General features: G+C 41.3%; 1 protein-coding gene across 2 annotated transcripts; it reads right to left on the reverse strand.

Annotated features, from left to right (window-relative positions):
* Window positions 1–10,373: 10,373 nt before the first annotated feature.
* On the reverse strand, window positions 10,374–30,678 carry fignl2 (fidgetin like 2). 2 transcript variants are annotated; one of them, XM_061986913.2, is made up of 4 exons: window positions 30,571–30,637; window positions 29,714–29,774; window positions 29,322–29,462; window positions 10,374–15,521 (listed from the first exon to the last, which is right to left on the reverse strand). In XM_061986913.2, exons 3-4 carry the CDS (start codon window positions 29,344–29,346, stop codon window positions 13,486–13,488), a joined length of 2,061 nt encoding a protein of 686 aa, XP_061842897.1. In that variant the 5' UTR covers window positions 29,347–29,462; window positions 29,714–29,774; window positions 30,571–30,637; the 3' UTR covers window positions 10,374–13,485. The 2 variants fall into 2 exon arrangements, with proteins under 2 accessions (XP_061842897.1, XP_061842905.1); XM_061986921.2 differs by lacking the exon at window positions 29,714–29,774 and having other exon boundaries at window positions 30,571–30,678.
* Window positions 30,679–72,089: the final 41,411 nt, after the last annotated feature.

The raw sequence follows: 72,089 nt of genomic DNA on the forward strand, positions 1-72,089 counted from the left end.
CTATTATTTTGTCAAAATTATGAAGGACAAGCGGTAGAAAATGAATTATTCATCTACTTGTGTGTATAGAGTGTGCATTGTACAGAGAGTATAGAGTGTACACTGTTCTCTTTCACACCTTTCTTTGCACTTCTATATTTTTTATATTTTTATATATTTACACATTGTTTTCTTGCATGCACACATCGCACTGTATGGAATGGCCTCAATCTCGTTACCCTGCGTAATGACAATAAACCTGATTCTGATTCTGATTCTGATTACTTTCTCTTTTAACATGTTCTATCTACACTTCTGTTAAAATGTAATAATCATTTATTCTTCTGTTGCTTGATACTTTACATTAGTTTTAGATGATACTCCAAATTTGGGTATCAATCCGATACCAAGTAGTTACAGGATCAGACATTGGTCATATTCAAAGTCCTCATGTGTCCAGGGACATATTTCCTGAGTTTATTAACATAATATAAAAAAAAAAAAACGAAAGTAGATGTGATGCAAAAAAATATCGACGTAATCATAGTAGCATCGAGTAGATACGCTCTTGTACTTGGTATCATTACAGTGGATGTTAGGTGTAGATCCACCAATGGCGTTTGTTTATATTTTGACGCCGGTGAGCTGCGGTGTGTAGTGAAATATGTTTAGCTATACTTTGTCCTGCAGGGGTGATACTTGTAAGAAACTTACTTTATTTGTCGCCATGGAGGCGAGGATTAGTGATTTAGAAGTAGCTACAACACTGCCGACTGTGGATGGATGTTCGCTGCTAGCTACTGTAGCTAGCCATGTCTTAAAGCACCTCTTCCTGAGGGCGTTTCAGTGTTATAACTTCACCTTTATCCTTAGTTTTTAAGCCAAAATGCGTCTGTTCTCCTTTTTGTGTCTACACACATTGTCTGCTTGTAAGTACTCCGTGATTGTGCGCTGCCGAACACGCTCCTCTGCTTGTAAACCAGCAATGACATGACGTGATGACGACGGGGGGACCTGTACTTTAGTATCAAATATGATTCATTAGTATCGCGGTGCTATACTAATACCAGTATACCGTACAACCCTAATACTGGCGCATTTCAAGATTTCTGTGCAATCAAAGTCAACATTTTCAGAATCGTGGAGAAGATTATGAAGGAAGATGTCTCCCGCAGTTTTGGGGACATTTGTCTCAATGTCTGCTCTGGAGAGCGTTTGGGCGATCATTGGTTGACGTGAGTTCCTAAAACATTATTTTCACCTGTTTCTGCTAATTTGTCAACTATTTACTTTATATTCGTCTATTTCAGTGAATAATGATGACGTTTTGATAATCGCCATCATATATTCACCATTATGCGACGCGGGAGAGTTCACACTGAATAACAATATCGGATTGACTTGTAATATAAAACTCATAATAATAACAACTATAATATCATCCATCCATTTTCTACCGATTGTCCCTTTCGGGGTCGTGGGGGGTGCTGGAGACTATCTCAGCTGCATTCGGGCGGAAGGCGGGGTACACCCTGGATAAGTCGCCACCTCATCACAGGGCCAACACAGATAGACAGACAACATTCACACTCCCATTCACACACTAGGGCCAATTTAGTGTTGCCAATCAACCTATCCCCAGGTGCATGTCTTTGGAGGTGTGAGGAAGCCAGAATACCCGGAGGGAACATGCAAACTCCATACAGAAAGATCCCCAGCCCAGGCGCGTATTGTGAGACACACGCACTAACCCCTGTTCCACCGTGCTGCCCCTCGACTATAATATCATACCATATGATAAGCAAATCACACCACTACAGCTTTGCAGTATAGATGTGATACTTAAACTTAATTGATGTAGTTTAATAGCCTTAGTGTTATTTTAGAGTAGTGTTTTGGGGGCTCTGAAGACTGGATGCACTGACAGACTCAGAGTCAAAAAGGTGGAGTTTTATGGGTGTTTTTTATATTCACTTTTATCGTTTCCACCATAAATGGCTGGTTATTGTGATAGTCCATAACACCCTAGCCAGGTGTGGCCTGTGGACCTTGAATATGACATCTGTGGTCTAAATGCCTTAAATGACCATTGCAGTAATAACAGAAAACTAGTAGAGATGTCCGATAATTGCTTTTTGCCGATATCCGATATTCCGATATTGTCCAACTCTTTAATTACCGATACCGATATCAACCGATACCGATATCAACTGATACTGATATATACAGTCGTGGAATTAACACATTATTATGCCTAATTTGGACAACCAGGTATGGTGAAGATTAGGTCCTTTTTTCAAAAATTAATAAAATAAAATAAGATAATTAAATTAAAAACATTTTCTTGAATAAAAAAGAAAGTAAAACAATATAAAAACAGTTACATAGAAACTAGTAATTAATGAAAATGAGTAAAATTAACTGTTAAAGGTTAGTACTATTAGTGGACCAGCAGCACGCACAATCATGTGTGCTTACGGACTGTATCCCTTGCAGACTGTATTGATATATATTGATATATAATGTAGGAACCAGAATATTAATAACAGAAAGAAACAACCCTTTTGTGTGAATGGGTGTAAATGGGGGAGGGAGGTTTTTTGGGTTGGTGCACTAATTGTAAGTGTATCTTGTGTTTTTTATGTTGATTTAATAAAAAAAATAATAATAAAAATAAATAAATAACGATACCAATAATTTAAAAAAACGATACCGATAATTTTCGATATTACATTTTAAAGCATTTATCGGCCGATATTATCGGACATCTCTAGAAACTAACAATATTGCTTTTTAACCATTTCTTCAGTATTTGCTGTGTAATTCTAATAGAGTAACAATAAGTTGTAAGCAAAAAAAAATCTTGCATGTATAATATTCTGAATCAAAGAGGTTTTATGCACAGCAATATATTTTGGGGTGGACATCCAGCCCCTGTTTTCCAGGCAAGAACGTTTCTTTCCAGCAGAACCTCCTCTGTTTTCAGGTCGACTCTGTAGTGCTGTGCAAGTTGGTTTACACTGTTATCATCTGTGCAACATTTCCATGTTTGCAGGTTGCCTGCTAGCTTCTCCATGCAACAACACTGTCATTATGTGTTTGGGCATTCTCATGCTTACTAAAGATAACTGAAGCTTCCTTACACTTACACTTTTAACCATTTAAGATCATGGGTGTCAAACTCTGGCCCGCGGGCCAAATTTGGCCCGCCGTGTAATTTCATTTGGCCCTTGAGGCGATATCAAATTAACACTGGAGCTGGCTCGCCGATTATATATAGCGGCGGTGCCGCAGTAACACCTCATACACCGCTAATTCTCATACTTGCCAACCCTCCAGGGAGACTACCAATTTCACTGCCCCTCCCAATAATAGTCACGTCTGCTTTTTATCCAGTTCAACGACTGCTGGCCCAGCCACATGATATGTGCGGCTTCTGCATACACACACACGTGAATGCAACGCATACTTATTCAACAGCGATACAGGTTACACTGAGGGTGCCCGTATAAACAACTTTTACACTGTTAGAAATATACACCACACTGTGAATCCACACCAAACAAGAATGACAAATACATTTCGGAAGAACATCCGCACAGTAACACAACATAAACACAACAGAACAAATACCCAGAACCCTTTACAGCACTAACTCTTCCGGGTGTGTGTGGGGGTGGGTTAGTGCTGCAAAGGGTTCTGGGTATTTGTTCTGTTGTGTTTATGTTGTGTTACGGTGCGGATGTTCTCCCGAAATGTGTTTGTCATTCTTGTTTGGTGTGGGTTCAGGCAGTGTGGCGCATATTTCTAACAGTGTAAAAGTTGTTTATACGGGCACCCTCAGTGTAACCTGTATCGCTGTTGATTAAGTATGCCTTGCATTCACATGTTTATGCATACAGACGGCGCACATATTTTGTCATCGGACCGGCACGTTGTTAGAATGGATGAAAGGCAGACGTGACGACAGCTTGTAGTTGACGTTAAAGGCAGTGCCTTTAAGACACGCCCCCAAGACTGTGGTCCCGGCGGACTATATAATGACTGATGAACACCTTCGTTCGATAATGAAGGTTGCCTCAGCTCAAAGCCTGAGCCCCAACATTATTGAACTGGCATCCAAGAAAAGATGGCAAGTATCTGGCTTGGGCATATCAGATTAGATTAGTGTGTTGCAAACTGAGAAGTTTAAAGTCCTGAATGGTTGGTTTATTCATTGTGATTTTATTTTAAAATGTATTAGCCTGTGGAAAAAGTTAATGTTGATATTTACCTCAGAAGGCTGCAAATAGAAAAGAGGCATTCAATTTTTTATTTAAATTGTATTTGATATGCCATTGATATTTTTTAATTATTATTATTATTATTTAAAACTGGATTTTGCATGTCACTATAAAGTTATATAAGCCTTGCTTGTTCAATATTCAATGCAAAACTTGTTTGGGTCCCTATTAAAAGGTTACTTTGTTCAACCTTGGCCCGCGGCTTTGTTCAGTTTTAAATTTTGGCCCACTCTGTATTTGAGTTTGACACACCTGATTTAGATTAATTTAATGTTGTGTAATTCTAATACAGTGCCAAAAAGTTGTGAGCCAAAAGATTTTGCAATCACAGAAACATCCTGAGGTCCAAGCCCCCCTTCTTCAAACCTAGTGACGCCCCCGGCAAAAAGCAAGAAGAAGGTTGTAGCTGCTCAACTTTATCAGTATGTATTGCCACCTTTCCCAACTTCTTTGTCACGTGTTGCTGGCATCAAATTCTAAAGTTAATGATTATTTGCAAAAAAAAAATGTTTTTATCAGTTTGAACATCAAATATGTTGTCTTTGTAGCATATTCAACTGAATATGGGTTGAAAATGATTTGCAAATCATTGTTTTCCGTTTATATTTACATCTAACACAATTTCCCAACTCATATGGAAACGGGGTTTGTACATACGTCATATACTGTCGCGCGTGCAACGTCATACGCCCTCGCGGAGCAGAGAGGTAGCAGCATGGGTAAAGTTAGCAGTGGCAGGTGGTGCTAACGGAGCGGTACTCGTGGTAATACGAGAGAGAGAAGGTGCCAATACGGTTACAAATGGAGGAAGAATTCATTCCCAAGAAAAACAGCACAGGGTCCATCGTCTGGCAGTGGTTTGGCTTCAAGCGGGAAGATGTTGAACAGACAACCGTAATATGTCAAGTATGCGGCAAAAGCGTTGCTACAAAAAGTAGCAGCACTACTAATTTGTAGCATCATTTGAAAAGTCACCCGCGAGAGAATGTAGAGTGCTTGAAACTCCGCATGTCAACATCTCCGGACGGTGCAACACCAACAAAATGCAGAAGCAACCAGCACTGACCCAACTGAGCCTGGTGTCCTCCATTTCCACATCAACACAGTATGTAAAAAATAGTCAAAAACAGAAGGAGATAACGTCCGCAGTAACTACCACATAGCGAAGGAAATACACTATTTGATTTCCTATTATGCAGCTCATTTTTATTTGACAGTTATTGACATATCTTGTGTGACATCATGCACAAAAGTGCACTTTATTTGTTTTTAACTATTGTAGTGGCGTTCTGCACAAAAAGTGCACTTTAATTTAGTGTTGTTTTGATATGTCATCTTAGTGACATCATGCACAAAAGCACACTAATAGCTTGTCTTAAAATGTCTCTGACAATCTTGCACTTTCTGTTTTGAAATGACATGAATGTTTGTGCCACTGCTTAATAACTGTTTAATAAATACAGTTTTGGTAAATTGACTTAGTTGTGATTTCCCTCCCTGGTCCTGAATGTCAACAAGACCAAGGAGATCATCGTTGACTTGGAAGCACCAGTCCAGCCACGCTCCACTCTACATCAACGGCACAGTGGTGGAGATGGTAAGCAGCACCAAGTTCCTGGGGGTGCAAATAACTGACAATATAACCTGGTCCCTACACACCGGAGCTCTTGTAAAAAGAGCTCAGCAGCGCATGCACTTTTTCGTCGGATGAAAAGAGCACGGCTCCCTCCCCCCATTCCCCCCGAGCTGTCTGTTGTTATCATCACGGCTGTGTATATTCCACCGGACGCCAAAGTAAACACAGCGCTCTCTCTTCTGCTGAACACCGTCAACGAACAGCAGCGGGCCCACCCCGACGGTGTTCATATCATAGCAGGGGATTTTAATAAGGCCAATCTGAAGACTGTACTCCCTAAGTTCTACCAGCACGTGAAGTGTTCTACAAGGGGCAAGAACACCCTGGACCACGTGTATACCAACATAAAGCACGCGTACAGAGCTACACCCCTCCCCCAGCTTGGACAGTCAGACCATCTTTCCCTCCTGCTCTCTCCTACCTACACCCCCATCAGACGCCAGGCCAGGCCTATCACAAAGACTGTTATGACCTGGCCTGACGATGCACTCCCCAAACTTCAGGACTGCTTCCAACACACAGACTGGGACCTCTTCCAACAACAGGAGCTGGAGACAGCCACAGGAACGGTGCTGGACTACATAAAGTTCTGCATCGGGAATGTGACTGTGGAAAAAACCATCCGGGTTTACCCCAACAAGAAACCCTGGATGACCAGCCAGGTCCGCACACTCCTCAGGGCCCGCGACGCAGCCTTCAGGTCAGGGGACAGGGCACTGTACAGTGTTGCTAGAGCCGACCTGAAGAGAGGGATTAAAAAAGCAAAGGCGGACCACAGGAGGTGCATAGAGTCCCATCTGTCCAGCAAAAACTCACGGGAGGTGTGGCGGGGCATTCATGACATCACGAACTTCAGAGGCTGCAATATGACAACTGCGGATCAGAGTGCGACACTGGCAGAGGAGCTTAACTGTTTCTTTGCCCGTTTCGAAACCCCCCAGCGACACTCATCTGCTCCAGCCCTGCCCCCGCCCCCACCGGGCTCCGGCGCCACTCCACTCACTGTACAGGAGCACAGTGTCAGACGAGTGCTCCTGGCTGTGAACCCCAGGAAGGCTACCGGACCAGACGGAGTACCTGGAAAGGTGCTCAGGACGTGCGCCCACCAGCTCGCTCCCCCCCTCACCAGGATCTTCAACCTCTCCCTGGCTCAGGCAGTCATCCCATCCTGCCTGAAGTCATCTACAATAATCAGGGTGCCGAAGAAGTCTCCCATCACCAGCCTGAATGATTACCGACCAGTGGCCCTCACTCCGGTAATCATGAAGTGCTTCGAGCGACTTGTTCTCCAGCACATCAAGGACCATATCCCTCCAGACTTCGACCCCCACCAGTTTGCATACCGGGCGAACAGGTCCACAGAGGACGCCATCGCTGTTGCTCTCCACTCTGCTCTCAACCACCTGGAGCAGCAGCAGAGCTACGTCCGGATGCTCTCTGTGGACTATAGCTCTGCCTTCAATACAATAATCCCGGACAGACTCTGCAATAAACTGGACACTCTTGGCCTCCCCCCTCTCACAAACGCCTGGATAAGGGACTTCCTAACGGACTGACCCCAGAATGTGAGACTTGGCCCGCACCTCTCATCCTCCCGCACGCTGAGCATCGGCTCCCTACAGGGCTGTGTGCTGAGCCCCCTTCTCTACTGCCTTTACACCCATGACTGCAGTCCGGCCCACTGTGACAACCTTACCGTCAAGTTCGCCGACGATACCACAGTGGTCGGGCTCATCTCCAGGGGTGACGAGGCTGCCTACAGAGAGGAGGTCCTGAAGCTGACGGCCTGGTCTTCGGAGAACAACCTCGCTCTCAACACCAGCAAGACCAGAGAGATCATCGTCGACTTCAGGAGGAGCAGCACCGACCCTGCCCCCCTCTACATCAACGGCGAGCGTGTAGAGAGGGTCCACACCTTCAGGTACCTTGGAGTCCACATCTCTAATGACTTCTCCTGGACAGTCAACACCACATCAATCATCAAGAAGGCTCAGCAGCGGCTACACTTCCTTAGAGTCCTCGGGAAGTACAACCTGAAGCCTGACCTGCTGCTGACCTTCTACCGCTCGTCCATCGAGAGCCTGCTGACCTACTGTATTACAGTATGGTACGGCAGCTGCACTGCAGCAGACAGGGAGAGGCTGCAAAGAGTGGTCAAGACGGCTCAGAAGATCATCGGCCGCCCTCTCCCCTCTCTGACGGACATCTACACCTCCCGCTGCCTCAACAGAGCCAGTGCCATCATCAAGGACAGCACCCACCCTGGCTCTGACCTGTTCCACCTGCTGCCCTCTGGGAAGCGCTACAGGTGCATTAAAACCAAAACAAACAGGCTAAAGAACAGCTTCTTCCCCAGGGCCATAACCATCCTGAACGGACTGCCCCATTGTACCTCATAACTGCCTTCTCTTCGGTGCAATAACCCATTCCACCAACCACCCTGTTTTTTTTGGGGTTTTTTTTCATGTATATATTCATTTCACACCATATTCATTGCACTTCTACATTTTTTATATTGTTATATATTTGCACATTGTTTTTCTAGCATGCACACATCGCACTGTATGGAATGGCCTCAATCTCGTTACCTTGCGTAATGACAATAACGCTGATTCTGATTCTGATTCTGATTCTTCTCACCACATTCTACAGAGGCACTATAGAGAGCCTGCTGACCAACAGCATCTCTGTCTGGACTGGAGCCTGCAATGCCTCAGACTGGAAGTCTCTGCAGAGAGTGGTGAGGACGGCGGAAAAGATCATCAGGACTCCTCTTCCTCCTATCCAGGGGATCGCAAAAAGCCGCTGCCTGACCAGGGTTCAGAAAATCTGCAAAGACTCCTCCCACCCCCACCAAGTACTGTTTTCACTGCTGGACTCTAGAAAAAGGTTCCGCAGCCTCCGAAGCAGAACCTCCAGGTTCTGTAACAGCTTCTTCCTTCGGGCCGTAAGACTCTTGAACGCATCATAATTAAATGATCCCCTCAACTCCCCCCAAAATGGATTAACTCGCTGGAATAAAAAAGACAATATAACATACATCCATAAACGTGGAAGCATGTGAAAAAGTGCAATATATTTATCTGTACAGTAATCTATTTATATATATTTATTTTATATATATATTTATATATATACATTTATTTATATATGCACCTTATTGCTTTTTTTTATCCTGCACTACCATGAGCTTTTGTAACGAAATTTCGTTCTTATTTGTGCTGTAAAGGTCAAATTTGAATTGACAATAAAAAGGAAGTCTAAGTCTAAGTCTAAGTCTGCATGAAAGTTTAAAATGAGCATATGTTAATGCAGTATGTGACAAGAATGTTTTAATGTAGACACATAGAATCATCATACTGCTGTGATTATATGTATCAAGTGTTCATTCAAGGCTTAGGCAAAATATCCAGATATATATCGTGTATCGTGACATGGCCTAAAAATATCGAGATATTAATAAAAGGCCATATCGCCCAGCCCTACTTTAACATTAACTTACTGATCAGTAGCCCGATAGATCGGCACATCCATATCATAAACGTCAGCCGGCTTTTTGTATTAGCTACAAAGTAAAAGCGAGGCCCTTAGAAATGATGGCAACATTGCTCCTGTTCCAAAGTCACATTTCCACACAGCCGGTTTCACAAGGTGATGCCTTTGTGCGGATGATGTTATTGAGTTTGTGACAGCCAAAGACAGAAAATAAATGTTTAGCAGCTGCACAAACCATTACCCTTCATCAGAGGATGAAGGGCAGCCGCGGAGGAAGGCCATGCTTACAACACAACTATGCATCATTATTAGAGAATTAATTAGTCTGTCATCAACAGGCGCGGCACCGCTCTGCTGGGATTCAGTCGCAGATGTTACACACTGGGAGCTTTGGAAGGTTGGGTCGGGGTTCAACTAAACTTCAACTTAGCTGCGCCGTTCTCTTTTACTCGAGCGCTCGGTTGGTTTCAGGTCTTGGAGAGATGTCGGGGAAAAGGCCAAAAATAGCGTAGGGCCGTCGGGACGTGCTGTTGTTTACAGACAGTGACGGGGATGAAGGACCTCAGTGCTCTGGTGCTGCGGTTTGAAGCCTCGGGGGGACTTACGGTGTGGACCAGGCAGCCGCAAGACACATAAAAAGACATAGACGTATGGGCGCACTAGTCCTTGTTTATGTCTTTAATACCCACGGTGCTTCGTGTTTGCACCTGTCCACTCCCGCTTTGTGTGCTATGGATCTGCTGACTGTACGGCTCCACTGTCCATGCAAGCTGATGATTGAGCAAATAAAAAACTGCATGATTCAGTCTCGCGCGTTTCAACGATTTAGCAATTAGTTTAAGTCGTTGTGTTAACCTTCGCACCGGAGGCCAAGGCGGGCTACACGGGGCATCGCAGACTGCTGAAATCACAGAAATAAACGAAGCAGTAAGCGCGGTGCAATATTGACAAATTCTGTTTAATATTGTGTGATACTCTTCTCTTAAAATACAGTCTTTTCTGAGGTAGACCATTACAGTTCAATAACATTTTTTTTCAAAACAGACATCAACAAAAGACATGAAATAAATACTTTCATGTACAATATGCCGCAAAAAAAAAAAAAAAAAAAAAAAGAGGTAGAAATTGTCACAGAAATTGTACAATAACCAAGAATAATGTTACAAATTCAAACAGTGTAAAAAATAAACTTTTTTTTTTTTTTTTTGCTGGACAAACTACTCTTTTTACGAATTAAAAGTCGTGAATAATACTTAACGAATGGAGGCTGAGCCTTCAGTGTGTCGTTCAGTGATTAGTATGCACGGGGGGGCATCTGATTGATCAGGTGCTGTGGCATGGCTGAAGCCACCAGCTGGATAGGGAAGGCTATAGGCTTGCTGGTTGGACATCAATCAGACCACTTCCAATCCGGAGGAATCACTATAAGGGAAGGAGGAGTTGGGGGGGGGGGGTAAGATACGATACCACATGGCCACTGGTCCTTGTGGCTGGGGGCCATCCAATCTAATGAGATTGCATTGGGAGCAGGGGGGAGGGGGAGGAAAAGAACGGTGAAGGAAGGGAGGGAGAGGAATATTACATCATCAGGACCATGGCGGTGGTACGCTTAATCGATACCAGGAAGTGAGAGTGAAGCGTCAAGATTTTGGTTTGGGTCTGAGGCCTTTTGTTGATACTGTGAGGGACAATCTCGGTTCTAGTTCATCCCAAAGGTTGAAATCAGGGTTGTGTGCATTCGTACTCAATACGGCTCGTCCTTGTTAGAGTGACTGGTCCATCGCACACAACCTTTTGCATTCAAATTCACAAATATGACAATTTAAGCCTGAGTGCATGTTTTTGGGGCTGTGAGAGGAAGTCAATGTACCCGCAGAAAACGTAAAAATTCAAACATAGATCAGATCTCCTGACCGAGAGGGCATCATGTTAACCACTAGGCCGCCATGCATCTTCAGTCTGTACTAAAAACACTCAAATATTTATTTACCAACTTCATCGACCTTGTTTTCTACACCGAGGAACGGAAGATCGTCTTCCCCAAACTGTTCCCATTCAGGTAAAGAGATGCAATTGGCAAACAAATGCTTTGTAAAGATTTAAATTGATTATGTATTGGGGTTTTTGTACTTCCGTCCACATCAGGGCCGCCACTAGGAATTCTAGGCTGCATGAAAAAAAACAATTCGGGGAGTTGTCAACACAATACTATTTGTAAATTGAAGTCCTAACTTTTCCCTCCATTTATTGGATGTACAGTCATAGCTCGCCACATTGCGCTTCATATATTGCAGTTTCACCATATCGCAGATTATTTGTTTGTTTTTTCAGGTTTATTCTACACTAAGTATTTTAAGCATAAAAATAGCTAAATGAACTAAAGATATCAATACGACAGTAGCATTGGTCACTAGATGTTCAGTATCGTGCCCACTGATTGGCTCAGCCTCAGAAGATTTGCTATATTTGTGTAAATGTGACTAAAATGCGTCATTTCATGTCATTTCTCGTAATGTTGAAAAATGTATTTAGAAGGTCGGAAACAAATTTTTGTTATGCTCTACCTATGAAAATAATACATTTATAATTGTATTTATACTTAAGGATTCCTACTTCGAAGAAGCAATTAGCAGTGATAAACGAGGAAATACTGTACTTGACCATTTTTCCAGCTTGGTGGTAATTTGGATTGTCTACATATTGGATTTATCTAGAACATGCACACTGAAAATTGTCACTCTGAATTGTGTTTTTACATCATCATGCTTTTCACCAGAGGCATATGATTTTGTGTTATACATATTTATACTGTTAATGGCATCCACACACAAATATGCAAATGCATCATCACACAAAGGAAGTAGCTTGTCCAGCAAAAAGGATGTTCTGTATTCTATATAGTATTTCTTGACGACAATCAGCATTCCACCAGAAACTACAATAAAAACAAGCGATAAAAGAACATAAAAAAAAACATTTATATATTCATATATAATAATACATGGATTTATGGCATCAAATATCCTTTGAAATACCTGAATTACATTCAATGTTACTCTTGTACCATTATTCAAGTTTCTCTCCCGAGGTAAAAGCCCAGACTGTCGCATTTCTCCAGGCTTTCTCTCCCTCGTTCTGCGCCATTCTCCGCTAAGACCCTAGGATCACATACATTCTTTATTTCTTAATTCTGAGGTAAAGAAATTCTTCCTGAGCATTTCAAACGAGACTAACATACTACGAAAACAAAAAAGCAGTGTGTGAAATAGACAAAGACGTGTTCGGTGTGCAGGTGGGCCCACTGTAGGATTCTCTGCGGTCAATAAGGAATGTGAGCGCCATTTATTGTACTGAATGTGGACGTCAAGGACAGCAGTACAAGATAAAGCAAATATTGTAACGGTTTGAAGAGTGAAGAGACCCATGAAGTACTTGCTACAATCAAGCATCGAGTGTCGCCGGGCATGAGGAAATTAAACCAATGAAATCAATCTTCAGGGTAGCATGGAGTAACTGTTTAGTATTTGGCGAGCAGCTACTGTAGCATTGTGTCTTGGAGCTCCAGTCTGATTAGAACAATAGAACAGCACAACAGCTGATTTGGTTTGTCATGTTTTTGGTCAAAGAAAACTGGTTTGCCGATCCCAAAGCAGAGATGGAACGTTTAGCAGTAGCGTGCATGCAAGTGAACTGGAAATAAATAGGATCCTGAGAGTAGCAGAAAAATGGGGGATTTTCCAAACCCTGATTATCCATTATCTTGGCCCACATCACCTAGCAACAAACAATTGATTTTGTCCTGGACCAAGGCTAAACAGGAGAGGATCCAAATTGATCTGATTCTTCCATTGGCCAAACCACATTTACGCTACACTACTCATCAAGGTTAGTTTCTTTTCTTTGGGAAGACCAAAACATTGTGAACAAAAACAACACACTCGGCATGCTAATGTCGGTAAAACAAACAAATGTTGACTCTCATGTATTTGTAAGCTTGGTCGGCTTTTTTGGCTGCATGGTTTATGATAGGAAAACAAGGGCTTGCTGCGTCAAAGCACATGAGAAGTCCAAGTACAGTGCCTGGCTGCCTCTTCAGTGGCTATACATCTTGCTCCACTCTATACAAGTGTCCAGTTCTTTTGTGGTGCTGTGCTGGCGCACTTTGCAGAAGGCATTCTCAAAGTCTGTGAAGGCTGGGGGTTTGGACGTGGCAGAGATGCCGTGCATGGCCCCAGTGGTGGTTGATGCCAAAGAGAGTGCCTGCTGGCTGAGCTGCAGTAGTTCCCAAACAGAGTAGCCTTCAGCGCGCTGCAGCACAATGCTCAACTCCCTCTCGGTCAGGATGTTGCTCTGAAGCGAGAGCGCCTGTAGCAGCACCTGCCTGCGCATTCCCGCATCTGGCAGGCCAACGTGGTAGCGCTTAGCGAAGCTGCGATGGACCGCATCTTGCAGCAGATCAGGCCTGCCGGTGGAACACACGACAATCACCAAACCAGTAGCTGACCGGGCTTTTTCTAAGAAGGTGCGCAGTGTCTGTCTCAGCCCCTCCTCTTCCTCCATGACTTCAAGTTGGCTTAGGAGCACCACTGATGGCTGCCGTGCCCCCGCCACCTGCAACACAGACCTCAGGATGTGTTCCGCCTCTGCCTTCCCTTTAGAGGCCAGCATGGCTCCACTTAGCTTGTAGAGGGAGGCTCCAATCTGTGAAGCCAAAGAACGGGTCAGTGTGGTCTTTCCCCCTCCCTGGGGGCCAAACAGCAGGATGGTTCTTGGTGGGTGCATCAGCGGACTCGGTCTCAACACAGGCCACAGCAGGTCCTCTTCCAGGGCAGCTTTGATGTGGGTGAGCCCGGCCAACTCCCCCCAGCTTAGGGCTGGGCTGCAGTCCAAAATCTCCCCATTAATTAGGTCCAACACGCTGGGCTCCGGACTCTTCAGAGTCTCAACAGTTGGACCGCACAACGAAGAGTGTTTGTGGGCCTGAGAGCGGTGTTGCTGTTGGGTGAAGTCCTGCTCCGCCACTCCATTCTCTCCTGTCATGCCAGCTGGAGGGCTGTACTCCCCAGCTGGTCCATACTGAGGAGACACCAGGGGCTGAGAGGAAGGCTTATTGGGCTCAAAATTTTGTGGATCTGTGCTGCCTGATGAACTGCTGAAGCCGTTTCCTCTGCACTCTGTTTTGTCATTCACACTGTAAGGCGAGTTCCCGCCTGCCTTCAATGGGTCATAGTTATATTTCCTGTAACGTGCACTGTCCCCGCCTTCATCCTCATCTACACTCATCTCAAATGCTTTTCTTTTCAGTGACCCTCCAGACTCAGTTGTGTTGCTCTGGTAACTATAGCTTCCTCCGACCACTGCTTGCCTGGCTGGAATGGGAGTTGGTGCAGGCAGACCTGATGGCAGGTAAGTTGCAGAGGGGTGGCTATAATTGGGGGCTAGGCTGGACTGAGGAGGGTATGTGCTGGGGGGGTAGCTATAGACAGGTGCAGTTGGGCTATAGCTGGGTACCAGTGTAGGGGTGGATTGAATAGTGTGGAGTGAGGCGGGAGGAAGTGCTGCACCAGGTTGAGGACAGTATCCTGAGGCAAGATAGGTGCCGTTGTAGTTGGAGGGATACTCGCTAGAGCCACTGCATGAGCTGCTGCCGCTATAACCAGAGTCCGAGAGGTTACTGTTTACCACTGACACACTACTAATCCCTGGAGGGCCTGCAGTTGTGGCGACAGCCTTGGAAGCAGAGAGGCTGTCATGGCCTCCAGGGGGCACTAGGGAATAGGAGGCATCAGTGCTGTGTGTCAGAGGCCAGGGCTCCAGTTCAGTCTTCTGGCCATTGAGGCCACCAAAGGCCCCTGGCTCTGGGTAGGAGCCCACGTTAGGTGGCCGGTCATACGGTGAGTCCAGCCCACCGGAGTACTTCTCTGCGTAGCGCTTCAGCAGATTGGAAGCCGTGAGGGCAGAGATGTCATCGTTGGCCCAAGAGTAGTTGTAGGAGTTGCGGCCGCGACCGGGGTAGATTTCTGACTTGTGTGCCGGAGAGGAGGTGGTGGAGGAGACATCCAGGTGCTGCTCAGGCCACTGGCTGAGGGACTGGGCATGCTCTGGGTTCCAGTGCATCTTTAATAGGCCTGGGGAGGAAAACATAGCGATTAAAATAGTGTATGAAAATGTTTGGATGAACTTTTGTAGGATATATTTGGCCTCAGCAGATCCAGCAAAAATGTTTGGACAACTCCCATCCTGGTAGGAAATCCAGGAGCATGTTTAAATGTTCTTGACTCAAAAACTATTTTAATTATTTTCCCAAATTTACTTAAATATATAAAACATGTTATCACATACAGTAGCATTACTGTTTTTACACCAGTAATTAGTATAGATTTGTTTAATGTGAACCATCTGAGTCCTCACTTTGGTGTATCACTTTTTTGTGGAATTTTGAAGAGACTCTTCCCTGTATGACTTTTAACATTTCCACAAATGCTAACAAGTCTATAAAAGGGTAAAATATAAAGAACAAGGCCATCCCTAAATATCAATCCAATAATTTTCCTAATATGTTAAGTTTTTATCAAATGCCTTTGTATGATTTATTTTGCCCTTCTCCAGTGTCACTGCCCTGCACGGTGGCAGGCTCGACTGAGATGGAAAGAAAGGTGGAGGGAGGAAAAGAAAGCTGCAGACTGGAGAAAAAAGCAGGTGAAAGCAGATCTGCAGGCTGGATTTGTTGTGCAGTTTTCCCAGCGTATGTTGGAGCACCGATAAGATCCACTATACTATTCCCTCTATACTGCTAGCATCTGCAGGTCTCCCAGAGGAGCTATTGTTATCTCTGTGTGCATGTTGCTCTGAATGCCTGCTCTCTGCGCCCTCCACCCCCATTTACCACCCACCAATCCACCCACCCGTCGTACACCAGAGCTCCACAGGCCCCTGGGCCGGCTGGACATAAGGAGGGGAGGGAGGGTGTTTGTGTGTGCTCTTGGACAGTGGTGTGGAGAGAGTGAGAAACACAGAAAGACGGATGGGGGTTGGGTTTGGGATTGCAGCATAGTGTGCTATTCATCAGCACAGTCTCCCATGGAACATTGGGAAAGTGGAATGTCTGTTCTTGTGGCTGACTTCAGCCCCGGCGGAAGCCTGATTGATCATGCACAGAGCACTTTGCCTTGACTGCGGGAAAAAGAATCGCTCAAAACAATATTATTTTTATCAATGGCTCCTTCAGGTTTACCATAGGTGCATTATTTTCCGGAACAATATTCAAATGGCAGCACACCGGTAAAGTATGGCATAAACGAACACTAGCGAGAAACCATTTATATTTAAGGTTAATAATGTTGTCCATTCTCTGTAGATACCATAAAGTGCATGATTGTATGCATGCCTAAAAAAACCAATTCCCATCCGAATTGCATTTCTTATTTTTTACGATTAGGAATTCTGATCGTGAAAGGCCTTTTCCTTGCTTAAGGGGCGTTCACACATTGCCAGTTTGGATGGCGTTTTGAGAAACGTCGTGAATCGCTATGTGCCAAAAATGCTTTTTTTTCAACATGTTTTCAATATTGCGCCAATGCAGACTGGCACGATAGTAGTAAGGATCTCCCCAAAAGTCCTCCACCCGCTACTCTGCATCAACCGCAGTGCCTTTGTGTAGCTCATTGATAAGCCCATGATGCTTTATTTTTAACTTCGCCAACTCCCTATTAATTACTGTGTTTACATCGTGAAGGTCCGGGGAAAAAAATGTGACTGGCTTATTATGGCAGTGACAGTAACACAGTATTATCACATCGGTGCAAATACTGAAGCTGTCGTTAATTACTCGCTGAAAGGCGTTTTAAACACGTTCCATTTCAAAACATCAGGACTACCAAAAAAATTTTACATGTTGAATTGTTTTGTCGAGTCCCTGCGGTTTTCAGGATTCATGTGACAAATTACCTTGTTTTGTGTCCGGTGTAAACACGATCTCTGAATTGGTGCACCGCCATGAACTGCCATCTAACCCGGTAATGTGTGAACGCCCCTTTACTCATTGCCCTAATATGTCAGCAGCCAAAAGGAGCTAAAATTAATATACCAAATAATACATTGTGAGAAACAGTTTGAATCGATGATTGCGTCGAATCGAGAATCGACTCTGAATAAAATGATCACATCAAGAATCGGAGTTGAATTGAATCGTGAGATGTTGTAAGATTCGCATCACTAATGCTTAAAAGTTTTTACAATGGTGTCAGAATGAAGACTTGCGCAACCTCATGCTGAGGTACTAGCTTGACATTCCACACATAGCTTGGTATTATTGAACTGTCATGAATTAGCCTGAGGTGGAGACAACTTCAGTCAGAGCGAGGGAGGTAAAAAAAGAATATGGCAAAAGCCGCCATGGCTGCCCTTACTGCTTTCCCTTCTGTGGATGCCTGATGATTCATTATTCATGGCTGTCTGTGTGGAGCCAGGTTTCTTATTGCCATTTAAATCAAATCTCAATATCTGCAGCACTGCTAAACTTTGGCCTTCTTCTTTAGCCTTTTTCCAAACCTCCTCTGTGTGTGTTTTCAGATTACACACATTATTTATTCAGTCAGATGAGACCGGCAGACCAGATGGCCGTTGGATTACCACGTCCTTCATATTCAAATCCACTGCCTTAAGTTCCCAGTGGCCAAACTAGTTCAAGCACTTCCCTTAAGCTTTCAGTTACAACCCACAGCATCACACAGCCACTACGACAAAGACTCCCCAGAACCTTTCTCACACTCTGCTTCTAGTATTTTTTACAAGCAAGCCCAAGTCACCAACTAGTCCACACCCCGATGACCACATATTTTTGTGGACTGACTTGTGGGTCTTTGTCCAGGCTGCAGAAACCATATCCTGCAGGCCCTTCCCATCTGCAGCCCAACCAGTTTGTGAGCAGCCCCAATAATAGGGCCTGTGTGTGACAGAGATGGATGAGAGCCCAGGGGAGCTCATAAAACCTGCAGCAGGGAGGGAGGGATGGAAGGAGGAAGGGAGGGGAAAGTGGACAGCAGGCGCTACGTCCTTTCTAAGCGGGCCGGAGCGGACATTAGAGGACTCATTGAGGCGGGCTAACTGCTGTCCACTCCATCAACAGAGTACTGACGCTACAGAATGGACTTCTTTCACATTACCCCCCAGACCAATGTGCCGGAGAACTGTTAAAACAGAGACTAATCACTTTTCAAACTAGTTGGTTTTATTATACGTAAACAGTTACACGACACAGGTCAGCCTGTTGGAGTTTGGAGCGGCAGCACTTGACATTGGACTGTACAAACTCTAATCTACACTTCAGAGCTGTCATGTAGATTAACGCAATGAGTGGGCGGGAAGAAAGCTTAGATTAGACGTCTGTAAATTAGGACAATATGCACATTCTCTCAGTAGTGGTGCAATCATTTTGATGGGGTATAGAACTTAATGAAAATAATGCCTAATACATGCACTGCCAATATATGTTGTGATGCCAAAGTGATGCAATAGCAATTGTGACTAAGATCAAACTATTTGAGCAGCACTGATACAAACTATAAATTAACAATGCCATTCATTTATAAGAACTACTGCTCCCAAACTTTGAAAGTAGCCTGTGATTGGCCAAAACAAAGAAAACATTAGTCTTTGAACATGCAGTCCTTTTTGCTGACCACTGACCTCGGCCGGCTGCAAGGAGATTGATAAGAACCTTGAGGATATGCACATTAAACTTCCCACAGTGTGAGTGTTCACGCTCCCAGGAGGGACAGATGTTCCTCTGCTGACCGCCTTACTGTCTGTGCGGCCATTGTGGTGGACGACCATCCAGCAGACGTGCGCGGCTCGGACAATCCAGTTGGCCCTGAGACAAAGGCTGAAGGATCCTATTGTCAGAGGCCTTTCTAATTATGGAAATCTTATTAATCTATTCAGCAGCAGTCCACAGAGAGCTTTTGTGTGCGGCTGAGATTTATTGAGGGACCTGTGTGAGCTGCATCCTTTTGTAGCAGTGCATGATGCAGCTCTCCTCAGCCAAAACTCGCTTTGAAAATGGTCTGACATTAAAATTAGACTACTTAGTGTTTTTAGCTTTAATGTGCCATCATCAGAGTCACGACGTCTCCTGTTGTAGGAGAAACTAAATTGCTGTCCCTGTTACTGATACGTGTGTGTCGTGTTTTCCTAAATAAAAATAAGGTATTGCTAGTTAAAGGGAAACATAATCTTGGCAGGAAGCCCAGAGACGTAGGGTTTTGATACTGTTTCACTGCTCCCCTGAGGTTCCCTTCCCAGCACTTTTGCTTTTCCTGCCCTGAGGAACAAAACGGACACGGATGCAACAAGCCTTCTGGGAGAGCGTGCTATTAAACTGTTGCGATTGTGAAGAGGCTGCTTGTAAACAAGAGAGCTGTGGATCAATCCAATCAGGCTTCCTTTCATTGTAAAGCATCACTCCCAACCACAAACAATAGAACGCTATCAACAACTTCAGTACGTCATGTAAGGATCTATTAATTATTTGTGCTGATGTTGTCTCTTCACTACGGTGTTATTAAAAATAATTTTTCATTTTACAATGATGACATTTATTTGCTTAACAGTCAGCATTTTCACCGGGATTTCCACTCTACCTCACACTAATAATGATCCCTTCATTAATGTTACAGGATACTGTCGTCCTGTTTACATTCTCTGGACAAGATAAGAGTGGACAAACTGACACATATGCCACTTTTGTACAGTTGCCTCATGCATCATACTGTGACATAAGTCTTGTTGAAGCTGAGATGGTAAGCCGTAATGGCCAGCAACATCTACAAGCTGACTACAGGTAAGCATTTATCCAAGTCAATATCTGTGTGAGGGGGCAGTGCAGTCATTACACAGAATTAATGTCATAATAATGTCAATCATCAGCACTAAAAGTTAATAGTTTAAGGTGAAAGTCAAATTATAAGTTGAATGTAATTTATATTAGTATAGTTTAGCTGGGAATTACACAGGAAAGGCAAAAGACTAAGATATTGTGTTAAAAATAGTGCTGTCAAATTATAAATCTTTTTTTTTTTTATTAATCACATTTTTGAATTTGGATTATTCATGATGATTCGCAGGTTATTACATGTTGGCATAATTTAAATTAACTTAAAGAAACACCCTACTATTCAGACACAAACATCATTTTATTGTCAGAATATTACCTCGGACATTTTTTTAAATGTTTACTTGAATGCATGTTATTCATTTGCTTAATGGAGAAGTGCAATTTTTTTGGAATGTTGCCTATCGTTCACAATCATTATGAAAGACTTTTTTTTCTAATGCATTCTCAATATTAAATAAACGGAAATAAAAGTCTGCTTACAGCAGAGCCAAAGGGAGATCCACTATTCCCCCCATTGAATCAAATACATAACCATTCAAAAAGCTCCAACAATACTTAATTTACATTTTGTGACTTGAATATTAACCAAGTATTAGTGATATTATTATTATAAGCGCTCACGCAGACAAACTATTTGTAGCGGCGATGTGATCACTTCCTGTGTGCCTATGTTTACATCATCAAGTGGTCTGCGGTTTCCTCGCTTCACTGCTCCCTCTAAGTTTATTGTAGATCATAAATCATGCATCTCACCTGGACAGAATGTGGCTGGTGATATAATCCGACAAGTTGGGCCACATTGACCGCCACTTAGGACCTGGAACTGGCGAGAACAACACGAAAAGCGCTTGTTCCCCCCGCGCTCCCACCCCGTTTCTTTGCGAGGATTATGGGACATTTTTCATCTAAATGGGAATATATGAACATCCCAGCAGTCGGCATCCTAATGACAGCAGACCTTGCACAGTAAGTGATGTTTTATTATGTTTGTTGGCTCACGTGAAGTAATTATCAGTGATGAAGAAAAAAAAAAGCGAACATTGTGATGTGTTTTTTAAATTAAGGTGCCGCCTCTGCTTAACATTTTCAAAATACCTAACTATTAAATGTTGTTAGAAATGTGCTTGTTACTACATTACATATACTTACATCACGTATATAAAATCTCAATGGAGGTGTTTTTGATGTTTTTTTCAGGGCTCTATTAGCAGCATTGAATGGCTCCCATAGCTCCTTTGTAAGGTGACTTTTGATCGAATTTATTAAGTATTTAGAATGTTTTTTTTTTAAACTCCTTCCGTCGTCACATCTTTCGTAATGACTGTGAACAATAGGCAAAATTCCCTAATAAGTGCAGTTCCACCTTAAACTTCAGTAACCATTTACTCGAAAGTCCAGTCAGGGTGCATTTTCAATTTACCACCAAGCACACCACAGTCTCGTCACTCATCTTTGCACTGACGTATGTATTGACCTGTTCACTGGCCATGTAGTAAGCCGTGCCGCCTTTCCGATAATCATCAGCGGTTACGGTAAATAAGCATGTACAGTCAAAATAAATTTGCGCGATTAATCTGCGTATATACATAATTACTGCAATAATTTTAGGGGATAAATCATATGAGTTAACGCCTTATTTTTGACAGCCCTAGTTAAAATATAAATAAATAAAACACCCCACTGATTTTATATATTCTTTTTACTTTTAAAATCAAGTTATTTATCCAAAAGTACTTAAACAATTTTCAATACAAGTATATCAAATGTATTGAATTCAGAGTGTGTGAGAATGTTTATCTAATTATTAGTCAACAAAATGGATTATTAGTCATTTTTTACTAATAATTGTTGTCTGTTATCGTCATCAACAAATTTTCCCCTGACTAAATTAGACAATAACAAATTAAAATAAATGCCCATTGGCTAACACAACAACACAATTAACTGACATTTTAGTCAACAAATAAAAACGAGACAAAACTGTTGACATCAATACAAATTCAATCATATCTAATTTTGTTTTGTAAATGGGTGGGACAAGTTTGGAACATATACAATCACAGTTCTGTGAGTTACCGTATTTTTCAGAGTATAAATCGCACCGGAGTATAAGTCGCACATGCCGAAAATCCATAATAAAAAAGGGAAAAAAACATATATAAGTCGCACTGGAGCCCGGCCAAACTATGAAAAAAACTGCGACTTATAGTCCAAAAAATACGGTACTAAAGAGAGTGAATCAGATGCTTTTCTTTGTGAGATAAAGAAATTGGATTTCTCACGGGCAAAACATAACTGTACACATTTACCAAGTCCCACATTGTAATATGTGTACTCATGGCAGAAAGAAACAAGGACTGAATTCAACTAAATGTACTGTACATTTAGCTGACTTAAATATTTGGAAGTTTAGTCGATTAAAACTAAACTAAATCTGCATCAATATAGATGACTGAAATATGACAGAAACTAAAATACATTTTTGTCAAAAAATTAAAACTAAATTAAAACTGCTGTCAACAACTGGTCCCTAAAATGGTGCCGGATGTCAATATTGTTTTTATCAAAAAATAAAAAAAATAAAAACAAATACCTATCAACAAAGTAATTATTTGTATTCAAATGCAAAGAATGCTTATTCTTTATGCTATAAGAAATAACACAGAGGACTTACTGAGAAAAAAACACACTTCAGCAAGAGCTGCTTGACTAAAGGACCTTTCAGTCCTGCTTGTTGCTGAAGGCAGTGTACAGCGGAACTGATTTCTGAATGACAGGATTGCAATTTTGACACTATCCAATAAACAGCTTTGTTAAAGTTGATATATCCCGTATAGTATTTGTACTGAGGAAAAACAGGCAGCAACTCGAGAGAGCAGCATCAGCCATTTCAGCGATCCATCCATGACTTATTGTACACGCAAATAACCTCTTTCTTTCTACATCTCTTCGAACAGCCAATAAAAACCTATAAATGATGGGGCGTTGGAGTTTGGGCTCTATGCTTCAGAATCTGTTATTTATCAGAGTTTGTTATCTTGATTTGTCGTAGAGTCTGGAGTCCTCTCAAGTCCCGCGTTCTCAAGTTCACTTTGATTTATGACACTAATATCAAGAAGGACGTTCTCACTAGGCTGTGGCTGTCCTGCCGCTGCTCACTACCTGGCGTGTCATAAAAACACCAATCTAAGAGGCTGGCTACATTTCATAGCGTGGCAGGTGGAGACGCTGGAAAATTGTCTCTGGGTGTTCTCTCACTTCGGTATGAAAAACACATTTTATCAGCTAGGGGATGATGCATTTCTTCCATATATTGTGCATGCAGAGAACCTCACTCCTGCGGAGGCTTAATGTGGCTTGTGGCCAAAATGTTGTTAAAAGGAAGTGCGGGGTCAGTCCTTGAGATGCTTGCCAAACTGCTATAAGACAGAGATAATGCGGACACCAAACTACAGGGATCAGTTTATCATCTGTGTGTAATTGCCCACCGTGCAAGAATATTACTATAAATCCATGCGTTAGTCACAGGGCTGCTAAGAAACACAATCTCACTCACTCACTCCGACCAGCTCATCTGCTCCTGCTTTCATGCTTTTAAAACGATATAATAACACAAGAGTGCGGGAGCTGTGGTGAGGAGTTTTCACACCTGCTGCCCAACGCTAGCAGACGCAGGCCTTTTCAAATATGCCTGAGCACGCTGGTCGCAGGAGGAAGGACTACATCTCCTGCAGTGGTATTGAGGGATGGCCTTTTTGTGTGTCAATCACTTTTTATGTGCTGGGGTTTGTTGCTGCTGTCAAAAAGACTGATTGTTGGGTTTTTTTGTTTCACTTATAAACAAGATGATGAAAACAGTTTGCACCTGATATAATTGCTACAAAGGTTTGAGGCATATTGGTCAAGGAAGATTCCATATAATTGTGAAAAAAGGCAAGGATGCAAGATTATTTCTCATTTCTTGTCTACTGACCAACCTGCAGGTTTCTTTATTTATTTTTCTGTATTTCTGTATTGATCAGTACTAATCAAAAATACTATTGTTCAATTTACATAGAGCTTCACTGAATACCATTCTAGGTCAAAGATTAAATGCAATACGCAACTTTAGAAAAAAATCCACACGAGAATAATAGACTTGAATATTCTCCGTCACCAAAAGTTTCTTTGCAGTGTGTGGGTTGGAGCTGCACCCAAATTGCATGATGGTGTTTGCTTAACATTGATTAATTGACAAACCTGTTTAGAATTGCTAATGGTGGTGCAGCAAAAAAAAAGCACCCCCCCCACCCAACACTCTCCCCCATCTGTGAGCACACTCAATTTACAGCCCCTTTCACCGCACTCTCCAAAACTAGAAAGCCTGCAGAATAATTGCTGGATGCGTCACTTCATGCTTGTAATTTTAGAAACAACTCCCCCATCCCCCAGGCTTGCTATCGCACATCCACAAATGACAGAAGCCTGTCCACTCTACCCTCCCCTTCAAGAAAAACAGGGTCCCTATTTTCTCTGACTGCAGGCAGGCTTTGGGTTATTGTGTTCACTAATATATCAAAGAACAGCTGTCCTAAGGCCCCATGATGACCAATCACTCCTTCCATCTGTCTCATTCGCCAAATCTCCCACTCTTCTCTTTGCAATCTCCGTCTATCTCTCCATTTCGGCTTCCCTTCCTTTTTCCTCCCTTTCCAGTGAGCATGTTACATTTTTGGCCCCTATATGATCCCATTTTATGAGCTCTGCACATGAGCGATTTATCGTTTACCGTCAGTGCAGACACAAACAAACATTGGACACTTGGATCAACAGACCTCACTCCTACCGAGGCGGTTTATGAACACTGCAAAACAAACACATAACGGCAAAATGATTCAAGTAAATTATATCTCAAGTGCAGCCATTTACTAATTAGCCGCATTTGTGTGAAAGCTGTGAATTCTGCAGCCTCAGGAATCCAGTGATCCAAATGAGCCCCACCTCACCGCTTCTTAATTGGGCCCTTAACAGGAGCAGGGGTCTCCTTAATGAGCTGATGAACCCTTAGAGAGAAAGAGCAGAGGGCCGCTGGACTCACAGGGCCCTGGGTCCCTAACCTCTTGTTTTTGTGGGCTGAGACATGCGCACATACACACACAGACTTGGGGCTAATTAGAGCTCATTCACACCCCGCACTAATGATCCCTTCTCCTATTCACACACACTTTAGCCACCTCTGTGTTTACTCAAGGGCCTCACAGGCCCCACCGCCAAAGCACTCATGCCACTCGACCTACAATAGGGATGGGCGCCGGTGCGGCCCTCCAACGTGCCCCTCCAGGGGCCACCACGAAATCTACTACTTCTTTCTTCAATGCAAGATACTCCATGACTTAAACCGAGTGATTCAGGAAGACACTCCGCAGCGAGCATTAAAAGCGAGGGAGAGAGGGGTCATTCAGAGGAGAGTTATAAAAACTGCCAGCTACTCCATTTATGTGTTTGTGCTCTTTTAAAAGAAAAGGTATCGCTACACCAGCGGGGGCCCCCAGCAACAAGAGTTAGGGCACTCCTGGGTTGGTGGCCTGGGACTGATTTAAGAGTTTGTTTGAAGTGCAGATTACAGATTCTTTGCACCAAATCCCTCCAGGAGTATCTATGGCCCGTGGAATCTCTCTCGGGTTTCTTGTAAGGTCCAGTCATGGCTGCTCACCCCTGCTCGAAGTCCTGTGGACTGGCCAGAGACAGGCGAAAGACCGGACGTTCAGACTGGGATCATACATAATAATGGCCAGTGAGTCATCACAAGTGTGTCTTTACTTCGGAGACTGGAGCAGAAATGCCTGCAGTAGGAGTCAGAGGTATGTTGGGAAGCAGGAAAGCTCTCTATTCCCACAAAGGGAATTCCATCATTGAGGTGAGAGTCTTCACATGTCCTGCACATATGCAAAGTCCCTCAGTCAGATTTGTGCCGGCAAAATCCTGACTACAGTCTTTATCCTTAAGACAGTAAGCTGCAGTGTCACCAGCCAGCGCAGGGGAGTGTTTGTGTGTCACTGGTCTGAGAGTAAACAGTGTGACTATCCAACACTGCTGTGTGCGCTCCTACGATCCCTCTGTCTACATTGACCCACACTTGCATGCTGTTCTGAAACTAATCACACGCTCCAAACATGAAAACAAGATACTGGACGGAGGAGATGGAAGCCAGTTAATCTTGACACATGAGAGCAAGACGGAAGCACGGTCGCACCTCAACTAACACGCTTAATTGGTTCTGTTATGAAGCTCTAAACCCAAAACACTTGTATCTCAAATCAACGCCTCCCACTGAAATAAAGTGAAATCCATTTATTTGGTGCTTGGCCCGCCAAAACAACACAATGTTAAAATTCAATATGCCTTTAAAAAAAAACTAAAAATTTTGAGATAAGAAATATTGTATAAAAACTACGGTTGGGCGATACGGCTAAAAACTGTATCACGATATACGTTTTTCAAAATGCACTATATTAATTTATATTATTATGTTTTGTCAACTTGTACTTCTTTATGTCATTGCCTGAAATAAAAAAATAAATGAAAAAATTAAATGAAATTTTTATATTTTTTCATGAACTAAGGAATATATGGACAAGGCGAAAAATATATTGAATGTTAAAATATTTATTTAAAATGTAACCTTCCTCTGAGTATAATCAAGGCGGATAGGGAAATGTCAACACTACCGTGGAGAACACTCAATCAATGTAAACAAAATTCTAAAATCACAATAAACTCTTTAAATGAAGGTGTACAAAATAAGGATTATGTGATAAATGCTAAATAAAGTGTAAACATAGAGAAACCTGAGAAGATTTTTTTTACAGGTTTACTGCTTGGAAGTTACGTGGTCGGTGATGTATGTATGGAAATTAATTTATGTTATGCAGTAATTATTATTTATATATTATTGGACCAAATTATTATTTGAAAGTAGCACATTTGTCATATATTATTATTTATATGATTTATACAATCCTGCACTTAAGTTCCTGTTGTTTCCATACATACTACCGTACGTACGGTCTGTTTGAAAAAATCCAAAAAACTGTCCAGGTGACTTTTCCTGTTTTATCCACAATTTATTTGCGCTCTGGAGCACTCATTTTTACTTTTGCTTTTCATTCCATGCAGAGAATCAACAGCGAGACGGTAAGATGGCGCAACCAAACGTTGCAAGTTATTTATATATACTGTATATATTGAAAGTTTATCGAACACATTTTTTATTGCTATCGTCTATAGCGTTATAGATTGATATCGTTATATTGGCCCAGCCCTAACAATACAAAATAATGTACTACTAAAGCTTCAGTAGTTTTATGAAGTAATGCAACAATAATGTACAACATTTACCTTGGAGAGTGGACTTCTACAGTATCTCCTTCTGGCTGTTTCTCAGTCAAGCACACTGTCAGCAGCTTTTCCATATTTTCATGGATAAATGTCCGCCATTACGATATGATTTAAACATTTTGACTGGTGTTTGACTCGTTCAACTTATTTTAGTATATATTACATTTACTTATATCATTATGTTGCAGACAAGCAGTGATACTCTCGAATTGCTTTGCCAATTTGGCGATGAGCTTGATTATGTTTTTGATGATTTTTTTTTTTTTTTAATTCAGTTGATATCATCCACTTTTTCTTCTTCTCGGCAATGTCCTTCACACTCACTTTTTTCCTTCCCAAGGTTGGAAAGCAAAGCTGTGTCCATCTTTAGCTATAAGCTAATGCTAGAGAGTAAGACTAGATGTTTTGGTCTAATCTTACGGGGGTCACTGTGACATTTGCTATGCCAACTAATGGCGGGGATGCTTGTTACTCAAATGTCATCATAAAGCATAACAATTAGCTGAGGGACAGCTCTTATCTTAAAACTATCTTACGTTGAGGTACCACTGTATACTAAAATGAACAGTAGTGTGTCTTTCTATATAGCATTCTAACTATTCATCCAGCAGTTTGTGACATTCTTTGACTCGCAGTCCACTTCAGCAGTGAGGAGTGTATTGGGTCAATATGGTCTAGAAGGTTGCAGGGAGCTAATGGAACAACCAGTAAAACACGCCTTGATGGGAAGCAGCAAAAGCATGCGTACACGGTTTAAAGGTCACTCCAAGTTCTCCTAATCTGAGGAATTGTATAACAAAAACACTGTCGTGGCTATTTTTAGGAGTTTAAGTGAACAAAAAGCCAACAAAGTGTCAAAACTTGTGACTTTTAAGCCAAAATTTCTCTAGATAGAACTGCCCCCTCCCCCACAGTCTTGCTTATGAAGTGCATTTTATGCAAGCAAGCGAAAAAAAGATCTCTCAGTCTTGTAACATTCATTATTAGGTAATACTTTTTAAATGAACCATTATGTTTGACTTCTCCTTCTTGTCTTGTAGCTGTCATGCTGATAAAGCTCCTTTGAGGTGAGTTAAAGGGAAAAAAAGAGCTCTTGAGTCCGAGGCCAGGAAGGCAGCCCCATGCTGGCCGCCAAACAATGCTGTTTTGGAAGCCAGCACACTGGACTCAAATGAAGCCTGGTTGGAGAGAGGGGGGAAGGGGGAGGCAGGGGGGATTGCAAAAACTGAACATGTCAGTTATTAGGTCAGCTTTAGATGGAGAAAAAAAGAGGGGTGGGAAATAGAGGGAGCGCAGGAACGTGTGTGGTGCTGAGTCCTGAAGTGTCTTGGTAAAAGGACACCGAAGGGTTTTGGATGCTCTGTCCAGCCTCCTTCCTCTATCCGTGTCTTCCACTTCGTGATGAAACATTCAGGCTTGAGGTTAAGCATGTCAGAGAAAAAGCCTGATGCCGAGTGTACGTTCTAACAGTTAACTTGTCCTCCCCCCACTCATTTGTTTACAACTGACAAAACGAAATGTCTACTTCTTCAGAGCCGCGATAGGGAGAGAGGGAGGCTCATTGATTGAGGCAAAGTCCAACTGAGGCCTGACATGGCATGTTGTTTGTTGTCACATGCAGAGGGATTGGAAAGAAAGAAAAGTGGAAAGTACTCACTATAGGGGACAATAGGACTCAGCATTCTGTGGAGCTGGTCTTAGTAAAGAGGAATGCTGTTTTGTGAATGCCAGCGACGGTTAGTGTCCGTTGGGCTGTAGTCCATCACTGGCATGCGCTTGCACTGACAACACAACAGCCCTGCAAGGGACACAGAAAGACAAGAGAAGTGAGACAGTTGCAGATTGCTGCACAATGTCTGGACGAACATGACAACTAACCCTTTGGCACATAACTTACCAGTCACGAAAATGACAACACTATCTATGCAATATACAAACTGACGCACACAAGGGTATTCATTGTAGTCAGGCATTAAGCTGATTGTGAAGCCTCGTCCACCCTCCAAAGAAGGCTTTCTAAATCTTCCTCACAAAAAGACTCATACATACCACTGCTCTGTGCACCGGGCCCTCAAAGACTGCATTCTTTAGACACCAAACAATTTTGGAGCTGCAATGCAAAATACTAACTTGAACCACAATGTTACACAGTTTCTGACTGAACATTGATTGTGTATATACACAAATTATTTTTTTAAATGAAACAAAAATTAAGCTCTATTTAAAGTCATTAAATGTCAAATTCAGATTTAAGTTTTTAATCCGGCTGGTACATTTTTTTTTATCCTGACTTAAGACACTACTGTGAGTGAAGATTTACAAACTGAATTATTTAAATAACAAAGACAAACGTAATGTAAATTCAAATATTGTTTTTTCTCTACCCGATGTTTCTAAATCAAAGAAAATCTTAAGTCTTTGCAAAAATAAACATTAAATGGCACAGGTCAAACAATTCCTACAGAAAGTATCAATTTTGAGTAAGATTATTTCACTTATAGCAATTAGTAACGTTGCATGATACTACTCTAGGCATAAATAAACAGGTGCAAGAAGCCAATTGTCCAGAGTCCATTCACTCATGTGTCATTTACATGGAGGTGAAATTATGCAATGACCATACGGCGGCCCCTGAACACATCCATCTATCGCTCCCTTTGCTCTGACAGACAACTTTTATTAATCAGTCCAATCACAACAATTTACTAAACTATGTCCACCGAACCACAGCAGCTTACATCTAAAAACAGAGCGTTGCTGGTGCAGGTCAGGAATAGATTGGAATGAGAAGTGTAAAAACGTCAGCTCCTGACTGCTTCCTTCTTGACACCAGCCAGTGCAATAAAGTCAAACAGTGATGACAGCAGATATCAGCACAGATAGCTCAAGAAGACATGCAGCCTTACCTATTCATGCCTGCATGTCCTCCATTAGATGTGAAAGCACTATGTTAATCCTGCCAGCAGAGCAGACCAGACCAGTGTGTGTGCATGCACGGCTTTGCTTTTTTTCCACATATGGGACACAACTCCACACTCATTCTGCCTCCCTCCCTTTCTCTCTCTCGCTCTCTCTCTCCATCTCTGGCCAGTGACAAGAGAGTGAACACTCCCCTCCCCCATGGATCTCCCATCCCCCTCTTCCCTCTTTATTTTAAAAGTATTTAACCAGAGAGAGAGAGAGAGAAGGAGAGAGGGAAGTAGGGGAGGGCAGCATGGCGGATAGGGGAATGACCAATCTGCTCTGTGGTGCACTGAAGGATCTTGGACACAAGTGAAGAGAGAAGAAGAATGAGGAAAATAGCCAGTACCAGAATGGTTAGAAACATGGCAATACACAATCTCATATTTTTTTCTGTGGCTTACAGACGATGACCATTACTTGGAAGCGATCAAAAAAGGTTCACAACAAAACATTGTTCCAGTAATCCCAATTTCTAACAAAACACATGTTGTACTTTCATAAATACTTTGCCTGCATGGCCAAAAAAGGTCACACACTCGAATATTCTATTCACCTTTAGCTCGATTACAGCACACACTCGCTCTGGCATCGTTTCCACAAGCTGCAGCAAGATGGTTTAAATCTTCCTGCAAAAAACAGATACAAGCAAAAAAACTAACTACACAATGGAATAAATCCCTATACTTTATCAAAAAAAGATTTGTCGGGTGATATAAAGGATTATACGTCGGTCGCGTTCTCAGACAAATCGGACTATTATTGTGCTCCAGACATGACAAAACAGATGGAAACTTGGAAAATCATGGAGGTCTACAACTTCTTTGTGTGTGGCCTGGTCAAGGAAATTGGTCTCAAGACTTTCTCGGTTAAATATGCTTCGTTTTTGCTCAGGTAAGTTTGCATTTCACGATTTAACTTTGCGTCGTCTGATATTTGCTGCTCTTGCACGCGCCATTTACGAGTAACGTGTTTTTCCCCGTCTTTATCAGAATATAACTATAGATGTCAACATTGTGTATGTGCTGAAAGCTTCATTTATGATTGCCTTTATGATTGCATTTGCTTACCGTATTTCCAGACCATAGGGCGCACTGCTGATGAGCGGGTCTATTCAGGCCTATTTTCATACAAAAGGCGCACTAGATTATAAAGCGCATTAAAGGGGTCCATCCATTCATTTTCTACCGCTTATCCCTTTCAGGGTCACGGGGGGTGCTGGAGCCTATCTCAGCTGCATTCGGGCGGAAGGCGGGGTACACCCTGGACAAGTCGCCATATTATGATTTTTTTCTAAATTTAAAACAGTTCCTTGTGGTCTACAAAACATGAAATGGTGGTTATTTGGTCAAAATGTTGCATACATTATGTTTTACAGACCATCTTCAAGTCACTTTCTGACATTTGCTTCAGAGTGCGCCTTTTTGTGGGCGGTCTTTTTTACATGGCTCACTTTCGACAGCGTTTTCTCCCCGTCATCTTTGTACACATGTAGCGTGCAAGGACGGGAGTCGAATTAGTGTCAAAAGATGGAGCTAAGTTTTTTAATGACATTCGGACTTTACTTAAACCAATAACGGAGCAGCATCTTCTCATCCGTGGCTCACTAGTGCAACAACAATGCCGGAAATGTGTCCCGTGATAAACCATCTGACCGGAACTCTCTAATAACTAAGGGTTTGGTGGGTAAATTATGACAACCCACTACACCGGTAGTTTTTAGCGTTTTCATAGCGAGTCTACTGACAGATATAAGTTAGAACTTAACGCTACTTTACGTTAGAAATGGCAACAGCGGAGGATGAATGCCCCATAACAAGAAGATAGAGAAAAAGCAAAAGCTCATCTACTACGGCGTCGGCACGGACTACAATGGCGGATTTGTTCAGGACTTATGCAGATCCCAAATACACATCAGCAGGTACCAAAAGGTAATAAAAGTTGATTTTACATAATATTGCAAAACAAAACACCAGATAATATGTCTGCTAATAGGTGTCATTTTGCAGTCTTTATACACACATCATAATAATACTCATATGTCGAAGCACAGTACGTCTGAGTATGGTAGCCGTAATGCTCCAACAATCCATCCAGTGGTGCGGCTTAATAGCTTACCAAAGCCGTACTAAAACATGTTGATAGATTTTTGAGCGCTGTGTGTAATGTTCTATATTCTCAATGGAACATTTAAAGTTTTGGTGTTGTTTACTGGCGTCATCTTAAAGTCTACACGCATCTCTTATGTGTGACTGCCATCCACTGGTCACACTTATCATTACACCATGTACCAAATAAAATAGCTTCGAAGTCGGTAAGCACAACCAGAATTATTCCGTAGATTATTCGCACCGGGTTATAAGGCGCACATGTTGATGGTGGTAAGCTACATTTGTAGCCACAGCTGCCTTCGGGTAGACTGGTGGAAATGTGGCTGCCAGTTGCCACCACAGGCCTCATCAACCACCACCAAACATTAATTCACATTCATACACCAAAGCCTTCTCTACCACATCTCAGAGATTCACATCAAGGCGTAGGTCTAGCCTCTGCGGTGGCCAATCCATGTGTGAAAATTAGGGATGTCCGATAATGGCTTTTTGCCGATATCCGATATTCCAATATTGTCCAACTCTTAATTACCGATACCGATATCAGCCGATACCGATATCAACCGATACTGATATATACAGTCGTGGAATTAACACATTATTATGCCTAATTTGGACAACCAGGTACGGTGAAGATAAGGTCCTTTTTAAAAATAAAAAATAAAAAATAAAAATAAGATAAATAAATTAAAAACATATTCTTGAATAAAAAAGAAAGTAAAACAATATAAAAACAGTTACATAGAAACTAGTAATTAATGAAAATGAGTAAAATTTACTGTTAAAGGTTAGTACTATTAGTGGACCAGCAGCACGCACAATCATGTGTGCTTACGGACTGTATCCCTTGCAGACTGCATTGATATATATTGATATATAATGTAGGAACCAGAATATTAATAACAGAAAGAAACAGCCCTTTTGTGTGAATGAGTGTGAATGAGTGTAAATGGGGGAGGGAGGTTTTTTGGGTTGGTGCACTAATTGTAAGTGTATCTTGTGTTTTTTATGTTGATTTGATAAAAAAAATAAAAAAAATAAACGATACCGATAATAATAAAAAAAACGATACCGATAATTTCCGATATTACATTTTAAAGCATTTATCGGCCGATAATATGTACCCCGCCTTCCGCCCGATTGTAGCTGAGATAGGCTCCAGCGCCCCCCGCGACCCCAAAGGGAATAAGCGGTAGAAAATGGATGGATGGAATATCGGCAGGCCGATATTATCGGACATCTCTACTTGATACCAAATAGAAAGAGGCAGAATCACACAGCAGACTACAAACACACACACACATTCACATTACTACTATCTACGAGGGAACAAATCAATAATTGAAGTGACAAGTTTTAGCTCACAATCCAAATACCCTCTTTGTGGACCAGAAGATATGACAGCCATGGAAGCACATTCAATCTCTTTATTAACTAGCACTAACTAGGAATGTAATGGTATCAAATGTCACTGTACAATATTATCATGGTATTAAGGCCACGGTACGATATTATTGCGGTATATGTCCCCCCCCCCAAAAAAAAGACTTAAAAATGTGTGTAAACTGAAGTGGCAGGAATAGACTATACACACTTACTGTAATTGAACACAAATATAATGCTAAAATGTTTTAATCATATCTATTCCTAAAAAAATTTAAGAGCAAAGAATAGTGCAGGGACAAACAACAGAATAATAAGTGCTTATTACATTTTAATATAAGTGTAGATAGAACCATGTCACAACAGAAAGCAACCAGATATTAGCAGTAAATTAAAATGTAAAAAAAAATATATATAATACAATATTATTGAGAAAATAATACAACTGGAAATTACGTAATATGTTAGGTTTATAACCCATTTTGAAATGGTTCTATTATCATTTATATACCAAATAGTATATGGTGATATATTTTGTTATTGTAGGAGGCTGCAATATATATTGTGATATAGATTTTAGGCCATATTGCTTATCCCCAGTTGAAGTTATTCATTATCAATGTATTCATTTGTAATTCAACACTCTTTCCGTTTCTTGGTCAGGTGCTGTTCCAGTTCCATCTACTTTTAGGTCCCATACAGCTGTCAAGCTGTTTTAAGCGAGGACCACATGGCCCAGTCATCTACTCCTATTACAAACAACCAGTACTACACTCAAAGTATGTGAAGTTATCCCACAGTCACAATGCAAATATTTGTGTACAAAAACAGTCCACACTTCCTTCAAACAACATCAAAGATTGCTTGTCAATATAATACAATTATACCGGTAATTGTTTCTCCAATACTACAAATTAAATTCTTAGATGATGCTGAAGAGGCTTGGGGTACCAGAAATCTGATCACGTGTAATAAACAGTATTGTTATCACTTTGATCAGCTTGAATCATCTTTATTGTCTTGATTAATACAGGTATGCGTCAAATTCTGAAATGTTCGGGTGTTGACGGTTCCTTGGTCTCATTCAATGTTGATAACAATCTAAGAGCTCCATTGCAAAGTGGAACTTTACTTTTAACGAATGGTCTTGGAAATTTGTCTCTTGTAACAGATGTGTGAACTATTTCAAAGATGCCCCTCATGGTCAGTGACATGAATCAAGTGGCAACTTTACAGACAGACTACCAAAGTTCACAGTTCACAACCACAGTTAGACTCAAAACCTTTTCTTAATTTGGAAATCTCAATGCATTTGCTAATGATGTCTCTATGGAGTGGTAGGGTGAGGGGATGGTTGATCTGGGATGTTGAAAGCAGACAATTCTGGAACCCTATCACTATTACCTTATTCGTGCTGAGGCAGCACTGTGCAGACACGGGCAGCATGCTGAGCCCAGCACTACTGAAGCACAAAGACTTTAGAGGCCTCAGGACACATTAGGAACCAAAATTGAGGAAAATGAGACAGAAAGACTAAACATGAAGAAGACAGAGCCAGACAGGTATGGCTGTATACACTAGCCTCAATGTCACATGAGTGAGTTTGACAGGACCACAGGACCCTGCCCTCTACCTTACCCTCTTTTATATATGCACACTTGTTCTCACTTCCAGAGGACATCCAATCCAGTACTGAGGTCCACTGTCAAGTCTAGGCAGTAGGGTTAGACGGCCTCATGATTGGAGGCTAATGGAGAGATATGAGACGCAGACAAAAGAGCCATGGCAGGCTTAAAATTACTTGTGAATAGGCAGGGTACAGGTCAACACACTAGTGTTTGACCTCATACCCTGGGCCATGTCAGCTCAACATTTCTATTCAGCAGGTTGTTCACCCAGTGATGAACTGTGTTAGCGTGTCAGCTGCTTTCATTAAGACAAACTGATGATTCAGCCCTAGATTTAATTCGATTACATGAAAATCTGCATGCAGCACAAGCACAAAGGATGCTACAAGGAAATATGCACATATGTGAAAAAGAGAGAGCCTAACAGTACAGAAGGATGGCTCTCCTTCACACCTTCAGGTATACATACATTTACACACTTAATGCCTCCCTTGAATGAATATGAAACTCATTTCCATGCTGTTTAATTCATAACAGGTTTTCTGCAGTGTTCATTTTGCCAGCAGTTTTTAATTTAGTTTTAGTCATAGTCTTTGGGCGAACATGTGTTTTAGTTATAGTCATCAAAATTAATTTAGTTTTAGTCGTCTAAATTCCTCAACATTTTAGTTGACTAAAAACACAGTACATTTTGTCGACTAAAATACAGATTATCAAGTAGAACGTATATTTGAAGTTGTGTTGAAATCCTTTTTATTAGCTACTTTTTAATGCAGAGCATCACAGAAACTAAATTCAGAACTCAATGAATATTTCAATAAATACATTTCACACTAACTTTATTGTGTGTTATTCTTTAAGTTGATATTAAGCATTGTTTTCAAAAGTTGAATAATATATGACTAAAATGGTCACATGAAGAAACAAACTAGTTTTACTCTGTATTGTGTATAACTACAATGAGTGTGCACAATTGGCATCTCGGCCACTAGCCCGTTTAAATACAGCAACCAGTGTTATACATCTAGAATGTATAAATAGCTTATTTTGTGTGTTGTCAAATTGTGCAATCAACAGTGTGCCAAGGACATTGATTAAAGTGCACAGTACAAGTATCTTGCTTATTAAGTTGGCGGGCAAGCTTGCCTATGGCGTACAACAAAAGTAGTAGCAACAGTAATTCAGTACAGAATGAGCAATTTGGAAATATTAGCAACTTACTGTTGCTTATGAGATCCCACTGCTGTTAATAACTATAGACCCACCTCAAAGTTATGCGTCCTAGCTAAAGTTCTTGAAAAGTTTGTGAGTGGACAATTTATAGAATTCTTAAGACACCAATGGTCTGCTTTCTCAACATCAATCAGATTTTATAAAGAGACATGGCACCATTACCGCTGCTATCAAATTACATTATTGAAGCATTGGATTGCAAAAAATGTTGTGCAGCTCTATTTATTGACTTTTCAAAAGCATTTGATGCGGTGGACTGAAGTGGGCGATACATCGAGTTTGTAAGATATATTGATATATTTTTAAACAAGATATGAATTAAGAAAATATCGTACTATCGATATAATTTATTTCACGTTAAAATGACACCGCTTATTTGTTGTGTTCCTTGATTCTCCCCCGCTCCCCTTCCCTCTCAACACTCAATGGGCTACTAAACCCCTTCCGTCCCTCCTTCCAAGACACGATTACACGTATAAGAACATCCATGATTGGTTGGTTCTTTACTATGATGAGTCACGATTGGTTTAGATTAGGGCAAAACATTAGGGACAGGCCAATCAGACAGGCCAATCAGAGGCAAGATAGGGCGGGTCATTAGATTTGACCATCACTCGTGAGTAAATAAGTTTAATGTTCTGTCGTTAAATAAAGTTTAAAACATGATATAATGTTACACATTAATATACGTGTATGAGACAGCTGAGATTGACAGTTAGAAAAGCCAATCAAAACCAACATTTCCTCTGGTCCATGGGAAATATTTTACAAAGTTTAACATCTACAAGTAGACGGAGTAGACATTAAAAGACTAAAGGAAAACAAATAATAGATGTAATAATAGATGATCAAATAAACTGAAATCTTGCATAGAAAATATAAAACAAAGTAGCAATACATATTGTTTTAATGTATAAAACAATATATGTTCGGGACCAAATTTAATTTCATATTCTCGACTGCTCGCTAGTGTTACCATATCTGAGTTATTGGGCAGAAATATGGGGAAATAACTACAAAAGTACATTACATTCCCTAATCGTGTGACAAACAAAGTCAATTAGGATAATACACAATGTAGGATATAGAGAACATACAAACCCTTTATTTATTTAATCAAGAATATTAAAATTCAATGATTCGGTAAATTTGCAAACAGCTAAAATTATGTACAAAGCAAACTATAACCTGTTACCCAAGAATGTACAACAAACGAAAGAAGATAAATATAATCTTAGAGAAAAATGTAACCTATAACATTTGTATGTACACACAACACTGAAGACTTTTAGCATATCAGTATAAGGAATTAAATGATGGAATGGCGTGAAACAATGTACTAACATGATCCACCTTAAGAAACTGTTCAAACTACAAGTGTTTACAAAGTACAAAGAAGAAGAATACTGGTAAATAACTTGAACTTGAGTAAAAAAAAAAGAAGATATATCTATTTCACCGTAAGTGACTTACCTAGGTATAAAGAAAACTGTTGTAAACACTACGCCAATTGTAATGTGTGAAATATTTGAAATGTGTACATAGAGAGTACGGGGAGTGAACATACAGTATGTGTAAGTAATTGATATGAAGTGGAAGAGGGGTAGGATTAAATAAGCATTTCCTCTTCCTTCTCCTTTTTGGACATGTTGTAAAGAAAATGTAAACATGTGAGACATCATTTTGAAACTACATATGTTCAAAGAAAACTAATCTGAATCTGAATCTAAATATTGACCTACACTAAAAATCCCCTGCTTCTAACAACCTAGTCATGTCTGTTGTGTCCTTGAGCAAGACACTTCACCCTTGCTCCTGATGGGTCGTGGTTAGTGCTTTGCATGGCAGCTCCCGCCATCAGTGTGTGAATGTGTGTACAGTTATGTGGAAATAGTGTCAAAGCGCTTTGAGTACCTTGAAGGTAGAAAAGCGCTATACAAGTATAACCCATTTTACCATTTTTTTCCCATATTGCCGAGCTTTACTTGATGTTATGTCATCACTTTATTTTGTGATGATGAACAATAACATTTTCTAACTTACAGAACTGTGATTAATGGGTCCGTTTTATATAGTTTATAATAACTGAAGCAGAGGAAAAACAAGTTCAACATTAAATCCTGTGTTTTTACTGTTTTTAATGTATTAATTTCAGCACTTTATATGGATCTGATGTTTTGTTTTAGTAAATGGCTAAGACTGCATCTATTCAAGTATGTTTAAAACAACAAATTCATTTATGTTTCTAACAAACAAAATGGTCATCTCAATTTGATAAATGCACATTAAATACAAAAATGGAATTGTGTTAATGTTGTACAAATTCTGCAGCAAACCAGACAACTCATAACATTTCTTTGCAAAAAAATAGACAAATCCTATATGGTCCCAGCTTGACCCTAAAAATGAGTGAAAATAGATACATTTTTACAGAGGAATGCTTATTCCATGACTGTAATGAATTCATTTCATCCAAACAAACACCTTTTTAGGTGATCCCTGGACAGGAGGTTTACATTGACAGCTGGATCACAAGACAACAACAGCAGAGTAAACACACAATTCCGTTCGTTAGTGGAGAGAGTAGTGGTTACTACACACGTATCCTGTACATAAGGGTTTCTTAAACTTTTGGACCTCGGGCCCCAACTTTTCTACTACAAAGGAGCCTCGGGCCCACTCAAATATTAACACTAAATTAGTCATCTTACTCTTGATTTTAAACATATTAAAAAATGTTTACCTAACCTACTTACTGTTTAACAGGATTAACCTTGTCAAATGACATGAAATCATGTGTGAATCACAAAAATTATTATCACGGCTGATTACAAAAATAAGTACTAATCAATTATACTGCAAAAGAAGTGACTCATAAAACTGATGAAAAATAAATGTACATAAAGTACAATTAAGCAGTTCTAAAATATTTTTTAACTAACTTAATTATATATATATATATATATATATATATATATATATATATATATATATATATATATATATATGTTTCTTAAATAAACTGCCAATAAAATTAACGTGCAAATGAACTTTAGTCATTTTTTTGCGCTTAAGAAAATTCTTTATGATTTTAGCTCCAGAGTTATTCTGTTTGTTTGATATTGTCATTATTTCCAGAAATGGTGGAAAAGAACAGATATGTTTTGCGGTCCTTTAGGGGGCGCTCGCGGCCTCAACAGTGGTTAAGAAACACTGCTGTACATTATGTACACAGGCAATAGACAGGATTTTCTCATCACATTGTTTCGACCATTCTTGTTCACGCCCGCTAAAAATGCATTGGGACAACGTTTCTTTTTGTGGCTAGTAGGTGAGGGCACCCCACACTCATTATTAATTTCATCAAAATTACTCATTACTGATGCTTTAATTTAATTAAAATAGAGGCAAAACAGACGCGAAGCGAGCGATAATGAGCGCTGATGTTGGATGACGTTATCAAATGCACTGATTGGTCTGATGGATTTGTTTGTACCAGAAAGACTGCAGGGAGCTTGTTGCTTTCTGAAGCAAAAACATAATATTCAACAGTGAAATGCAAAAGATAAGTTCCTTTTGTGGGAAATTTGATTTGACCTCTTGGTTGAGAATGTTGTAAACTATCTAGTGGTACTCACAGCTCAAAATCCGCAAAATGGCCATCCATCCATCCATCCATCTTCTTCCGCTTATCCGAGGTCGGGTCGCGGGGGAAGCAGCTTAAGCAGGGAAGCCCAGACTTCCCTCTCCCCAGCCACTTCGTCCAGCTCCTCCCGGGGGATCCCGAGGCGTTCCCAGGCCAGCCGGGAGAGATAGTCTTCCCAGCGTGTCCTGGGTCTTCCCCGTGGCCTCCTACCGGTCGGACGTGCCCGAAACACCTTCCTAGGGAGGCGTTCAGGTGGCATCCTGACCAGATGCCCGAACCACCTCATCTGGCTCCTCTCGATGTGGAGGAGCAACGGCTTTACTTTGAGCTCCCCCCGAATGACAGAGCTTCTCACCCTATCTCTAAGGAAGAGCCCCGCCACTCGGCGGAGGAAACTCATTTCGGCCGCTTGTACCCGTGATCTTGTCCTTTCGGTCATGACCCAAAGCTCATGACCATAGGTGAGGATGGGAACGTAGATCGACCGGTAAATCGAGAGCTTTGCCTTCCGGCTCAGCTCCTTCTTCACTACAACGGATCGATACAGTGTCCGCATTACTGAAGACGCCGCACCGATCCGCCTGTCGATCTCACGATCCACTCTTCCCCCACTCGTGAACAAGACTCCGAGGTACTTGAACTCCTCCACTTGGGGCAAGATCTCCTCCCCAACCCGGAGATGGCACTCCACCCTTTTCCGGGCGAGAACCATGGACTCGGACTTGGAGGTGCTGATTCCCATCCCAGTCGCTTCACACTCGGCTGCGAACCGATTCAGTGAGAGCTGAAGATCTTGGCCGGAGGAAGCCATCAGGACCACATCATCTGCAAATAGCAGAAACCTAATCCTGCAGCCACCAAACCAGATACCCTCAACGCCCTGACTGCGCCTAGAAATTCTGTCCATAAAGGTTATGAACAGAATCGGTGACAAAGGGCAGGCTTGGCGGAGTCCAACCCTCACTGGAAACGTGTCCGACTTACTGCCGGCAATGCGGACCAAGCTCTGACACTGATTATACAGGGAGCGAACTGCCACAATAAGACAGTCCGTTACCCCATACTCTCTGAGCACTCCCCACAGGACTTCCCGGGGTACACGGTCGAATGCCTTCTCCAAGTCCACAAAGCACATGTAGACTGGTTGGGCAAACTCCCATGCACCCTCAAGGACCCTGCCGAGAGTATAGAGCTGGTCCACAGTTCCACGACCAGGACGAAAACCACACTGTTCCTCCTGAATCCGAGGTTCGACTATCCGGCGTAGCCTCCTCTCCAGTACACCTGAATAGACTTTACCGGGAAGGCTGAGGAGTGTGATCCCACGATAGTTGGAACACACCCTCCGGTTCCCCTTCTTAAAGAGAGGAACCACCACCCCGGTCTGCCAATCCAGAGGTACCGCCCCCGATGTCCACGCGATGTTGCAGAGTCTTGTCAACCAAGACAGCTCCACAACATCCAGAGCCTTAAGGAACTCCGGGCGGATCTCATCCACCCCCGGGGCCTTGCCACCGAGGAGCTTTTTAACTACCTCGGCAACCTCAGCCCCAGAAATAGGAGAGCCCACCTCAGATTCTACAGGCTCTGCTTCCTCATAGGAAGACGTGCTGGTAGGATTGAGGAGGTCTTCGAAGTATTCTCTCCACCGATCCACAACATCCGCAGTCGAGGTCAGCAGAGCACCATCCCCACCATACACGGTGTTGACACTGCACTGCTTCCCCTTCCTGAGGCGGCGGATGGTGGTCCAGAATTGCTTCGAAGCCGTCCGGAAGTCGTTTTCGATGGCTTCCCCGAACTCCTCCCATGTCCGAGTTTTTGCCTCTGCGACCGCTGAAGTCGCAGACCGCTTGGCCTGTCGGTACCTGTCCGCTGCCTCAGGAGTCCTATGAGCCAAAAGAACCCGATAGGACTCCTTCTTCAGCTTGACGGCATCCCTCACCGCCGGTGTCCACCAACGGGTTCTAGGATTACCGCCACGACAAGCACCAACTACCTTGCGGCCACAGCTCCAATCCAAATGGCGTTGTTGGTATTTGCGTATGAACTTCTCATATCGATCTTTTGATCTGCCACAATAATATAATACATTTAAAAGGAAAATACCTAAAATTGAGAGCTTTTATCAACATTTTAGGTAAGATTAAAAAAAGAGATTAATCAACTACAGATCATAATTATTTAATCACTGTGATTATTTAATCATTGTGATACCTGTTCATCAAAACGTTAGAAACAGCTCTCCGTATAATGCAGTGCAGTTTTGCACAACACCAAGGGCCTGATCTACTAAAGTTTTGTGTGTATTAAAACATGTGTTAACTTTATAGTAGATTAGTTTTGTGCGCGCTAAGCTAGTGCACCGAGAATTGCGTCTCTTAAATGAGTAAAATAGAGAACCCAATCCATTTAGCGTGTCTGTCTTCATTGAATGCCCACAATACTGGGAGGAGAAAATGCAAATAACCTTTTAGCACTTGAAATGTGATTATTCAAGACTACAACTTTTTTGTGGCCTCTGCTTTGCATCTATACTTATCACATCTAGGAGGTAAGTGCAAACTGGCACAGTTACACACAAATGGCTGTCGGAAAGGAGTTAATCATGCTGCAACGACAGTTGATGGAGAGAATATTCCATTCATAGGCGTGTCAACATATTTTGACTGTCAGAAATAAAATTATGCGACTTCTATTCAGCAAGATTATTTTATAATTTTATAGCTGCTGGATGACTGAGAGGGCTAATTAAAACAAATTCAATTGATTTGTTTTGGTGTTTGCTGCGGTTTGTTTTTACATGGTGTTAGTTTTTTCATATAGGCATATAGCCTATATGGAAGTCTAGTTTTGCAGTATGTATTTTCTTGCACCGCAGCGCCTCCCAGAGCGCACCTTTAGTGTGCTAAAAGTAGGTTCTGTTGTTTAGCTCGCACTTCAATATAGCCAGTCTACACGCAAAACCCTCGATTAAATAGGGCTGTCACACTTTTGCACTTGTTATCAATTGTACATGCATTCTTAGTAGATCACCCACAACAAGTGTACTAATAATACTCACAATTTAATAGTTTGCACACTGTATTTAGCACTTGTTTTTTTTATCCTAGTAGATCAGGCCATAAAAACACTTTTGGTAAAAACTGGGCATTATTATCTTTGTAATGGCATGATTTTTCACACACGCAGATCTCATATTGAAGCTCGTTATATTGTGCAATTGGACATAATGCTCTAGTGGGGTGGTAAAAGTAATTAGGTAAGGGCAAGATAATGGTATCAATTAGAATTCTAAAAACATATTTTGGAACCTGGTGTTGTTCTTTAGTTCATTTGAAAGTTTACATCTTAGCTAAAAGTTTGTAGACACTGTATTTTTAGCTGAGAGCTTGGAGCCTCTAGAAATTGACCAGACCTGATGTGACCTCAGAGGACTAATTGTTTCCAGGACCATGTAGACTGACCTGGAGCAGCACACTACTTAAGGGAAACTAAACATCCAACTCATATGTTGTATGCCTGCGGGCAGCAAATTGTGTTTTTCAAAACACATAGTATACATTATTTCCATACACTCAAAATCTTGTTCAGTGTTAGGGAAAGAAGGAGATGATGAGTATGAGGGCTGTACGTCTGTGTATGCTGTGTGAACGTGTTGGTGGTGATAATCAGTTCCAGCACCTAAGGTTGACCAGTATCATTTCATTAGAGCTGAGGAAAGAGTGCAGGAGCTTTGGCCCAGATTAGGCCACAGAAATTCTACCCGGCAGTTGCCCCGAAGAGGGCTAATGGGCAGTTGAGGAAGGATTGTGTGAGTGCGTTGGTGTGTGTGTGTGTGTGGGTGTTTGTGTGCGCAAAAACAGAGGGATGAGGGGGGCAGCAGGATTACTAGGGGGGAGGTTCAGCTGTTTATTATTCCAATTCTATCTCTAACAGCTGAAAATTGGAGAATTAGGCAGCAGCCCTGAGCAACCCGGGGATCAATGCAGCGGGGTTAAACCCCCGTGGCACAGCTCCACACACTGACAGCGCTTGCACATACTGACGCAGCACATACACACACCGCAGAGGTCAATCACAGAACTTAACAGACACATCACATTTACCGCTCTGAAGTGATAAGACACTTGCAGACTTCACAAGTTGATGAATAGCTTTACACGTAAGACTTGGCTGATGGCTCTGCTGAAATACTTTGCAACTTCACAATCCCAGAACAGGTTATGTGCAAATCTCATTACAGCGTCTAAAGACAATCTATTACACACGCTACATGCGTGTGTAACGTGAGTCTGTGGTCACGTTCATGCATGTTGTTAATCTGACGAGGGACATATGACACTTGTGGCTCAGAAACATGAACTTTCCATGGCATGTGAGCATGCGGTCTGAAGGAATGGAAACAGGTCTTTGGCCACATGGAGGTCACTGAGAGAACTAGAATTTAACAGGACTCAAAGCTGTTTTCTATTACAATCATCAGTTTTGTTTTGGAATTTGGGGCAGTAAAAGACAATAGGTACTCAAACTACAGGTAGGCAACTGTCAAAGGAATTGTTTCACACCAGGAATTACAACTAATAATCCAAATGCATCAGATCCAATTCAGGATAGGTGTGCACACAAATATGACTTAAATGGCAACCATACTCCTTCCTGTCTGTGTAGGCTGTTAAAGCGAGGAAATTAGATCTGGTCATTTGAGCTCCAAGTAGAGAGGCTTTTTTTAATGGAAGGAGTGAATTTGTACACTAAGAATGGCCCAGTTGGTCTAAACCAGGGGTGGCCTAATGTTTTGCTCCAAAGGCTAAAGTGAAAATGTGCCAATGGACTAAGGGCCAAACACTGCTATTTTAAACACAAATAGCCCAAATGTAAATCATTTCGTTATTTTACTTAGTGCTAATAACAATGACAGATGGCGAGTAGTTAGCCTAGCGGACATACCATCATGATTGTGTGAGCTTTAGGGTTGTCCCGAACTTTTTCCACTTCAGATACGATACCGATATAGGAGCCTTGAGTATTGGTCAAAAGGTTTGATCAAGTAGATTAGTCAAACAGAGAACAATGATAGGTATGAAAAACCCTGTCGTATTTATTATCAACCGTCTTTAAGTTGAAATGGAGTGGTAATTGTTTTTGGAGACACCTAGTTGCCACAATGATTTGCTACGTTTAGCTTATGAGTTTTAACGCAGTAATTGCAATAATGCGGGATATTTTACTGGATATTTTTGTAATACACTTCTGCTTTGGGAGACTTTGTATGTATAAGTAATATGCAACTATAATTATTTGAAACTTGTTTATATTGACAAATGTGCTGTTTTAGACTGCACTATTGTTCAATTATTATTTCGTATGCCTAGCTTGTGTGCTATTGTGTGCTTAGCTGTTGTGAAGCTGGTAGCTCCTAGCTAGCTCCATGTTTACCTTTTGACTTTTGACTTGACTAAATTAGAAGAAAAGATCATCCTTGTGTGCTTCTTGGCGACATTTAGATGTTAACTGAATGTCCACATTTGCACAAGTAAACACACTGCAGGACTGCTTGTATCCGACATTTTACATGCAATTCAATATAATTCAATGCTGATGTCAGACTAATATCATCTATCAATATCATATCAGGATGTCCTTGTGAGCTTAAAAGAAGTCAGATTCTGTATTATATTTGAGAATCCACCCTTTTGCAGGCCAAATCAGGGGACTCAATAAGCCAAAATTGGCCCCGGGTCCCACTTTGGGCACCATTGGTCTAAACTAATTCAGGGCTGAAGAGCCAGAACATTTTTCAAGTTCAGCATTTCCTTCCACGTAAATGAATAGTAGTAATGAATCATTTGAATGGTAACCTTCACAGAGAGTTTAATACACTCTTAATAACCTCAAAATATTACATGCAAACAAACAGTTAAATACGGATTATATCAAATTACTGTAATTATTTTAATATTTTTGGTCAGCCTAACTTAATTGAAGACAATAATAGGTATACAGCATACAGTAGTGTTTTGACATACATAGTAGCTACATTCATTCTGTAAAGGAGCTCGTAACACAAAATACTCGTTTCACAAATCAGATGTGGTTTCCGTGTTGAGTATGACTCTGATTGCAAGCGCGTCGTCGGCAAAACTACAATGGTGGGTCGAAAGTGTCACACAATGCTCAACTACATCTGTAGAAATACATCAAACATTTATGTCAACATCACCCCAAAGCAAAAACAAGAAGCACGCATGCTACAAACTTTACCAAGGTAATTTAGACACTCATTAACACATGATTTAAAGAGAGCAAAAGGGATGAACCGGGCAAATGCTACTTTTTTTGATGTCAACGTGCTGCCCTTTTCTGTTGTTGTCAATGCCAGACATTTTAGGATATGTTGTGTTAAAACAAAGGATGGTAATTTCAATAAATTTAACACCGCACAGTCTGTAGGAAAGGCATCAGCTTGTACCACCATGGCAATCAGAGGCGATAATACATTGTAACATACGTTTAACACTTGTTACTATCAGTTTTTTCTTTAAATCCTCTGAGACAACATTATAGTAAAAACAAATACATATTAATAACATGTATATACATTATGTAAATGATGTGTGCCTCAGTGGTCACTCTTGTCCAACCAATGAAATGAGGTTGATCAAAAATTATAAATGATGCAAAAGAGGGCCTTGCTTACTGAGGCAAGTTGTGTGTTGATGGTGAAAGTAGCTGACATTCATTTGCAAAATTGCTTACTTGATGAAGACTATTTCCCTAAATAATGGCATGCATTTATTCACTGTGAATAGGTCAGTTGCAAATTGCATAAATGCATTCATTATTTGAAACATGTTTCTTAACTAAATTATATGTAAGATGGAAAAATGTGTGTACTAAAGTGATGATTCTTTAGTTTATTTCATACATTTTATAACCACATAAGATATGAGAATTTTACTCTGTTGCCTGTTGGCTTCCCATTGAAAATATGAAGTGTTAGGAACTCGCATGGCTGCCGTTTTTGTGACCCCAAGATGCAGGAACCAGGAGAGCGAAGAGGAGGTAAGATGAGTTTTAATCTCATACAAACAGAAAATGAAGCAGTCTTGCATAGAAACGTTCCAAACATAGATTGATCTTCGAGCGCTGAGGAGTGCTCGAGACAAGGCATACGGTAAATAGAACATATGCTGATTGGCAGCAGGTGTGGACCGGCTGCCAACCAACGGCAGGTGAGGGAAAAACAGTGCTCCGCGGAACAAACAGGAAATGGAACAAAATAAGAGCACTGACGGGAAGTAAATACAAAAACAAGGAAACAAACAGAAATGAAGTGACAGATCGTCACAATGAAGCATAGTGATCAAATTACATTAGGTGGTGCAAGTATTGCCACCTCCTCAAATCATTGATTGAAAATGTATTTGATTTTGTAAAGCCATTTCACATATGCAGCGCAGGCATGAGGTGGATTAATCAAAATAAAGAATCACATGACTTTACTATAGGGCTGGGCGATATGGCCTTTTTTTAATATCTCAAAATTTTTAGGCCATATCGCGATACACGATATATATCTCGATATTTTGCCTTAGCCTTGAATGAACACTTGATACATATAGTCACAGCAGTATGATGATTCTATGTGTCTACATTAAAACATTTTTGTTCATACTGCATTATTATATGCTCATTTTAAACTTTCATGCAGAGAGGGAAATCACAACTAAGTCAATTTAGCAAAAGTGTATTTATTAAACAGTTATTAAGCAGTGGCACAAACATTCATGTCATTTCCAAAACAGAAAGTACAAGATTGTCAGATACATTTTAAAACAAGCTATAAGTGCACTTTTGTGCATGATGACACACAAGATATTTCAATAAGTGTCACATAAAACTGAGCTGCATATCAAATAGTATATGTCCTACGGTGTTGATGTGGAAATAGTTGCTTCGGCATTTAGTTGGTGTGGCACCGAACGGAGATGTTGACATGTAAAGACATATTCCCGCTTGAAGCCAAACCACCGTCAGACGATGGATTCCGTGCTGTTTTTCTTGGGAATTAATTATTCCTCCATTTGTTACCAGATTTGCACCTTCTTTCTCTCGTATTACCACTCAAACCACACTGTTAGCTGTTAGCATCACAGCTAACGTTACCATGTCGCTACCTGTCTACTCCGCGGGAGCGTGTGACGTTGCTCACGTGACAGTATGTGACGTATGTAAGAAGGTGCGCTTGTTTTAAGTCTCTGTGAGAAGGAGAGACAGGAAAGAGTGAGAAACGCATGCAGTTTAATCCCCCGCAGCTAAAAGCAACTGCGTGAGAACGTATACTCGAATATCACGATATAGTAATTTTCTATATCGCACAGAGACAAACCCGCGATATATCGAGTATATCGATATATCGGCCAGCCCTACTTCACTATGATGAAAACTAATATTACATTTTGCGATTACAATAGCAGTGGTTGAGTGTGATGAAGGAGTGTTGAGGGAGATGCATATTGATAAGGGAGGAAGCGCCTGCTGCATTCAAGACAAAAATGTTGTGTAAAATGTGGTTCCTTCATTATTTTATGAATGAGGACACATTTTTATTGTGGCTTTTTCTCTGCACAAAATTGGAGGAGCAGGCAGGCTAAACCTCAGGAAAGAGAATTAGTCTTCCCTGTTGTGAATGTCATAGACTGCTATAGTTGTTGGTGGTGTATTGGTCCCTCTATTTTCTCATTTATCAACAAAGGTTGGTGGGGAGCTAATGGCTATTCTCCAGTCCTTATTAAACCTTTTCTCCAGGATATAACTCGTGCCCAGTGTTCAGGGAAATAGGGGCAGCAGAGCGGCACACAGCTCACCGGGGTGTCTATTCTAAAAGTGTCCAGCCCGTTGGAGAAAACCTGGACAAAGCAGGAGCTTGGTGAAAGCTGCCTGTTGTCCACCTAATCCTCACCATGGCCCTGTCACCATTGACGACGCGAACCCGAACAATAGGCTCTTTCAACAGTTGTTCTCTTCACTGACACACTGACAGAACAACAATGGAAGAAGACACTTAAGGAATAGAAAACCTTGTCCATGATCACACATGTGCTTTCTTCACAAACGACACAGGACGAAAATTGCATCTGTACATTACTGTCTAAAGCAAATATAAGTTTTCCTTTCAGAAAAAAAGCATAAATACAAAGTCACAAGCACATAAGATCAGTCCTCCATTCCGCCATTGATGAATGCAGTAATCAGAAGCTTGGTCGAGCCAAACCATACCGAAAGGTGAAATAGGCTTCATCGGGTGATCTGCAATAAAATGATTTCTCTTCTCTGAGATCAGTCTCATCTCCACTTTGGCGCCTTGCTTTTTCTTTCCCTTTGAGCACATTTGCTGACCAACAGAAAGGGAAGATGAATGCTTCCATTTCAGATGCCGAGGCCCCCCTTCTCTCATCTTCCTCAAGCCTGATTTCACATTAAACTTGTAATAGCATACGACCCTGTGAGGCACCATTCTCATTCAGGTGGGCCATGTTATATGAATGAGACTTGGTAAAATGCCAATATTTATGCACATATATTCGCATTCCCATCATGGCACCCACATCAGAAGTAAGGGAAGAGCAGCTGTCATTTCATATATCAAATTATACAGAGGAACGCACAAACAAGTGCATGTACCCACAACAAGCAGACACAAAATGTGCCACAGTCTCAGTAATGAGCTTTCTACTGCAGGACAGTCCAGCCAGCTGCCCACACACCTACAGCTACACTTGTGGGGTAGGTCATCTGTCAGCGGATGAACTAGACTGTAGCCGTTTCACATCCCCAGGAGGTCTGCCTAGAGGGGAGAGGTATCTCTGAAGGACACTTTCTCTCCTCTCCTGTGCTCTAATTCAATATTACTGACAGGGTAGCGGTGTTCCAGTGTCTGCCAGCCACGTAATCTTTGTGTAATTGAGTTCCCAATCAGCCATCCATCAATAATGCATCTGGTTGAGAATGCGGTCTGGAGAATCACATTGCTGTAGAGGAGGGCCACGATGCTCCAACAGACCAGAACGGTCTATCAGATAGGAAAATCTCACAAACCTTTCTGTCTGGCATCCCCCAGCCCCAATACAGTTTTTTCCTTTTTTTTTTTCCATTTATTTATTTATTTCAGGCAATGACATGACAAAGTACAAAGTTGACAACACATAATAATATAAATTAATATAGTGCAAAAGGTAATGTATGCATGATTGTCCAGTTTTGCCTGAAAGGAAGTGGGGAGAAGATAATTTATTTAATCCCACCCCCAGTTCTCCATTCAGTGATTATTCAGTTTCACTCTTACTTTGTTCAAAGATTATAATACAGATGTTGTATCATAGTGGCATTACCACAGGTAACAATAATTATTACACTGTAACAATAATTTGTATCAACAATGTAGGAATAATGAATATAGGTAATAGACAACATAGCAATAATGGTAGTAGACAACATAGCAATAATGGTAAGGAAACATTTAGCACATGTTAACACTTAGAGACAGAGTACAGCAGCAGGTCAAATTAAAGATCCTTGTCTCTATGTTTGAACCAGACCCCATGTTTGTATAATAGTTTAAATCGATTAATAGTTTGGCATTGCTTGTGTTGTAAGTCCAGTTTGTTCCATAGTTTTACTCCGCATACAGACACACAAAATTGTTTACGAGTGGTTTGAGCTCTCGGCAATAAGAAATATCCAGTAGTTAGAAATAACATGCTGAGTGGTTTGCTGAGTATAAAACACCATTGTTCAGTGAAGACAAACAGTAATTCCTGAATTAAATCATAAATGCTGCAAGGCTCGAGGATGTTTTTTAGACAAGTGCTTCAATGCTGCAGGCAGCCAATCGTCGGATAATAGAAGAGTTTCAAGGGAAATGTCAGGGGACATCACAGTGTTATCAAAAGCGCCTTTATAAAGCAACCTTGTTCTGTAAAGAACTCTTGAAAGACTGTAAATAGAGACGCTTGCGTGGCTTTAAAGTCCGCCCACACGCGCCTCACTTTTCATTTTTCGGTGCATGCCAACACATCAATTAATGACTAAGACCACAGTCCTCCAAGGTTAAACTGTACAGCTGTCTGAATGATTTTCAATTATACAGCCGGGAAGCCCCCAAACAGCTTTCTAGCTCCCACCTCCCTCTTTGGTCTCCTTGGGTCATTTACAATACTGAACATCTCCCACAGATCTGTCGCCACAGTGTTATCTCTATTTTCACTTTCCAATCTGGAAGCACCTGGTATTGCTGTTTTCTAGCCTGTATGTAATGGATCAACTTTATTTGAAAATCTCTGTCCAATTATCCTATAGGAGAGGGGTTTTCCAAACCAAGGACCAAACCTAATTGAAGGAGAGATGGAAGAGGGACAACTTACTTGTACATCTTCTATAACAATTGTGTTTTAAAGAGGACCTATTATACAAAACTAACTTGTTTTACCTATTTGTACCTGTTTTTGTCTATTTGGGATCCGAATATGTCCTGAAAATTTGAAATCAAACCATGGAGGCATGGTGGTACTTATAAGAAAATATTGCCCTCCTTCATACTTCCGCCAAACGAGACGTTTGGAATTTGCCCAATTTGTGACGTATTTCCGATTGGTCGGATTTAGAATATCTCCATATATGGTAAAGTTTTACCCTAAGAACTGGGGTTCGCCACTGTAGTACGGCAGTGTAGTCAATAAGTTCCTTATTATTTTCATTCCTGTTGTTGTGGGGCAGACTGGCTCGTACATGCACATTCATACCCCGCTGTTGCGATTTTTAATACAAAGTAGCATATAGTCCTAATTTATATCCCTCAGTAGACTAAATACTACAACATGGCTGACGGGGAGAAGATTCTCTAGAAGTGCAGGCTCATAAACAAGACCGCCCACAAAACGGCACGTTCAATTCTTGTCTTTCATGCTCCTAACTGTGTGCAATGTGTTAAACCAGAAGCACGCATCTGTAACACCTTTTCTGAATCGCAAAGCTGAAGTTCGCCTCACTAGCTAATTTGTGCGTCTGGTAAATTTCAAACGCAAGAAAATGCATAATGAAAGACATCTTTTCATGAAGAAGATGTATAATAGTAATATATTTACTAAATAAAAAAACCGAACAACATAAAACAAATGCAAGCAGACACCAAAACACATCAATTGAATTAATTTTAATCAGCCCCTCATGTCATTCAGCAGCAATACAATTATAAAATGAAATTGCTGAACAAACAGCGCAAACAGTTCCACACACTGCTGCAGGATCAGTAATTGCGCTGCACACACAGATGATGGACAGACAGGAATCCTGCATCCTACATGTGTGTATCAATATTTTGGACGGTGAAAAATAGAAAATAATTTTGGACATAGAATATAAAACATAAAATAGTGTTCGCAAAACAGTGATGTTTGTTGATAAATCACATGCCGCGTGCTAAATCGTTATAGTTGCATCTCCTTCTCCCAGCATTGCGGACGTTTTAAATGATCAGCATATATTTTGCATATCAATGAAGACAGAAACGCAAAATAGATTGCACGTCTTATTCTGCTCACTTAACAAATGCAATCCATGTTATACACGTTAAGTAGATCAGCTTTGCATGTGGTATCATGTTTGCACATGTTTTAGTACATGCAAACCTTTGGTAAATCAGGCCTTTAATCTTTAATGACGATCGCAATTGGGTTAGTCAAGAAATTGAGAACAAATGCTTGACTACTACTGGTGGCTCCTGATGTTCATTTTCACTTCTGTGTTACACTGCGACATATTGTAGTCCATATATTTAACTAAAAAATGTCATTCCTGTATTCTCCTCAGTGTAGCAACTGTGTGAGCTGTCTGACTCCAGCTGGCTGCCTCAACTCATACATAGCAATCTGTCGCACAAAGACTACCTGCGCAATTACGGCGCGATTTCGGAAGTTTTGAAGAAAATCTCTTGTTAACGTGTATTTAAAGACATTCAAATTTGTGAAAGAGAAATATAATATAATCAAAAGACAATAATCAATATTGATAAAAAGTCTACTCAACCAAAAAGTTCACGATCCCACCCGGGGTACCTTTGCAGACCCCCTAGTGGTTGCGGACCCCTTTTGAAGACTACCGACATGATGCATTAAACATTTGATTTATATATTGGTAAATTTCAAATTTTCCTTTTTAACACATTCGATCACAAATCATTTGCCATCATCGGAAGCTCTTACCTCCCATGTTGGCTCCCTCTATCCCCGCCATGCCGTCCCTTTACCCTTGGGCCTGTAAGATTAATGGCTCATTTAAGTCCTCATTACTGCAGCACATTATCCACCCAGCCAGCAAATACTGTACACTCCCCACAAAATAAATCACATCATGAAAACGCTAATCAATCTCCATAAGAGTCTGTACATAATCTGTTTGATAGTAAAGATTATGACAAAGGTTTTATGCAGAGAGCAGCAAATTAGTGTCACTCACAGGGAGGGACAGGCTCTAATAGCTGTGGAGCTACTGGTTTATCATGCAATGAATCTGTGAGGGGAGAATGTTCTCGGTGTAATGTCACAGAGGATGCATCGAAGCAGTCAGACGTCTGTAGCTTATTCTTTTGCTTGGCTGGTTTACTCCAACATGCTGAAACAGTGGTGCCTGCTGAAGCACTTTGAGAAAAACAATTCTTACTGCACAGTTTTGTGACAGTGTAAGTTCAAGAAAATGGTGAATTGCAAGGTGGGTTTTATACCACAAAATAACAATGTTCCCAGCTGGAGGTTAATTCAATCCACTTTAGGGCTGCTGTCAGGCTCAGGTCTGCAGTGTGACATTGCGAGGGAGAGGTAATTACATTTCGGTCCAGTCTGGCGACTCAGCGTCTATTCAGAGGTTGCAGTCACTGGCCCCCTCCTATAGTCCATAGCCACCAAAGGAATGTCCAGCTCTGGACAAACTTTTTGCACTACGCACTACGCTCAGTACACACTTTTCATCCACAGACTGCAGAAGTACTGCAGAAGGCAAATACATTACCATGTTATGTTTGACAATATCAGAACCTCTACATGTTTCTTTGCCACTAAATAAGTGGAATTGCCATATAACATGATACCTTTGCTGTATTATAGATTACATTTGTAATTGCAACAAATAGGATATTGTACTGTAAAACAAAGAATGCAAAAAAACTGTAACTACAAATTACAAATGCACATCCTTTTTTATAGATTATAGAAACTGTCAACATCGGAACATCCATCCATCCATCCATCCATCCATTTTCTACCGCTTGTCCCTTTCAGGGTCACGGGGGGTGCTGGAGCCTATCGGAACATAAATAATTATATTTATGTCTGTTACTCTGTTAGGAACTTTCAATATAGTGATCTCAATTGCTCTGTAATATTGTGACCATGAGCCACAATACGGTGTCAGAAATAGGGCTGAAATGGGAGTCAATATCTGTCACTCGAGTTAGATGCTGTATTCATTTACCCCAAAGGAATAATCATTTGACCCTGATATAACAGTTTTCACATCTAAAAAGCTACAGGTAAGTTGTAAAAGTGAATTGTCAAGCGTACACATGCACAGCCTTTATGGATACCTCCCAATCAATAGTCAATAGCAATCGTACAATGCAGTACTTTTCACTGAGTGTGTCATGACCACCATACTCGACTAATAATATATTAATGAGGACCTAGGTTTACAGTGGATCCCTGGATATTTGCTGTGCACTACAAAATGTGCTAATTTTTGGTATTAATTTTGACTTTCAATTTTTTTTTTACAGTTTAAATAAGGATACCATATTTAAAAATTTCAGGCAAATTGATGCGCTTTAAATCTGTTACAGACTACAAAACAATGTAAATAAAGTTATTCTTTGTTGTAAATGTAACTATACTACTTTCTTTTGTATTTTCTTTAATGTTAATAAGGATACAAAGTTTTGCAGAGGTGTACAATTCTAAAGACAAATTATTATATACGTATATTCATCCATCCATTTTCTACCGCTTGTCCCTTTCGGGGTAGCGGGGGGCTGGCGCCTATCTCAGCTGCATTCGGGCGGTAGGCGGGGTACACCCTGGACAAGTCACCACCTCATCGCAGTGCCAACACACCCAATATATATATATATATATATATATATATATATATATATATATATTGGGTTGGAATTGGGGGTTAAATCACCAAAATGATTCCAGGCGCTGCCACCGCTGCTGCTCACTGCTCCCCTCACCTCCCAGGAGGTGATCAATGGTGATGGGTCAAATGCAGAGAATAATTTCGCCACACCTAGTGTGTGTGTGACAATCATTGGCACTTTAACTTTAACTTTATATATTATACATATAGTTATAGTCGCGGTGGAGAGTGGGGGGCAGCAAAATATGGTTCTTCTTCCTAGTGTGAGGGTGAGGGGGCGTAACAGAAAATAATTTAGAAGCCTTGCAATATGTGTGTATGGCTATGTGGGCGGGCTGATCAGCCGAGCAGTCAGCAGAGCAGTGTTGTTATTGGCTACTGTGCTAATTGCCACTTTGTTTACTTTGTAAGTGTTTTTAGCATTTTCACAGCATTGTTCTAGCTTTGCTACCTCAATATGAGTCCAATAAAAGCAATAGACAAGCACTGTGTGTTTTTTTAACATTCAGGAATTATCCACAGCGTTGTCGACACTGCCTCCCTCTACCACTTGCTGAAATCAAGAAGATTAACCAACTAGGTAAAGTGGATTAAAGTTGTTTCCCTAATTAAAGTAATTAAAAAGTAAACTAAAGTAATTGCAGCAAACTTGCTGTTAAATTTAAGGAGTTTGATTATTTTAAAGTTTGAGTGCCCATACAGTATGTTTGCGTGTGGCGGCTGCATCGGAAGAGGGACAAATCAGCAGTTGTTGTTTTTTGCTTTGTTATTAAATAGAAAGTTGATCCATCACCTACTTGTTGATGTACAGTACTGTATAGCACTTTGTATTGTGTTCAAAGGGCCTGATCTACTAAGATCCAAATACTGTACCATGCACTAAACAGCGTATGCAAACTATAAAATTGTGTGTACAATTAGTGGCCGTGTATAGCGTGTGAACTACTAAAACCATGGGCCCGATTTACTGAGATCCAAATACCACGTGCTAGACAGTGTGTGCAAAAAGTAAAATAGCATGTACTATGAGTGAGTGTGTTAAGTGTGATTTACTAACACTGCGTGTGTAATTGAAAAATGGTGCAGAACGCCCTATTTGAATGAGGGTTTTGCGTGCATATGGGGCTTTTACCACAGGGACACCTGATCATTTTTCCGGCCATTCATGTTATCATGCTCCTGTGTGCGATATGATGAACCAGCAGCACACATCTATAACCTGTAACACCTTTTCTCAATTGCAATCTAGACAACAGAAACATCTGCGCACTGACACTTACTTCTGTGCGCGAGGCTCTGGATCGCATCACCAGCGCATTCTGGTTTATTTGGGTAAGCAATCCATTTATGTCCAAATTGCTTGGCTTCAAGTTCCACATTTACAGCTTTGAGTCAAGCCGAGCTCACTCTCTCGGCATCTGTCTGCTCTAACGTCTCAGCCTTCTTTCGTGCTGGCTTCTAGAAACAGCAGTTCATCCTTCGTATACTTAGGTTCATAAAGATAAGGTTGTAAATCCTTATTTGACCAAAAATAGTCATCTTCGTTGTCTATTACAAAGTCTGCCATGATTACAATACACTCGCGTTTGTTTCCGGAAGTCAGAGACACAGTTGTTGCCAGAAGTCGGAAGTGTGCTGCTATGGAAACAGAAATCAATGCGTGGAAGAAATCAGTCCTGGCAATGATTAAAATGACCAAAATGCAGTAAATATTGAACATATTGTTATAAACTTGTCTGTTACTATATTATATGTATACTTGCAGTGTGTATATAAAATGTTGATGGAGGGTTTCAAAGTTGTTTAGAGGGCTTTGAATGCTACGACAATGACTTCCATTAACCGCATCTTCAAAGCGTTTTTTATCATCTTTAAAAAAAACACATACCGTATTTTTCGGACTATAAGTCGCAGTTTTTTTCATAGTTTGGCCAGGCTCCAGTGCGATTTATATATGTTTTTTTCCTTCTTTATTATGCATTTTCGGCAGGTGCGACTTATACTTCGGTGCGACTTATACTCCGAAAAATTTGGCATGTGTTCTTGTCTCTCATAATGATTATGAATGATAGGCAAAATTCCAGGAAAAAAATGCAGTTGCCCTTTATATAAATCTGTTTATTTTTTCTTCCAATGATGCACTTCAAAATGTTCTGTTCTTTTAATGTGTGAAGCAAATAAAGTCTCCTCTTCATTACAGTTGTTGCTTATGTTTTTATTGAATAGTATCTGCTTCCGGGTTAAGTCCCGCGCCTTGAGACTGGTGCATGAGTGATACGAAAGGCCCCTCCAGCCGCACACACCCACTCGAGAGACCTGGTTATGAATCGCATAATTAAGGTGTGTTAGTCTGGCTTTTTAAAAATGAATCGGATTTAAGTGTTTCCATGGGTTGTAACCGAACTAATTGAGAAAATCAGACTAATTTAGTGCATGGACGCGTACTGACTCATTCATGACCTCACCTGAGCTTTCTTAGTGTCTCCACCTTTCGTTATTTCAATTGCCTCACGACTCTATGTACTATCATTCTACTGTAACACATAATTGCACATCATACCTAATATACTTTTATATATGTTGATACATTTTTAATATAATTAGGTGTTGTCTTTGTGTTGTAGGGTAATGGTTTCTCACACTGATGTTACTCTTTTTAAAATAACAGAGTAAGTCCTGCTGGTGTTTCATTCTTTTTTTTTTTAGTAGTGGCATTTTGCTATCAGGAATTAAGGGATGACAAAACATTTTAGCTAATGTTGATGTTACTTGGGAACACTGACAAAGTCAGCAGTCAAATAATGGACAAGTGACCATGCCAAAATTAAGATGACTTACCGGTAACTCAAAAACAATGGTTTCCAAATGTGGCAGGAGCGGTTAAATTCAGTACTCCAATTTTGAGAATTTAAATCAAGCAAAAGCTGACAACGCCACCGGGGCTAAAATGGCCCCCTATACCAGTACAAGTTTTGTGCTAATTAAGGCCGCATCAGGTTTAGACGCCCATCCCATCCATTTTCTACCGCTTGTCCCTTTTGGGGTCGCGGGGGGTGCTGGAGCCTATCTCAGCTGCATTCGGGCGGAAGGCGGGGTACACCCTGGACAAGTCGCCACCTCATCACAGGGCCAAAACAGATAGACAACATTCACACTCACATTCACACACTAGGGCCAATTTAGTGTTGCCAATCAACTTATCCCCAGGTGCATGTTTTTTGGAGGTGGGAGGAAGCCGCAGTACCCGGAGGGGTTTAGACGCCAAACGAGACAGTGAGCGGAATACAAAAATCAACACTTTATTTTATATTATTACAATTATAAAATGCATTAAAGTAGTAACATGATGACAAAAACCATGATAATCACACACAAAAAAAATGCAAAGCAAAATTAAATAACTTATGAATAACACAAAGATAAAATATAACTAATGCAAAACACCCGCAACTAAATAAATGGGTTGTACTTGTATAGCGCTTTTCTACCTTCAAGGTACCACTCAAAGCGCTTTGACACTACTTCCACATTTACCCATTCACACACACATTCACACACTGATGGAGGGAGCTGCCATGCAAGGCGCTAACCAGCACCCATCAGGAGCAAGGGTGAAGTGTCTTGCTCAGGACACAACGGACATGACGAGGTTGGTACTAGGTGGGGATTGAACCAGGGACCCTCGGGTCGCGCACGGCCATTCTTCCACTGCGCCACGCCGTCCCTTGTTATACTTCATCAAACGATACTTAATATTAGTCAGAGTCTTCACGTGACGCACTCAATTGAGCGTGGAATTAGCACTGTGTGTTCGGAGCGCACCTGACACAACCCCGTTCAAAGGCTATCCCAAGACACACAGTGGGCAAAGCAACGGCTCTTTATGTCGGCGGCATTTATGGTACCGCTGCCGATACCTTGCCTGCCATGAAGGCACGAGCCTGCACACAGCGGGGTAGGGGAGAGACAGAAATGATAATTGACTGGTCCCAAATGCAACGGGAGATCTCGAGACAGGAGCCTGTGGCTTGCAACACACGCCACAGCAAAGCACCAAGGCACACACCGTGCTGCATATCAAACGGCCGTGCAGCATGCCTTATTGTGAACTGGCCAACCACAAGGCCATGGAAAAACTAATTCCCCTCCACATTCATGTTATTATACTCTCCAGCCTGTGTGTGACGTTGGTGAACTAGCAGCACACATTTGTAATCAGTAACATCTTTTCTGCAATATAAAATCGCAATCTACTATATACACAGTGTGTATGGAAAGTATTCAGACTATTTACATTTTTCACTCTTTGTTTCATTGCAGCTACTTGCTAAAATAGAATTTAAAAAAACATTTTATTTCTCATTAATGTACACTCAGCATTCCATCTTGACAGAAAAAAAACAGAAATGAAGAAATCTTTGCAAATGTATTAAAAATTAATGAATTTTTTTATCTTCACTTGTCGATGCACCTTTGGCAGCAGTTACAGCCTCAAGTCTCTTTGAATACAATGCCACAAGCATGGCACACCTATCTTTGGGCAGTTTCGCCCATTCCTCTTTGCAGCACCTCTCAAGCTCCATCGGGTTGGATGGGAAGCATTGGTTTTCAACCAGGGTGTGTCTGTAAATTTCTGCATTCATCTTAGTCGAGTCAAGAACCCGATGGTCTCTCTGTCAGAGCTACAGCATTCCTCTGTGGAGAGAGGAGAACCTTCCAGAAGGACAACCATATCTGTAGCAAACCACCAATCAGGCTTGTATGGTATAGTGGCCAGACGGAAGCCATTTCTTCGTAAAAAGTTTGCCAAAATGCACATGAAATACTCTCAGACCACAGGAAACAAACATCTCTGGTCTGATGAGACAAAGATTCAACTCTTTGGTGTGAATGCCAGACATCATGTTTGGATGAAACCAGGCACTCCTCATCACCAGGCCATTATCATCCCTACAGTGAAGCATGGTGGTGGCAGCATCATACTGTGGGGATGTTTTTCAGCAGCAGGAACTGGGAGACTGGTCAGGATAGAGGGAAAGATAAATTCAGCAATACACAGAGACATCCTGGATGAAAACCAACACTTCCCATCCAATCTGATGGAGCTTGAGAGGTGCTGCAAAGAGGAATGGGCGAAACTGCCCAAAGATACTGTAGGTGTGCCATGCTTGTGGCATCGTATTCAAAGACACTTGAGGCTGTAATTGCTGTCAAAGGTGCATCAACAAAAAATTAGGCAATGGGCCTATTTACATGTGATTTTTGAGTTTTTATTTTTAAATACTATATATACATAAAATTATTAAATTCATACATCCATCCATTCATCCATCCATTTTCTACCGCTTGTCCCTTTCGGGGTCGCGAGGGGTACTGGAGCCTATCTCAGCTGCATTCGGGCGGAAGGCGGGGTACACCCTGGACAAGTCGCCACCTCATTGCAGGGCCAACACAGATAGACAACATTCACACTCACATTCACACACTAGGGCCAATTTAGTGTTGCCAATCAACCTATCCCCAGGTGCATGTCTTTGGAGGTGGGAGGATACCGGAGTTCCCGGAGAGAACCCACGTAGTCACGGGGAGAACATGCAAACTCCACACAGAAAGACCCCGAGCCCGGGATTGAACCAAGGACCTTCTTATTGTGAGGCACACAAACTAACCATTTTTCCACCGTGCTGTCCTAAATTCATACATATAATTATAAATTATATGAATATAAAATGATTATATATATTTTCTGTCAATACATACACACACACACATATATATATATATATATATATATATATATATATATATATATATATATATATATATATATATATATATATATATATATATATATATATAAGACGGACTGTGGTCGCTCCCATTGGGTTGAGTTTTTTCTTGTCCGGATGTGGATTCAGACCAGAGGACATTGTTGTGGTTTGTGAAGCCCTTTGAAAGCCATGAAACCAAAATATTTAAAAATGTATCTCCATAAGAGCTATATGATATTTTTCAACACGGATTACAACTAAATGTGTGCATTTATAAGATAAACAATTTTAGAGTACAATAAGTCTAAATTAATTATTCATAATAATGTATGTTATAGTGAAGCGAAACAATAATAATATATCTTAATTTAATATGACGTGTGTCAAAGTGCCGCATAACATTTGGCAGTTTAATTGAGGAAATGTTATCATTGCATATTAGACACACCAGAGAGCCTACTCTCTCCCCAAAGGCCAATTCCTCTGTCCATTTGTTCTGAAATGTACGATACATGTCACCTTCTTTTCTTTTTTGTGTGATAGGCTCAAGCCTTGCTGGTAGCTGGAGCCAAACCCACAAGGGGTAGAGAACAAATGGATGGATTAAAATGCATGAGAATGTTTCACAGCGCTAAAATTAATCTGCGAGCCAGATGCAGTCATCAAAAGAGCCACATCTGGCTCCCTAACTGTAAGTTCCCTACCCCTGTGTTAGTGTAAGATGGCGGCACCCTGTGTAGCTTTAGTTTCAAATGTCTACTTTGCTACAATTCAGCCTTAAAACTCGCAGCGAGCTGAACACAAGTTAATATATTACAATTAGAGGCTTTATTAGAGTGTCAAAAAGAGAGATTTTTGTGGGTATTTCAATTACTTGCATGTATTCACAGTTCGCCCGGGGTCTCGGAGCGTAAACCTGCAAATTATGGTGGTTTACTGTAACTGGAAATCTGCACATTTCTAATTGCATTCTGGTGATTCAATGGCACATTGAAACATGCATTCTGGTTGATGTTGAGGAAGCTTTCAAGAAGCTCATTTGCAAGCAACAGACGCACACTGCACACTGGGTAAGGGTGCTGAGTTTAAAGCAGAAGTGTTTATTTTATAGTGCATTTCCAAAGATTAGCATAATAGTTATGATAATGCATGTTATCAGCCACATGTCAGAAGAAATGACAGATGACATACATGCAAGTATCTGGTCAGTCACTTTATTAGCAGTGTGTTTAATTATTGAGCAATGAAATGTAACTATGCTAAAGGCCAAGGGCAGTGGACTTTGAGGTAAAAATGACATTTCTTCACCAGTTTTTATAGTCTCTCTGCAGTCCGTAAGTGCACCTAACCACAAACTTTGCAATAGATTTACAGCTTTGCTGATGTGCTCAGTTCATGTGTGGCCATGTTGTACTTGTCCATTGTGTACTATTGATTGGGCTCTGGTGAAACTTGTGACTAAAGCTTAGTCCTATCCCTGCAGAATAAATCACAGTATTGACCCCTTGGTTATCAATAAAGGTAATGACAAACATCTGGCCCCACCTTTAATGGAATCGACAGAGTCTTCCTGGCAGTAGCCTCACATCGGCCGTGCATAGATTGCCTTGATCTTTTCTGTGGGGACCGTCTCTTAATATGCAAACGAGATGGGATAAATGCAATCGCCATCTAACGAGAAGCAACGCTGTCATTGAATAAGGAGCTGAAAATCCCCATAAGCACCATTATAAATAGGCCACCTCTGATTGTGTGCTGACAATCAGCCTGTTAATAAAGATTTATTCTGCCAAGGATCTCTGACACAGTGTATCTATGTCAATGGAGGAATAAGTGAAAAGATCAAATCAATGGTCACTTGCAAAGGACCAGAGGTGCTGAGCTGGACTTTTGGCGCTGCCTGCAGAGGCAGCAGTTTGTCCCATGTGTCCTGGGTGAGTCAAGCATGGACCTTACAGGATATTTTACTAGCAGAACCTTCTGTACAGCCCTGCTCCCATAAGTATAAATAGTCTGTACCACATACACTGCTCAAATAGGAGGCATTAGCTGTATAAAAGAAACTCATTTTCCTTCTAACCTTGGAATCGATTAGTCTGAAAGAAGGATTACATATCTGTTTTATGTTTTCACAGACAGAGCGTTGACGGATCTTTAGAGAAGTTCTTCATATTGAAACGGCAGCAAAATTACCGGAGGCACAAAGCAAATGGATACCCTACAGTCCAGTTAGCTTTTCGCTCTGAGAAGAAAATCAAATTGAACATGCTCAGCAGAGTAATAGTGAATGACACAGAATTGCACCCTATTGACAGTATTGAATTCCTAAAGGTACTGCAACAGCAAGCAATTACTGCTCTCTATCACATACAATTTGAAATAACATCATTTTGCCCTAATGGAAATGTTACAGCTGACATTTTACTTCACAGAACAGATCTAATGTGCAACACTACAAGGAAAATGATGAAACAATGCAAAGCAGAATCCTAAGAAAAAAGGAGGATTTTTAAATTGATTCAGTTTCATCTTTCCTTGACTAGTCCAGTAAAAGCCAGTAAAGTTTTATCCGCACCACATAAAAGTCAGTCCTGTCTTTCCAGGTTTCTGACATCCGTTCTTTTCAGCTTTCATTTCATTTAGTGGATGGGCTGCAGTCCAATAAGAGAGTGACCAATAAAGCATAGACGTGCAAAGACGACACAGCGAGGGAAAACATAAACATTTACAAGAATAATTTCATTATTTGAGGCTTTAGGGGCTTGTTGTGTCTAAGATCACCATGTTCCAATCTCAAGGGGCATGCGTTTATGAAGCGGATAGCATAGCTTTTGAAATATACATGAAATATGTATTACAATAATATAGTTACTCTGGATGAAACTAAAAGTCGTACAAAATACTACAACGATGCTTGTAAAGACATGCAAATAAGCCACAACAGGATACCATGGCGCTCTTAAGTGTCCATGTCCAACTTATTTTTATTCCAGCAACCAAATGTTTTAAATTTCATTGGGAGGTCTAAAATGTCTCAAGTATTCTTATTTTCTATTTTGAAGTAGAAGCAAGGCAGTCCGGAACCTTCCAGTTCCCTGCCAATCCTGTTACTACTGGGATTTGTTCTGCTGCCGCTATAAAAGATTAGTCCTCCAGGAAAAAGAATGGACTTGATTAGCTAGACAGCAATTTAATGGGATTGTCAGCGGGCCTACAATAAATCAGCTTTTGTGATTAAATGGGATCTCCAGTAAAAGTTGTATGTCTTCAAATCAATAACTATTGAATGTTTCTCCCTTTGTTCCAAAAGAAAAAGAAGGCGAGAGAAGCAAAGCCAAAATTTCCGGTGGGATAATGACCTCTGCTGCTGCGAGAAGCAGCTTACGTGGTCAGTGGGGAGGTGGAGAAGGAGGGTGTTGAGCAGGGAATTGAGGGAGGGAGTGATGGAGAGATTTTTATGTGAAGGAAAACATTAGGGAATGGTTGGGGAATCGAATAAAGTGTACTTAAGCAAAGGTAAAGCAATGATTGCAGACAGTGATAGTGAAAAAGCTTTACTATGGGTACTCTGAGGCAGTGTTTTTCAACCACTGTGGCCCCGGCAGTGTTTTTCAACCACTGTGCCCTGGCACAGTGTGCCATGCGATATTGTCGTGTGTGTCGTGGGAAATTATGCAACTTCACCTAATTGGTCCAAAAAACATTATTTTCAAAGCAATAATTATAATCTGCAAATAATGTGCCGTTGTCTAGTGTCTGTGCTGTATAGAGCTCGGCAGGGTAACCACGTAATACTCCATATCAGTAGGTGGCAGCAGGTAGTTCATTGCTTTGTAGAAGTCGGAACGCATCGAGGATGGTTTGTCGTGATCCCAATGCGCGGAGCACAGTGTGCAGGTAAAAAAGTATGTTACGCTTAAACCAAAAATGAACAAAAGGCAAGTCCCGCTAGGAAAAGGCACTGAAGCATAGGGATGGCTATGCAAAACGAAAGTAAAACTGAACTGGCTACGAAGTAAACAAAAACAGAATGCTGGACGACAACAAACACAATCAACAACGTCCCCACAAAGAAGGATAGCATCCGCATAACTGAAATAGTCTTGTTTGCCAATACAAAGCAGGTCAGGCAATAGCACTCAAAGGAAAGCGTGAAGCTGCTACAGGAAAACACCAACAAAACAGGAAAAGCCACCAAAATAACAGCGCAAGACAGGAACTAAAGCACTACACAAAGGAAAACAACAAACTAAAAAAAAGACAACCTGGTGAAGTTAAATTTTTTAACGTTTCTGCTGGTGGTGTGCCTCCGTATTTTTTCAATGTAAAAAATGTGCCTTGGCTCAAAAAAAGTTGAAAAACACTGCTCTGAGGGATGTGAGTTAGGTCAAACAGTTGGCCAAAGAGCCATGCGAAACAAATTCTGACCTCGTACATCCCTGTCAAATAGGAATGCTCTGATTCTTCCATATATATTAAACAACAAACACTTAGAAGTGGCCATAGATCATAACACCAGGTTAAATGAAAAATAATATTGACCAGTGGGTGTTTTTCATGCCTCTAAACAGGCATTGGGTTTGGACTCTGAGGAATCACAAGGTTAAAAGATTTATTGATGTCATGGAGTGTATTGTGCTTTTAATGCAAAAATACTGGAAAAAAAACCAGGACATTCATCAAAGCACAAGAAATGCTCATACACCATGAAAACGAACACTTCATCTACCTGTGACTTCTGGCCCAAGTCTGTTAACCAGCTGCATACGTCTGTGGTCCTGCTCTGTATATCTGCACAATGGCTCACCCCTCAACTTGAAGCAACATCAGCTCTCAGGGTTAGAAGGGCGTCTCAGGTCCTACCAGCCTGCTACACATTCCTACTGCTTTGATAATAAAGGGGGTCCCTGTGTCTGTCCATCATCATCGTTTCTTCTCTTCTCTACCACAAAAAAACTCCTAATCCCCCCCCCTCCCACACACAGCACCACCACTACCCTCGCCTCCCCCGGCTCAGAGGAATTCTCCAGCTCTGGACAATGTTTCATTTCTTCACAGGCCACATCCTTGATAGCTTAATGGCTGCACAATGGGGAGAACATGCATGTGAGAAACAAGGTGCATTCAGAATGGAAATTTAGAGAAAAGGCATGTGTTTGTGGAAGGTTTAGGCTGACTCGCTACATTGGTCTTAACTATTCAGCAAGCTTGGCTGAGTGTGTTTTCAACAGGACTGTAGCTACAAACACAAAGACTGGCAGCCTTGAATATTGTCCAGCACGGAAGAAGACATTTCATACAATGAAGCCTCAAGCAGAAACCTTGTACTCAATTCCATCTTTCTATTCAATTCTGATTCACACCGAGCGGCCGTAGCGCTGCTCTTTGTCTTCTTGTCCATCTTTCTACCTTTCACTTCCACATAATCCCAAGTGTGTACACTGTCAATGTGGTCCTTTGCACTTTGAAGGTCTGTTCATTTTCCTGGCTAAGAGCAGAACACTGGGGATGGCCATGCACACATTTATCTTTACTAGCGAAAGTAAGTTTGACGAGTTTGTTGTTTGTTAAGAAGACTTAATCTAATGCAGACAAATGAATTCATTAATTAAACCTGCTATTGTAACTACATATTAAGCTGGAGAGAAAAACAGGACATTATTAACTTACCAATCAATCGGTATTATTCTTGCTCTGTTGAAAGCTCTAGAAAAAGCAGTGACAAACGAATTAGTAGAACATCTTGAAACTGAAAATGTCATACATCCCATGCAGTTTGGTTATAGAACAAACCATTCAACTGAAACAGCATGTCGCCATCTAATTGAGAGATTAAAACAGAATCTAGATATAGGGGGAGTGGTAGGAGCCATTTTTCTAGATTTAATTAAAGCCTGTTTTGACACAGTTAATCATTCAATCCTCTTCGGCAAGCTTACAAAATATAAACTATTTAGAAATACCCCTCATTGCCTCGTCGGCCGGCGCGGATTGCGGGGACTGCGATCTGGTGGCCTGCCAGGCTTTTATTCATGTATTATTATTATTTTTTCAAATGTATTTATTATTTTTATTTGTATTATTTACTTATTTTATTTTATTTTTTTATTATTTTTTAAATCTTATTATTTATTTGTGTGTGGCGTCGCGCGGGTCTCACTTCCTGTTGGGTGGGGTCCGTGCCCGTGTGGCCCGACCTTACGCTGTGTGGTCTCTGTTGGTGACTTGATGTGGTGGCGGCGCGGCCCCCATGTCTGGTCTGGATGCTGTGTCTCGGTTGTTTGGGCGGTGGTGTGTTTGTGCGGGTTTGGGTTGGGGTGGTGGGGTCTTTTGGTGGGGGGGGGGGGGGGGGGGGTTTGGTGTCTCTTGTTTGCATGTTGGCGTTTGGGCTGACTGGCGGGCTGGCGCTGGCTGGTCTACGTGATCCTGTTGGCGTGTGGTTACCGGTCACAGTTTTTTTTTTTATCGCTTTGATTTGATTGGGTGGTGCTGGCTGTCTGGGGGTATTGCAGCTGCTGTTTCTGCTGCCGTTTGTTTGTGGTGTGGGCACCCGTAGCTGATGGGTCTGGTGCAGGGGGGTGGCTGATGTTGTGACTGGTGGCAGCGAGCGCGCGTGGTGGTTGTCGGGGCTAACGAACTGTGTATATGTATGTATATGTGTGTGTATGTGTATGTATGTATGTATGTATATATATGTGTAAGTGTATGTATGTGTATGTATATGTATATATGGGTATGTGTGTGTACATGTATGTGTGTATGTGTATGTATATGTATATATGTATGTATGTATATTTCTGGGGGTACGCTCTGGGCCTGCCTGTCAGGCGGGGGTCGGCGCCTCAGGCTACTGCATCCGGACTGCGTGTCTGGAGCTCCCGGGTCCCACCGTCCATCCCTTCCGGGTGCCCGTCTTGGTTGGGTCTAGTCCCTGCGTCTATTGTGGTAGCTTGGTGTTGCAAGGTATTCCGAGGTGCTGCGAGTAGGCCAGTTGCTGGGGTAGTGACCTTGTGTGTCAGCATGTCTGTGATCTTCTTTTAATTCTTTTACTTAATTAATTAATTTATTTTTTAATATATTTTGTTAATATTATTATGTATTTATTTATTTATTTATTTTAATTTTATTTTTTCCCCTCCGTCAGGGGGGTAACTCGGCGGGGCGGTTGCTGGTTTTTCCATCTCCATCGTTGGGGTCCCTGCGGGTGGGGTGGGTGGTTCCCGTGGCCAAGCGCTGGGTGGTCCTGCGGCGGCCGACTTGGGTGGGGTGGCCGGGGGATGGCCTCGCCGCGCTCTCCGGGGGTGGTGCGTGGGCTCGTGGGGGCCCGGTTGCCGGTGGGGCGTGGGCGGTTTTCCCGTCCGGTTGCGGGGAGTCTCTGGGCCCCCCGGGCGGGGCGTCCCGCCTTTCTGCCCGTGTGGGGTGTAGTCTCTCGCTGGCTTGGGGTCTGGCTGTCCCCTGCTTTTTTCGTGCCTTGTCCTCTGCCGGGTGCGTCTGTCTGCGGCCTGCTGCTGACCCTTGTGGGCGGCGCGGTGGGCCGGGCTCTGGGGTTCCTGTCGCTGGCCGGCTTGCCTGCGTGGGGGCGGTGGTCCCTGGTTCTCTGGGCACCACACCTACTGTTTGTGGGTTGGGCTCTCGGAGAGGCTGGTGCCGTACTCTGGCTCCCACGCACACTGGGAGTCAAATATATTGTACATACAAATTCACATATACTCACATACATACATAGGTATCTACTCTCCCACATACATACACAAATACAGTACATATTTACATACTCAAAGTTCGTACATCCACACGCACATTCATTATACAAACATACACATACTGTACATATACATTCACTGTACAAACATACATATACACATCCTGTACATATACACTCACTGTACAAACACATATACACATTCTATACATATACATTCACTGTACAAACATACATGTACACATACTGTACATATACATTCACTGTACAAACAGATACACATTCTGTACATATACAAGTACATATGCATACATACACTCATGCACATAATCACGTTTCATCAAACATATATTAATGATGTTGCCCTAGGGTAAACTGGGTACAACACATGGCACACTGACAAAGCTTAACCTATTGTTACTATAACAAGCTACAAGTTTAATGTAGGTTGCTTCTCTTTCTTCCCCTCCATTTTTCTGCATTCTTTCGTATCTCAAGTTATCATTACGTATATGTATTGTTGCATTTGAACAACTGTATTGTTGATAATAGAGGTAAATTATTGGTATTGTTCATTATCAATAGCGCTATTTCTATTGGTATTTGTATTTATCCATTTGTAGTGTAAAAATGCTCATTGTCATTTCTGTATTATTTTTTATTTTCGCTAACTGCTTATTTGCTATCACTTTTACCATCATATTTGTACATGTCGTATTTGCTGATGTTGCTCTATTGTTGTTGTTGTGTTTGCTGTTGTTGTTTTTGTCTCTCTGTCCAATCCCCCTCTTGTCCCTACAATTTCCCCCTCTGTCTTCTTTTGTTTCTCTTTCTCTCCCCTCCTGCTCCGGCCCGGCTGCACCAAATGATAATATAAATACATTTAATAAAGTCAAATACAAATAAGGCAACAAGAGAAGTATCCTACACTTCTCTTTTGTAAAGTAAATCTGAACAGCCGATATGGGCATCTACATCAACTATATGATTTGCCTGAGAAGCTGGACAGGACAAAAGAAAAAAAAGAAAAAAGAAATACCCTAAATTGGATGGAGTCATTCTTATCAGTCGTACTAAGTGTGTGCGTAATCATACCAATTTATCATCTCTAAGCATGGGTGTGTTACATGGTTCCATTTTCGGTCCACTGCTCTTTACCCTATATGTATATATATATATATATATATATATATATATATATATATATATATATATATATATATATATATATATATATATATATTAATACTTATACCTTTGACCTTCCATCAGTTTGTGACGCTAATGTAAGCATTCAGATGTATGCAGATGACACAGTCATCTATACACACGGAAAAGACCGCACAAGTGGCTGACAAACTAAGCTAAGTAAGTCTTGACTACCGTATTTTTCCAGACTATAAGTCGCAGTTTTTTTCATAGTTTGGCCGGGCTCCAGTGCGATTTATATATGTTTTTTTCCTTCTTTATTATGCATTTTCGCCAGGTGCGACTTATACTCCGGTGCGATTTATACTCCGACAAATACGGTATTAGCTCTTGGTAATACGAATCAAAGGACACATTTTTATTGAGACTGAGACAAAACATTCAATCCGTCTAGTTGAGGGGCAACCTAGTGTTTCTACCCTCAATTGTCCATAAAGTTTACTTAGACATAACCACGTAATATTAATAGTATTTAATTCCCTTCCTACCCCAACATGATGCTGCATCTTCAGCCTGTTTTACCTCCCTTAAAATCGTCAAAGTTGTAATTAGCTAGGTTGTTGCCTAGTATTCTCTTCTCCCAATCTGCGGTCACTGGTTTAATCCTCGAGAAGTGTGAAAGGGGGCACAACCAGGCAGGTGGTGCCATAACTCGGATTGCAAGTGAGGTTTCGGAGAGTGATTAGAGCAGATGCCAGCTAATGTGGCTGTGTAGTATATGTGTAAGTCTACATCCTGAGCGCTCTAGTCTCTTAGTCTGTGGAACATGGTTTGATCAGGCATTGTGAAAAGGGGCACATCCAGGCTTGCTACAATAAGGAGGAAAAAAAATTATAAAAATTGTGTAATTCAAATTTCAAATTCAAGAAATGTTATTTGTCCCCCATGGACAATTCATGGCAGATCAAGCAGCAACATAGCAAAAATAGCAGCAAATGGCAAATAGACTTTAAACTTGGAGCAGCTGTAAACAGACGATAAAATCAATAACAGCACACAAACAGTGAATAACTACCGTATTTTTCGGAGTATAAGTCGCTCCGGAGTATAAGTCACACCAGCCGAAAATGCATAATAAAAAAACAAAAATATATATATAAGTCGCACTGGAGTATAAGTCGCATTTTTTAGGGCAATTTATTTGATAAAACCCAACACCAAGAATAGACATTTGAAAGGCAATTTAAAATAAATAAAGAATAGTGAACAACAGGCTGAATAAGTGTACGTTATATGACGCATAAATAACCAACTGAGAATGTGTCTGGTATGTTAACGTAACATAATATGGTAATAGTCATTCAAATAACTATAACATATCGAACATGCTATATGTTTACCAAACAATATGTCACTTATAATCGCTAAATCCGATGAAATCTTATACGTCTAGTCCAGTGGTTCTTAACCTGGGTTTGATCGAATCCTAGGGGTTCGGTGAGTCGGCCTCAGGGGTTCGGCGGAGCCTCCGCCACGAAGGTATAGACACATCCGAATTATCGTGTAAATAAAAACTTCTCCCTATCGGCGTATTATGGATACCTCCAAACAATGTTCCCTCTAATTTTCCATCTGATTTGCAGGTTTTTTGA

The sequence above is a fragment of the Nerophis lumbriciformis genome, linkage group LG01 (assembly GCF_033978685.3).
Source record: "Nerophis lumbriciformis linkage group LG01, RoL_Nlum_v2.1, whole genome shotgun sequence".
NCBI classification, from domain to species: domain Eukaryota; kingdom Metazoa; phylum Chordata; class Actinopteri; order Syngnathiformes; family Syngnathidae; genus Nerophis; species Nerophis lumbriciformis.

Coding starts and splice junctions, on each gene's coding strand:
- fignl2 (XM_061986921.2), bottom strand. CDS start 29,346: ATGCTGAGTCCTATTGTCCCCTATA. Junction 15,522..29,321: donor GAGTCCTATTGTCCCCTATA/GTGAGTACTTTC, acceptor TTTCCTCCCCAG/GCCTATTAAAGATGCACTGG.